The sequence below is a fragment of the Polypterus senegalus genome, unplaced genomic scaffold (genome assembly GCF_016835505.1).
Source record: "Polypterus senegalus isolate Bchr_013 unplaced genomic scaffold, ASM1683550v1 scaffold_1176, whole genome shotgun sequence".
Classification (NCBI taxonomy): Eukaryota; Metazoa; Chordata; class Cladistia; order Polypteriformes; family Polypteridae; genus Polypterus; species Polypterus senegalus.
In genome coordinates, this window is record NW_024381038.1 from 1 (window position 1) to 62,918 (window position 62,918).

Genomic DNA, 62,918 nt, shown 5'->3' on the forward strand with positions numbered 1-62,918 from the left:
AGCTCAAGCCTACCACCACCAGGTGGTGATCAGCTGGGACAGCTCCGCCTCTTCATAACTCCAGTTTTAAATCCTTACACTGGCTCCCGGTTAAGTTTAGGGCAGATTTCAAAATCCTTTTAACATATAAAGCATTAAATGGCCAAGGTCCGGCTTACTTGTCTGAACTTATCATGACTCTACAAACCTGAGCTTACATTAAGATCTCAAGATGCCGTATGCTTATGATTCCAAGGATTAATAAAATAACAGTAGGAGGTTGAGCTTTTAGTTACAGGGCCCTTAAACTGTGGAATGGTCTGCCTGCTACTATAAGAGATGTCCCTTCGGTCTCAGCTTTTAAATCCCGGCTGAAGACTCACTACTTCAATTTAGCATATCCTGACTAGAGCTGCTGATTAACTGTACAGACTGCATCTCTGTTATTAGTCATTAGCACTAAAACATACGTGAACATGATCAAGTATAATTTGTTACTAACCCTCACCTATTCTGTTTCTCTTCTCAGTGCTCAAATGTGGCACTTGGTGCCACGTCCACCCACAAGTTGTTTTGCCTGCCTAAGGTAAAGTCATCCCTGATGGAGGATTGCAGGAATCATGGGGTAGATGGGTCCTTTCATCAGATTGGCTGGCCCAGCACTGTTTCAGCTGTGGAATGGCTAAATGGGGGAGGCAGCTTGATGGCTGAGGTCTCCAGGACTCTAAACAAATCCAAGTCATATTATGTGATATAATCCACTGTTAAATTCTGCTCTATACTTGTAAAATTTTTATTTTTATACTGTATTGAGGATTTGTTCTGTTATGTGTATTGTATTGTATTGACCCCTTTTGTTTTTGACACCCACTGCACACAACCTACCTGGAAATGGGTCTCTTTTGAACTGCCTTTGCAAAGTTTCTTCCATTTTTCCCTATAAGGGTTTTTGGGAGTTTTCTTAGAGAGTCAAGGTTGTGACACTTGTGTGATTTTGGGCTATACAAAATAAATTGTATTGTATTGTATATAAGGGACCAGCAGACACTCCCTCGGGAGCCAGAGTTGGGAGGAGAGCTTGCTGAGAGGAGCAGAGGAGAAAAAAATAGAGAAGGAAGAGTATTGCAGTGTTCTGCATATTGGGATTGTGTTGTGCCTGTGGGAAACGAGGAAGGCATTTCCACGAGGTGAAGATAATAAAATCATTTTTGTTTTATCAGTGTGCCTCCCAAGGCTCTGTCTGTGTTAAATTAACTGGTATAGCGGCATCCTTTGTCACAATATGTATATTGACATTGCACATGCATCTGCATGGGATAAAACACCACCAGTTGAAAACTGAAGAACTGATACACTAAATTTCGAATATAATATTTTACTTTTACACCCAAAATGTAAATAGAAATGAAAACAAGTCTTCACCTAGAGACATAACAGCCTCAACTGTAATGAGAACACCTCCAGTAGCAGGAGAGACCTCATCAGGAGATGGATTTGCTACAAAATGCAAAATTTGACATCCTGAGTAAACAGCTCCTGCTGTCAGAAATGTAATACAACAGGGCCTCCATTAAAGACTAAGAAGAAATCCAAACAAAAAAAGAAATGAGTGAAAATTCAGCTCACCAAACACTCTACAGATCATATTTAATTCCTAGTCCTATCTATTTTAAAACCTTACATCACCTAATTGGATTTAGGCATTGCAGGTAAAATTCCTAGATTTCATAACAGTAAATGATATTGTTAATATGTAGCAATAATTCCAATAAAGGAAATGTCTCTAACTACATCATAAAACCCAATTTTTCTAATCTCTAAAATAATCTGAAACACCTTACAGAATAGAAACTGACAATTAGATACAGTCTTAAGATCGTAAGCATTTGTGAACCCTAGACAGAATGTGTTCTTCCTCAATACTGGCTAATATTGTATATTACAGTAATACCCGTGTTAGCAAATCCTCTGAGAATGAATGTTCTTTATAGTGAAGTTAATATATAATACACTATGGTGCATAAGCAAATTCAAATACCAGTCTGTTGGATTCTGTCACGTGCATAGAATAGTCTATCACTGATTTTGTCTGTGTGTAGAAGGCAAACTTATTATATGTGAGTGCTTAGCTATTCAACCTGCACTGTAGTTATATTAATCTATATATATAAAAGTCAATGTGTGTATGTATGTATGTTCCAGCATCACTTCAGAGCTGCTGGAGCGATGTTCATGAAAATTAGTACATGTTTTCATTGATCGACTAAAAATACTGCAGGGTGAATCAATCCTCAACCCACCCCCTTCTGAGTAGGGTGGTGGGTGATCTTGCGGTCTTGTATGCATGTTATCATCCAGTTGACACTTGGAACGACCACCAGAGGGCAAACTGGAGGTGACTGCCAGCATTCTTTATGTTTGAGCACCACTGCGCCCCTGTTGCTTTTCAAATTAAATAGAGTTGGCCAGTTCCAAGAGTCAACTGAATGATAACAAACATCTGGGCTGGTTCTAGACAGGCATATATGAGGGGCAGACAGAATGTGAAGGGGTCACATGGTGACGACGAGAGGGAAAGGGGTGGGGATGCTCTGGATAACTGTTTTTGTCATGTAATTGGATTGCACTTTGTCAGGCCTCTACCCTAAGACCTGTCCAACTTGGGTGTCCCACCAGAAGGCTAAGCTTCTGCTGGTGTAGCTCTTAGGATCACTGAGGCACGCAAACCCCCTGACCACAATAAAGTAGCAATCCCTCAGGAGGAAAACTGAAAAATAAAACAACAAAAAGTAAAATAAAATATTCCTCATCAAATTATAAATAACTAAAAACATGACATTTACCTTAATTTATGGCCTATATCAAATATATTCAACCCAACAAACACTTCTCACTATTAAGCAATACTAACAAAACTAAAAAGGTAGGCCAAGTTAAAAAAAAAAAAATCAATTCACCAAGTCTTGAAAAATAAAAAAATAAAATAAAGAATTAAATAAAATATCCATCCAGATCTTTACAACCAACAACATGAACATTATCTTAATTGGATGGCCTAATTCTCAAATAAATTTCCAAAATAAAGAATAAAATAAGACCTCTCAATATAGCCAATATTTACAAAACTAAAAAGGGTTGGCATAGTAATTAAAAAAAAAATAATTCACCATGTCTTTCCCTACAATTCTCAAACTAATTTGTAGAACACAACAGATTTAGAACAGAACATTTCAACTTTCTTCTTCTTTTTTTGTCTTGTTTTAAGCTTGTTTGCTTTGCAAGCAACTGAACTCTCTGTGTGTAACTGAACAGCTCCACTCTTCTTTCTCCTCAATCCACTCCACAAAAACAGTCTCCTGTTTCCCTTTGCAAAAAAATCTTACAAATTCATCCATATTCAAGTTATTTGTTATGGACTTCTCATGGGCCAAGATCACCAAATTCCTCTTTTTTTTATGTAACATTGTGCGACGATAGAGGGTTAGGACCCATGACAAAGTGGAGAAGGAACTCTCACACGATGCTGAAGACACACCAATTACCAGGGCTGCTACATACAATTTATGCAACTCAGGAAAGGCTTCCTTGTACTCCTGCAGGAATTTACACACAGTGGACAGTTCTGTTTCCTTTGAATATTTTTTGAGCAGCATCTGTTTTGCCACAAGAACTTCATTTTTCAGACTTACAACATCTGATACAGTGCCAGCCATCACAGCCAGAGGGTGCAACAGGGTGGGATCTAGAAATGCACTAGATTTGGGTGCAAGACTAGATATAGCTCTCATCAGGTCAATATTCTTGTGTGAAAATCTAGTTTCCATTTCTTATATGGCCCTGTCAAGGATTTTGAGCAGGGATCTTTTCAGAGACTGATGGGGGGAAATGGTAGGGTCACCAGAGTCTGTATGGCCCAAAGTTGAGAGCACAACACTTTGACCCAGGTGTTGCTCATTGTTCTCCTTCTCTTTGTTGGATGTGACTCATCCTCAGTAGGAGATGACACTCCCCAACAGTCATCCTCACGGATGTTTTTTAAGGAGTCCCGTGCTGCACTAACAACCTCAGAAGCACTGCACAGATCAACTGACTGAGACTGTAGAATAGCATTTGCTGGTTTCAAGACACCAAGCACTGGCACTAGGAACTTTCCAATCTCAAAGAAGTGATACCTCTTAATTTGGCATAGCAGGCCTCCTGCCTCGGTGCACAGGTCAAATGCAGCATCATCATCCTCTGTCATCTCAGATAGGATACTAAGGATTTGTTCTTGATTGTCCACAGTGCACGTTGTCACCTCATAGTGGCTTGTCCATCTGGTCTCAAGCAGCCTTTTTAGACAAGATGCATCATGTTTATTGAGCACATAGTGGTGGTGAAAAAAGTTGTAGAGTGAACTAGATAGGCTAAAAAATATTTTTGCACATGGCTCACTCTGCATGGCATGCAGAACTACTAAGTGCAGTTGGTGGTTGTAGCAGTGGATGTATGGGACATATCTGTCAAGCTTCTTTTGGAGCAGAGCTTGTACACCACCTCTAACCCCATCATAACAATGGTTAAGTATACTGTCAGCACTGTAGCCAGCAACAGAAAGGTGTAACAGGATCTCAGAGGTGATGTACTCTGCATCACGTTGTTGCAAGTCGAGCAACCCAATAAGATGCTCCTCTGGCATGGAATTTCTGACAAACCGTATTATCACAGACACATTTTCCACATTGCACCTATTCCTGGTCCCATCACTTTTGAGGCAAAACCCTGCAGAATCAGCACTGTCATATTTTTTCCTGACCTTTCCAAGCACCATGTCAGCCAGTGTTTGGATAATTTCATTTTGGATATCCTTACATGTGTATTTTGCATTTTATGGGACACCCTTACCAATGCTTGCTAGCTTCTCATCCTTCTCTAAGGTATATTCCATCAGTTTTAGAAAAATACCTGAAGCAATGTCATGATCATTACCCGCTGCATCATGTCTCAAGGTTTCTGCAGTCCCATGGAACCTCAACTCATTTACACAGAGAAACCTTATAGCACTACCAATACTTTTGACATAATAATGTTTTTTTTCAAGTTGTGTTTTACCAACCAGCATTGAATCTACAGTCCCCCCTGTGGCCTCTCTGCTTTTATGCTCAGTCCAGATGGTTGAAGCATGCACATGGTTGTGACTGGACACATGCCTCTGTAGCCCCTTGTCTCGATCAAGTGCTGCTTTCCAGTTGTTAAAACCAGTTAAGGTAAAAACTACATCCCTATCATTAACTCAGCTGCCATGTTCACAGGGGAAACAGAATCACGAGTCCCGCACAACAGAGTACTCCAGCCATGGTCGTGTGTGGTACCAGGCAGGATTGAACGATCTTAATGTTGTACCACCAAATACATCGTTGGGGTAACTACCAGTATTGGCTGGGATGGTGTATTACCATTTAACTCACTGGGTAGCTAGCGGGTTGCTTTGGGGCAGCAATTGTTGGCAGAGGTACAGGAGAAGCAATGCCTGTTGATGCCACAGGAGTAGACATGTAGTTGTTGTCTCTGATCATTGCTACTGCTATTGGTAACAGCCAGGAGCAGCCACACTTTTAAAAGCTTGGGAAAAGGATGCATCTTACAACATTAACTTTCCTTTGTGAACTGCTGGAAGCTGGGAGGAAAGTAATTAAGCTTACTAAAATCGCTGGATTTCATCAGTATATGAAACGAGAAAACTGTTGAGTGCAGAGTACTCTTTGTTCAGTATGTCATGAAACTATGGAGCAATATCAGATACTAAACTGATTCTAAACTGCGGTTATTGCATAAGAGCGTAGAAGAGGGAGAAAAAAATGAAATGTACCAATGGTCCTCTACCAGCAAGGGGGAAAAAAAATGAAAAACAGCATCCCCCAATGTAGTTTTGGTCTGTTTCCCCAAGCATAAAACCCCCTTGGGTTTTTTAAAATAAAGGGGAGAGTAGTCCACACCCAGAGTCAGCAGGCAGATCTTTTTTAAGCCGTCACAATTGATGTGGCGCTAACTGAAAATTTCCCCACAATGGTTGTGTCGGTCACATAATAAAAGGTGAACAAGGGGGTTGAGGGGGTCCGACGGACCCTGTGTAGTGCCTGTGTTAAAGGTAAAATGAGTTTATGGATGTTCAGTCATGTAGAGGTGTGTAGGTTTGGGAAATTGAAACTGTTCAGAGGGAGTCAAAAATTTAGCAGTTTGGGGTTACCTTTTGGGAACAGGTGAAATGCTGAGCGTAAAAAAAAATTTGGGCCCCCCGAGAAAGGTTTTTATCCAGATCGCGGATGGATGAGGTAAGAGATATAACCCCTTTCAAGGAGATAAAAAAACACAAAACAGGGGTACCTTTTTTAACAGGCAGATGACCTAGTAATTTGGTTCAGGGGATTTTCCATATTCAAGATCGAGGGGCCCCTTCAAATTTTAGAATTTGAAAAACTTAAAAAAAGGGAGGGAAAACCTATAAGTGGAATACCTGGCCCTTTTCATCTAAACCAAAGGGGGTAATTTTCCTAGCATTAAAAAGAAACTGTCATACCCTTTCGAACTCCATCTATAAAAAACCCCTTTTAAAAAGTAAGGGGACCTGTGATGTATGGTATGTGCCTTTCCTGAAGTTTTCAGAGTTTTCATTTCAGAAATGTGTTATACAAAGTATTTGTTCAGATTTCCCTTACAGCAATTTTTAAAAATGCCGGGGAAATACCTAGCAGTGGAAAGGCTGACTGAGCACTGATAAAAATTACTTTAAAAGCAAAAACTTTAAACTAACATTTTCCTAAATGATACCATGTGTTTAGTGGTACCATAAATATTTCAAGCAAATATTTTTGAGCAGTCCAATATATTGGCATAGCTGTTGTAGTGAAAAAGGTACTGAATTGAATCAATACAAACTATGTTTTTAAATGAAGCATCAAATTTTTTAAAATATTACCTGCTCCACAAGCCTGTCTAGGCCTCATTGCAGTCCATGAGAACTGGTTCACTTGATTTGGGAACTCCAGCTTCAAGAAGACAACGCCGGTTGCTTTTGGAATGCCAGCTAAAAAACATACATTGACATGAACATGTTGGCATCTTCACTTTCGGTTAATGTACCAGTTGTACAAAATCATTCTGAGGAACAATCTATTTTTCTTTATATTGCTGTAAGGAAACTTCTTTTTTTTTTGAGGTAATGAATTTCTAAACGGCAGAGGTTACACAGCCTCCACTAAGTAAAACCACTAACAAATTTAACACACCATTAATATCTACTGTATATAAAAGTATCTGGGCTATGGAGCCCATGACCAGAAATGGATTAAGCAGGTTTCACATTGTTATGCTAGGTTATAACTAGCAAGCCACCAAAACAGAGACAAATCAAGACCAAAGAGACATGATCCCATGTCAACATAATCTTGCCCATGAAGAGTACAAAGACAGTATTGGCAAAGAGACTGAAGTTCAATCAGCAGGAGGCATCTGAAAAATCTTGACTTGCTACCTCCTTTCATGCAAAATTATGTTTTGTTCTGTATTTAGCATGTGAGAACGTGCATGGCATAGCATAGCAACACTGACATCATTACTCTGCAATGCCTTGAGGATAATAATATACTCAAAACAATGGTGAAACAAAATGACAAAACAAAAAAGAATTCAGAATGTGCTCTACCTACACGCCTTCCTATTAAATTTCAAGACCTAATCTTCATTTCTGTTCAGTTCATGATCAAGGCCTTTTCCTTGCAAAAGACTCTATGTTTTAAACATCACCCTAGGCAGGGTTCAATCACGTCCTGAGAGCCACAGTGGCTGCAGGTTTTGCTCCAACCCAGTTGCTTAATAAAAGCACTTATTGCTAAAGTAACACTTCTGCTTCACTTTTAGTGATTTTGAGCTCTTATTGCTTAATTTTGTCTTAAACAGCTATTTTAATTGTTCCTTATTATCAACTAACATGCAAAATGACAAGAGAGAGCAGCATTTCTCCATTTAGCTTATTTACATTTACACCTGTGTGTATTTATCTGCACTATTGGGTTTAATTAAATACTTGGAAGAAAAATGAAGAGAAAAAGTGAAGGACTGAGAATTACTTGTCCATTTTAGCCTTCAAATCATTTGCATGATAGAAAGGGAAAGAAAATCTAGGATATGAGAATGACCTGACATAGCAGAGTTAATTTAATTTCATAGCTTGTTAGTGCTTTATTGGCAAGAATTGCTTCTAATTAAGCAACCAGGTCAGAACAAAAACCTGCAGCCACGTGGCTCTCCAGGACTGGGATTGAGGACCCCTGGTCTAGGGTCACTTGCCAACCCATGGTAAGGAGTGTAAAGGTTGCTCTTTTCTTTGGCTACACTGACACAAGCTTGAGCTTCCTTTACAGTCTCTAGAGTCATTGAACTATTGGGCTCTTTGTGGAAGACAAATGTCTCTCTATCTCCTTGTACTAATTCATGTCTGAGAAGTAAGCTTTACTGAAACCAAGTAACAGCATGCTTTGTTTTAGCAAACAGAAAATGTTGTGCAAAGGACTCAAGGTCTAAGCATTCCACACATGAGTCTGCCTTTATCACGTTGTCCCTTAGCTTACATCTGAAGCTATAACAAAAGGAGCCAAGAAATCAAGTTTTACAAGGGACGTTAAATGGGCTCAAGGTTTGTGTATAATAATAAATGTGTTGACTGTTACATTTTATAATGATATTAAATCAGCATTCTAGGGGTATAAAACTGACTCCACCCAACAGACGGGTTCAGAAGAGCCCTGACACTGTCATGTACATTTGATTGTCTGCTTTTCTGAAACTCTTCACTGTGACTTGAAAATAAAGCTGCTTTATAACCGCACTCTGCTGTCGGGTCTGAGTTTTCGTCCACACTCAAAAGCCTTAAAGAAGAAAGTCATCAGTGCAGATCCTCATCTGCATATTTTAAGGGGAAATATGGTCCGCTTTTAAAAGTACCAGCCTCACTGACATGCTCTGAAATGGTCACATGGTCCCTGTAATGGCAGACTAGGATCTCATGTGCATTGACTTATTATTCAGGTTGTCTTGTGCCACTTACCAGCCCTCAATGTTTACGCCACATCTTTGGTAATGGGTTAGTCACCCCTGGCATCTGTTGGGCTTCCAGCCTTCTATTGTGCACAGAAAACATTGCATTTTTCTTTTAAGGGTACCCCGTGCAATGGCACTGTTACAGAGCACCTAGAGCCATACCGAACAAACTAGGATGGGACAACAGACAAACAGACAATAATGACTATGCAAAAATGCAGAATTCTAGTTTATTCCAGACATACCATCAACTATTCACAATAATGCCTCATAAATATATACAGTTCAAATCAAGAACATTAACAAAACAAGAAAATACGTGCAGGTGCTGTATAAAAATTACAGTTACTCCAAAGCAAAAAGTGATGAGACAAAAATCCAACAAAAATAAACAAAAAAGAATTTCCTTCCTCCTTCTTCATTTTTAGACAGTTCAAAATGACAGAAAGAAAATTAATCAAAAACTGGAAAAAATTAAATAAATAATACACAAAGACAATAATGAAAACTGGGCACCCACAAACACATTACTTCCACCCAAAAATATATACAAATCAGAAGTAAGCTGTCCTACCATTATTTACAAGCTTAAACGCTCATCCCTCTGCTCCTATCTGCTCAGCACTAAAGAAGTTTTTGCAATGCCAAATAACAGTCAAAGATGACCCTGGCTGTCTGGACTTCAGTTTAATACTGCTAGCATGTTTACCTGTCCACTATTGTTTATGCCTTCCGATACCCACAATAATAAAATATCATCAAGTCTTGCACCCCACATCCCTCCTCTGATTAGATGCTGTGTCACTAATTTGTACCTTCCTTTTCCTCTCACGACATGTGTTACAACCATGTCACCCAAGCTGCTCCTTCACCTCTACAGGTAAGCTGCACCATAAATTTTCACTGACTTTCTTTCTCTTGCATTCTTTCTCTGCCAGTAGCATCTTACTTGCAGTGCTCTGCTCTTGCCTTCCTGCAGTGGCTTTGGGCATGCACTGCCAGCAGGGTGATTTCACTTGAAAGCATGCCTATGGATAAAATAGCAGTTTTGGACACAAGCCTTGGGTAGTGCCAGTTCAAACCAGGAGAGCCCAGAGAAGACTTCAGACTCGCTGGCCTTCTAGAAAGGGTCAACTCAGAAGGGTTCACCAATGGCCAGCAGGAATACCACACCACTGCATTCTCACCACTAGAGTTCTAAAACTGTGATGAAAGCTATAAACCACTGCAAGTGTATTAAAGTGTCTGCAGACTCGACTTACCCCACATCCTTTTTCTCTTGTGTTCCTTTTCTTGAATCTCGTGTATTTTGCCATTATTTATTCTACTTCTGTGAAACTCTGCTTTCTTGTAAATATAGGAGGGTGTTCTTCATTAAAATAAGCCTTGTCACCCTTAGACCTTTTACAACATCTATCCTATCTTGGGAGTCATATTTTCACTTTCTTCTAATATTTGAATTATACTGGAAAACCTTAAATTTAAACACATTGAAGATGTTATCTGATATCTGTCAACCATCACAAATAATTAAAGGTTCTTGCAAAATTTAAGTTGTAGAGTAAGTAAAGAGGTACTGTAGGGCTCAATTATTAACAATGAATTGTCATTTCCTTTTCAAGGGTGCCATGAGGCTAATGATGAACATAGAACCCTGTTTACCTGAAGTAATGTGGACTGATGTTACTTGCATAACTGAAAAACTCAAAAAAAAAGGATGGCTGTGTTATTCCCCAGTTTAACTGTTTGATAGTTTCTAGTTTTAATTTTACAGAGAGCATAACATGCTTCTGTTTCCACACATTGTGATATTCAAGACAAAGACGAATAAAAAACTAGAAATGTATAAACACAAAATCCTCAGTGAACAAAATCTGAGAGCATTTGTGCACGGACAATGTTATGATACACTGACAACAACTGATGGGTATAGTTGGGGTGGGATGTGTGAGTCACACCCAATTCCCACAGTCACCAGCTCCCTCAATCAGTAAGTTGAGGTTAAAAGTATAGCATTTACAAGCTTGTTACAGTATTCACAGCAATTTTTATGAATTATAAGAAAATAGTGTATTACACTTCAGATTCACCATGGATAATGGGAACCTTGGATAATCTGGGTTCTACTGTAATGCAATTTTGGGCCTGGTGTTCTGAGTATATAATCTTTGTTTAATATGTCAGCGTATCATCTGTGCAAATTAGACTGAAACTGAATGAAGTCTCATGGAACATCCATTTTCACCAATGAACACCTCAAGTGTTTGTAGTTAACTCAAAACTTTAAATGGTAACAACTGTCTCTTCTTCTGTCCATGAATTCACTCTTTAATAACAATAAAATGGGCTTACAACTAGACCTTTCTGTATTGCATAACAATAATTCATTTAATTGGATATACTTATTTTTTCTGTACATTATGCTTGCATTTTTGCTTGGGCCTGCTGCCGTAATTGTACCTTTTTCATCTACTGTACATAAGCATTGTTTTTCATCATCTTATACAATTAATTTCTATCTAAAGATATTCAATGCACTTTTTCACTATGAGAGGGCTTACAAATAAAGGAGTTATTAGAAGATATAAACAGTATATGTCTGTCTTGTAGGTCATAATTATCCATCCATCCATTTTCTAACCCGCTGAATTCAATACAGGGTCACGGGAGGTCATAATTACAATACATTAAAAATACATGAATTTCCTTGGGATTAATAAGATCTATCTATCTATCTACATTAAATGACAAATATTTTAAAGCAAACATTCCTTCAGACTTGTCTTTCAAATGATGATTTCAACATCAGGTTTTCTCTCAGTGCTTCATGGTTTGTCTCATGTTACTTTGAAATATGCAAGTGTAATGGCTGAATTCATGCTTTTAAGGAAAATGACATTTCTTTGTGTTGCTTAGTGTAATGTGCTATAAACCAGTGTTTTAAAGAAAAGGCAAAACATTTTCACTACATTCATAATGGCTAACATGGTACAACAACCTAGTATTACATTTCTGGGTAAATGACAATTAAGTAGAACGGAGAGTATTTTGGGATTAATAAAGTATGTCAAATCAAAATCAAATAAAAAAATCTTTTTCGGAATATATCCTTTGCTAACTACTTCTAGAAGTTTGATGTGTTTTTGCCTAAAATGGTATATATGATACGTATGAAAATTTTATACTTGAATTCTTTTTATCATCTCTCTTATTCCTTATTAAAAAGATGTGTGGTACTGGGAACTTCCAGAGAAACTTGTGTGGGCTCTTAATGTGACTATCCTTCCTGATTTACTGAAGTTAAGTTCTGAAATGCCATGTTGTATCTGTTATCAGTTGAGATGATTTTCAGTTTTTCAACATTACCACTGGACATACTTATCAAATTATCTAAACCATTCCCAATAATTTTAGTCGCATGTTTGGTAATTTGCTGGAGCTTTTAAAATTTTGGTTGGTCACAAAACCAGGCAATGAATTTGACAGTGACTTACAGACTGAAACACTGCTATAAAACAACAACATGAGGTTTTTGTCTCAGTTTTAAATAGTCTACGTTTATAAAGTATAAATTGTGTTTAGAGTTGTTTTTTGTATTTATATTCCAATTAAAATTATTATCTAAGGTACCGCTAAGTAATTATGTTCGCCACTATTTTTCCTCCTCCCATAGAACAATGATGGGTAAATATGCAGATTTCCGCCAGTCAAATATAATTGATTTGTTCTTTTTAACATTCAGAGTAAGTTTTTATTACACCAATTTACCAAACAGCCCACTTAATTTAAATAATGGCTTTCATCCTTCTCGGATATGCATCCTATTGGTATACTTGATGACAGAACAGTTGTCATTGTTGTGTCTCAGGTCACATGTGTACAAGTGTACAATCGCAAATTATGAAAGAGCTTCAACCGTACAGAAATGGTACAGAAAGACAATAAACTGAAGGATATATTCCCAGAATCACCCTCCTTGCATACAGACAACCACCAAACCTCAAACAACTGATTGTCCGAAACTCTATGTGTGGCTCAGCAGCAAGTGGCACATCTCCCTGCCTACAGAACAGGTGTGGCACCTGTGCACATATCTACATGACAGATAAGTGAGTTATACCATGCCAGCAGGAGCATAAAATAAAGGGTTCGTTTACATGCAAATCTGCTAATGTGGTCTACCTAATCATGTGCATAAAGGGGCCTCAACACTGGACTGTACTGCACGGGAAACTGATCAGACATCGCCAGCGAATGAACTCACACAGATTTCCATATCAATCAGAACAGTATTGGTCTTCCAGTGGCGGCACATTTTAAAAGTAATGGCCACAGCATAAAAGGATCTGAGGGTCACTGTGCTTATGGGTAATTTCAAGACCCAACAGGAGCAGAGAGAATGAGAATACAAACGTATGCTTAAATTCAACACTCTACAAAATGGTCTGAATAGAGACAAGAGTTTCATGACCAGATATGTGGACTATCAGACTGATTGACCAGTTGGCTACATCAGAGGCCAATCTTACAGACAATACACTTCAAAAACCTTACAGGACTTTCTAGTGATGGTTATCTTATCTCTACATTTTATTAGTTCATTGTTTCTTCTTTGAGGGTTAATTCATCTCAGGTGTATTCATTTTGCTAACATTTGAACAAAAAGGTTGTTAAGATGAAAGAAAGAAAAAAAAATCACTTTGCTGTCCCAATATAAGGGAGAGTATTTTTATGTTTCTTTGTTACACCTTGCCTGATGAAGGGGCCTTAGTTGCCCCAAAAGCTTGTATTTGTAATCTATCTAGCCAATAAAAGGTGTCATTTTACCCTACTTTCTCCTGTATCAATCTAAGGCTAACCTGCATCAACACTCTACTGCCAAGTGTACATAGTAATGGAGACAGAAGAGATCCTTGAGCAATCCCTATATTTGACAGAAAGACATTTGAAAAAGTGCCTTGTAATTTGATTGTCTGTAAATGATATAAAACAAAGTCCTAAATCCTGAAGAACACCATACACAGCTGTTAGTGGGTTAGAGGGATTGTGACCATTATAATGGAATTCTAGCAGCGCTTCTCAACGTTTTAAGTATTTGCAACCCGAGTTTTCATAACAGTTTTAATCGCAGCCCCTAACATTTTTTGAAATGTAGATGCATATTTTTTATACCTACTTAACTTTTATCGACATTTATCTAACTCTATATTTATTTTTCTAGTATCAGAATGTAGTTTAAGTTATTTGTTTTGGTTTCAACAGATATTTTTCATATTTTTGATTCTGTTTTCTTTTCACATCTTCACGCCCCCACCCCACCCCACCGGGGCCCGCCTACAGGTTGAGAACCACTGTTCTAAGGAGATGCTGCATTTTGATTGTAGGCAATATAAACAAATTCTGATAATGATGTAACATTATAACATTCTGAAATGTGAATATGTCTGAAGGTTGGAGGACAATACTTATTTGAGTGTTTTACATTATGTACTAATGGCGTAACAACTGTTATGACCATTTTTCCTCAGTAGTAGTAGTAGTCTCTTGCTACTCTCTTCATTGGTCTCCAGAGTTATATGGCCCAACATAATTATTCTTGTTGCATCCCAGGAAATTAACAGCCAATGAGTGAACATAATAATTGACAATGGGTTTCTAGCACTCAGTTCTTCTTGTGAAGCATCCGGGAGTTCCCAAGTGCAAATATAAAATATAAATAAACATGGACCCAGATTTATGTCTGATTTCAAATTCTATGACATAAGCATAATGCATAACATGTTTGGTGGACATCAGATAACATCTTCAATGTGTTTAAATTTCAGGTTTTACCAGTACAATTCATGAATTAGAAGGAAAGTAAAAATGTGATTTTCTTAAGACTGGACAGACATTTAATAAAAGGTATAAGGGTGACACAGCTTATTCTCAATTAAGACCCATTTCATATATTTTAAGAGAAAGCAGAATTACACAGAAAGTAGAAAAAAAAAGACAAAATACAAGAGATGCAAAGAAAACAACAAAAGGGGAAAGAAGATGGTCCCCTCGAAAGAAACATGTAATTTTTTCTCTGTGTAATAGAAGCCTGGAAGTCCAACAGATGCCAGGGATGACTAGCCCACTACCAAAGATGAGTGAGCAGTCATTGAAGGCTGGCAAGTGGCTACAAGACACCCTGACTAACAGGCAATGCATGGTGCCCAGCCTGAAATATGGGCATTATACTACTCTTTAAGAGTATGGGCAGAGATGACCGCTACTTAAATTATACAAAACTATATTTTCTAGTTTTGAACATGTTGAAAATAAATGTTTTCTAAATGTGCAGGATACTGAGAAATTTATTAATAATTTTTTTTAGTACAATTGACTATAACATTGTGTTAATTCACTTGCTCAAACCATTCTTTAAACAGCTTTCAGTTAATTCAAAATGCTGTTGCAAGAATCATCACAAGACACAAAGTATGAAACATAACTACAATCCTCAAGTCCTTACACTGTCCCTAGTTAAACTTAGTGCTGATTTCAATACCTCCATTTAAATACATAAAGTATTAAATGACCAATGCCCTGCTTATTTATCTGAACTTATCATTACTTACAAAGAGAGTGGGTATTAAGATCTCAAGATATCAGTCTACTAAAGATTCCAAGGATAATTAAATAAGAGTAGGAGGCCTGAACTTTTAGTTACAGGGCCAATCACTCGATGTGGAGAAACCTGCCTGCTTATTTAAAGGATGACCCTTTGCTTTCAGCTTTAAGACTCAGGCTGAAGACTCCGACTTTTAGTGTGGATACTCTGACTACAGCTACTCTTTGTTAGTCATTTAAATAATATATATATATATATATATATATATAATATATATATATATATATATATATATATATATAAAATAAGATTTTTTTGAAAACTATTTGCCCCTTCCTGATTTCTTATTCTTTGCATGTTTGTCACACAAAATGTTTCTGATCATCAAACACATTTAACCATTAGTCAAATATAAACAAGTAAACACAAAATGCAGTTTTTAAATGATGGTTTTATTATTTAGGGACAAAAGAAATCCAAACCATGGCCCTGTGTGAAAAAGTAATTGCCCCTTGTTAAAATAACCTAACTGTGGTGTATCACACCTGAGTTCAATTTCCTAAGCACCCCCAGGCCTGATTACTGCCACACCCGTTTCAATCAAGAAATCACTTAAATAGGAGCTGCCTGACACAGAGAAGTAGACCAAAAGCACCTCAAAAGCTAGACATCATGCCAAGATCCAAAGAAATTCAGAAACAAATGAGAACAGAAGTAATTGAGATCTATCAGTTTGGTAAAAGTTATAAAGCCATTTCTAAAGCTTTGGGACTCCAGCGAACCACAGTGAGAGCCATTATCCACAAATGGCAAAACATGGAACAGTGGTGAACCTTCCAGGAGTGGCGGTTGACCAAAATTACACCAAGAGCGCAGAGACGACTCATCTGAGAGGTCACAAAGACCCCAGGACAATGTCTAAAGAACTGCAGGCCTCACTTGCCTCCAATTAAGGCCAGTGTTCACGACTCCACCATAAGAAGAGACTGGGCAAAAACGGCCTGCATGGCAGATTTCCAAGATGCAAACCACTGTTAAGTAAAAGAACATTAGGGCTCGTCTCAATTTTGCTAAGAAACATCTCAATGATTGCCAAGACTTTTGGAAAATACCTTGTGGACTGATGAGACAAAAGTTGAACTTTTTGGAAGGCAAATGTCCCATTACATCTGGCGAAGGAACACAGCATTTCAGAAAAGAACATCATACCAACAGTAAAATATGGTGGTGGTGGTTTGATGGTCTGGGGTTGTTTGCTTCTTCAGGACCTGGAAGGCTTGCTGTGATAGATGGAACCATGAATTCTACTGTCTACCAAAAATCCTGAAGGAGAATGTCCGCCATCTGTTCGTCAACTCAAGCTGAAGCGATCTTGGGTGCTGCAACAGGACAATGATCCAAAACACACCAGCAAATCCACCTCTGAATGGTAAGAAAACAAAATGAAGATTTTTGGAGTGGTCTAGTCAAAGTCCTGACCTGAATCCAATTGAGATGCTATGGCATGACCTTAAAAGGCGGTTCATGCTTGAAACCCTCAAATAAAGCTGAATTACAATTCTGCAAAGATGAGTGGGCCAACATTCCTCCAGACCCTGAAAAAGACTCATTGCAAGTTATCGAAATGCTTGATTGCAGTTATTGCTGCTAAGGTGGCCCAACCAGTTATTAGGTTCAGGGGAATTACTTTTCACACAGGGCCATGTAGAATTGGATTTTTTCTCCTAAATAATAAAAATCACTTTAAAAACTGCATTTTGTGTTTACTTGTGTTATATTTGACTAATGGCTAAATGTGTTTGATGATCAGAAACAGTTTGTGTGACAAACATGCAAAAGAATAAGAAATCAGGAAGGGGGGAAATAGTTTTCACACCACTGTATATATAATATATATTGTCACACACGCTGAAGTTGGGGACCGTGGACGGACCTAATACGCTTGGGAAGACATTCACCGCAGGGAGCGGCGGGTACTAACCTTTCTCCTTTATTTCTTGCAGAAAAAGACCCCACGCTATAAGCCTCCTTCTTCCCAGCAGCACATTACTTCCGCCTTCCTCCGCCCATTGTTCCTGACGCCATCGATCCCATTTTCCCCACGGTTCCTTCCCAGCATTCCTCCACTTCGCACCTCCTCCATAAAATGTCCCAACGCATCTTTGGTGTCGGTATATGTGAAAGTTTTCTGTTTCAGGTATTTGACCTTTTGATTTATTTGGTGTGAGAATTTTACAGTATACCCCAAACCTTTATGTTGTGTCTTGATTCGTCTTTACAATATATATATACTAGAAGAATAGAAGTAGTGTGTTAAATAAGTTATGAAAAGAAAAGGAAAAATTGTAAAATAACGTAACATGATTGTTAATGTAATTGTTTTGTCATTGATATGAGGGTTGTTGTCATATCTATATACTGTATATATATCTATATATATATATCTATATCTATATGTATATATGTATATCTGTATATATATATATATATATATATATATATATATATATATATATATATATATATATATATCAAAATACCCACGCTTCGCAGCGGAGAAGTAGTGTGTTAGAGAAGTAATGAAAAAGACAAGGAAACATTTCGAAAATAACGTAACATTGTCAATGTAATTGTGTTGTCATTGTCATGAGTGTTGCTGGCATATATATATATATATTGTCAGGGATGCCAGGGTCAACGACCCGGTCGGGACGCCGTGAGGGACCGGATGTGGGTCTACGCCCACCCTGGATCACATGGGGGCCGCCTTCCTGGTTGCTTTGTGGGCCATGGGGTTGAGGGCAAGGAAGCCCCACCCTGTAGGGGCCTCGTGGTCACCGCCAGGAGGCTCCCAATGCCTTGGGACCTGTTACCCGGGAGAACAGCCGCACTTCCGCACACTGGGACGGGCCAATGAAGGAGGTCGGGAATCACCTGGAGCTCATCCGGAGAATACAAAAAGGACCGTCTCCCTTCATTCAGAGCTGGAGTCGGGTGGAAGAAGGACAAGGCAAGTAAGGAGTGTGGAGGCGGCCCAAAGAAAAGGCATTTGTGTGGCCAGGACTGTGTGTTGGGGTTCGTGATTGTCTCTGAGTGACACTCATAATTGTATATAGTGTATATAATAAATACGGTGGTGGTGAGTAACAACATGTCCTACTGTCTGTGTCCGGTTCTGCCCCAAAATATATATATATATATATCACACACACACACATATATATACATATATACTATACATATCTACATATATACTGTATATACACATATATATATATAAATCTACATATATATATATCTACATATATATATTGGGGGTGGGACTCGATTAAAAAAATATAATTAATTAGAGGCTGTGTAATAATTGATCTTGATTAATCGTATGTAATCACACATGAAATTTGCCCAAATTGCAATTTTTTTAAAATTTAAAAGGGTTTTAGTGGGCAACAGAATCAAATAGACATGGACATGAATATTGTAAACTCAAGCTCTTTTAATTTCTGAAAAAAATGCTTTTAAACTGCATTTCAATTCAAACAGAAACAAAAATATCATCCCTGGCTAAAATTGGGCAGACTTAAAATAAAGTGGTATTTTAATTACTTTAAGTACATTTTCAGAATGGTATTGTCTTTAAATAATAATAACCAAAATTTCAACATAAATTGCAGTTTTCTTCTTAAAAAATAAGTCAGAAAATAAAAGGTAATTTGAACAGCAATCTTTAAACTCTGAGTAACCTAGCCAAAATTATTTTGTACATTAGGCTAAAACAGTGTGATCATTGAACATTTTGCAATTAGATGTCATTAGAATTACTAACGGTCACGAAGTCCAATGATTCCCAGTAAGAGCCACAAAGTCCGCTTTCTGTAATGCATCTAATTTTGCTTGCTTTTCAGTGTCACAAAACCATGCTTTTATCAAGGCTTCTGTCAGGTAGTCTTTTGAAATGAAATTTTCCTCCGATCAGTCGTAGGAACGCGCTTTATTCCGACTTCTAACATTTTGTAGCTCTGATATGTGCATATATGTAATCGATGTACCAGGAAATCGCATTGACAAAAGTTCCCCTTTGCTTGGAAGTGAAAGTGTGATTAAATCGCTTATTTTTTAACGCTTATGGAGCATGCCATCAAGCTTCTCAGCTGTGCTTGGCTAAGAAAAGGAAACATTTTAAAATAACGAATATGATTCTGCGTTAACTGCATTTTTTTTCATAATGTCTCAAACCAAGAGGATGTGAGGGTAAATGAATGGGGAAGCGCCATACATACTCAGTGCATCCCTCTTGGGAATCGAACCTCGATGTCGGCGCAGAGAGCCTCTACAATTGCACACGCGGTGGCTTGTCTATTTGAGGTATGTAGATCGGTATATATATACATATATATATATACCCGGATCGCATGAGAAGTAGTGTGTTAAAGAAGTTATGAAAAAGAAAAGGGAACATTTTAAAAAATAACGTAACATGATTGTCAATATACAGTAATTGTTTTGTGAGTGTTATTGAGTGTTGCTGTCATCAAGGATTTGATTATCATTATTTCTTTCAATCAGGTTCGTATTTGTAGGATGTGTTGTGTTCAAGTTACATTCCGTGTTTGTCAATCGTTGTAAAGATAACAGGTTTCATTCATCGATTCGCTTTTACTGCATCAATAAACAGCTCGCCTTCTTCTTTATCTGAGACCTGACACACTGCATGCACGGGTTTTTTACACTGTCTTCCTTTAGCGGACATTGACTTTTTCCACCATGTGCTCTGTTTCCGAGTAGCTGCACTTATGAATATGCTTGTATGTATCAGACGCCTTCAAATTTTTTTCTGCCTTCTCAATTGTGTAATTGATTTTTGTTCAGCACTCTTTGGAACTGTTGCTTTTGTCTGTGCACTCGTCAGTTCACGGGAGCCACCGGTGTACATGCATGAAGTTTCCCAGTTGTCCTGGTGCCATGTCTGCTATGTCCACGGCTGTATTTAATGTTAGCTAAGACCCGCACTTAAAACCTTCTTCTCAGTTTCTCTGAGTTTGTGCCAAACACCACCCTGACCATCTCATTTTCGTCTGCATAAGCACAGTCCCCCACCGTGAATATTTAGCGGCAGTGTTTCATTGGATTGCGCTGACGGACGGCCTTATATGGGCAGGCACTAAATTACAAACGCCACTGGCAGCCTGTCTATGAACTTAATTTAAACTTTAGGTTTACACCATGCTTTGTTTCCGAAGTAGCAGCCACTCATGAATATGGTTGTATATATGTCATTCGCTCGCTTCCTATTGTTTCACTGCCTTCTCAATTATATAATGCATGTTTTCTTCAGCGCTTTTGGAGCTCTTCCTGGTTTCTACTGCATCATGATTACGTGGGGGGATGAGCTCAACTCTATTACAGTAAATGGAGAAAAATAGCTTCCAGTTACACCATTACGCTGAGAATTTCAATGAAACCTGCCCAACTTTGTAAGGAAGCTGTAAGGAATGAACCTGCCAAATTTCACCCTTTCTACCTACACGGGAAGTTGGAGAATTAGTGATGAGTCAGTGAGTGAGTGAGTCAGTCAGTCAGTGAGTGAGTGAGTGAGTGAGTCAGTGAGGGCTTTGCCTTTTATTTATATATATATATATATATATATGCAAGTATTATGAACTGTTATTGACTCTGTTCTATTTCTTTTCTATTTGCTGTGTCTGGCTTGTCCTGAACTTGGGAGTACATAATCATAAATATCCTAACAAACTGTAGCAGACACCCACAAGAGGAAGGAACTATCACCCTTTGCCTTGTGCAACACCGGGAAAACAAAAAAAAAATGTAAAAACAGATTTTTAATCAAAAAATGCTCTTAATCAAAGAAGATCTGAAGAGCATAATAGGCAAAGCTTGAAATAAGCAAAGGCAAACAAGTCCCATAAACCACAAATCCAGAAAGAATGGTCAAAAAAAGACCATGAAGGTCACAAAATCACAAAAATCACAAAAGCACAATTAATCAGAAAAACATACCAAAACCACCAATTGAATTCAAATGAACTGCAAAGGACTGTGCACTCTCTCAACCTTTACAGGTATAGGGATGAGGGCAGTCCCTTGACAGTGATGGACAGTGGCTCTGCCTCTTGGAGAACTGCCTACAAACAAAATGGAACATGGTAACATGGGCATGGATTCATTGAAATAAAATTGTACACAAGATAAAAAAAACACACATTAATGCAAACATTTAAAATAAAAGTAAGAATATTAAAACAAAAACAAATAAAACAGGAATTTGAAACCCAGCACCTTGTGGGACCCTGCTGAAACAACACTGGTGTGGCATTTGGTTTGCTTCTATTTCTAAACTGTTTTTGGGTTTATAGAAAGGCTTTGAGACCCTTGGAATCAATGGATGGAAAGAATTGTATCATCAGATCACACAGCCTAGCATAGACTCTACTATAGGATGCTGATGAAGAGTGGGATGCCAGTTGTCTGAGGTCTCCAGGACAACTGAATCTGACATTATTATCTGTTATTACTAACCGAACCATCCAGAGGCTGATTTTCCCAAGAATGAGTTTTATTTTCCTGTCTTCCATTGTCAACTGGTCATTTAGAAGATAATGTGAATTAGATATTGTTGGGATCCATTTCTGTTAACAGTTTGGAATGACTTTGTTTTGCTGTGTATTTAAAGTAACCTGTGTCTTTATGTAATTAATAATTTGTAAAAACTGTAAATGTATTTTACCTGTGAACTTGTCACAGCATTCTGAGCCTGTACTCAGTGAAGAATGCTATACAAAAATAAATTGAAGTCAATTCGATATTTTCTCATAGATCAATTTCTGCAGCCCTGGCTTCGCCTAGTATTTTAAGAAGCATGCTCTTGGCAGCCAAACACATTCCTTTTTTCCAGCAAAAAATAAAAAAGAAGAATCCTATCAATGTCAGATGATATTTTTGTGCTTTTGGTAAGATGGGGCTCTTTTATACCAACAGCTTTACACCACTTCTATAATGCCTCACTGTGAATGCAAATGCCAAAGCAGAAGTTTTATTTCTTTTTAATTTCCTTCCTTTTTAGTCTTTCTGGTGTGTGTTTAGACTATAGTGTTAAGTATGTCTGTCTATCTACTTTATTTGCATGTGACAAATAAATAATCTTGAATCTATCTATCTATCTATCTATCATCTATCTATCTATCTATCTATCTATCTATCTATCTATCTATCTATCTATCAGATTAATACTAAATATAATTTTAGTGCCTCCTGAAGTTGAGAGTCCAACAGTCAATGTTGATTTCCCTCACGTTCATATTGTATTTAGAATTTCTCTATAGAGTTCAAATGTAATGGCCTTTATTAGTACTGCCAACTTTTTTCACAGTTCGGAAACCTGGTTTATAATACCTTTTTAAAATATCCATTTTATTTATTTTTTACTTGTTTAGGTTTACTGGGAACAGAATATCACTTGATCTCCTATTGCACATCATCACTCATTTGTATCTACATTGAGTTTTGTTATTGATATTTTGTCAGCTTTCTGTAAGCACAGCTAACATTTCATGGTACATTCCCCAATAGTAAACCAGGTCCGTTTGTGGAGCTACTCCCTTGCTGCTGGACATAATTACAATAAAAACATTTAGCCATCAATTCATTGTTGTATTCACGTAATTGAGCTTAGGATCATTGGGGGTAAAGCCTATGTAGTTAACAACTCTGGATAGCAGTACCTGAACATTGCCAATGGGGTTACATTCTGGAAGGCTGACAGCTCCTGTATAGGCCTTTTGAATTTGTTAATACAGTAGGAGAGTCTAATGAGTGTGCTTACCATTTGCAGTGTTTTCCTCGCATTCCTCCTTGGAGTAGCCTGAATAGCCAATCAGTATCCTGTCAAATGTGAGGGACACACTGGTGCTACTATTACAGAAGTTTGCTTCAGGATGATGAAGAAGAAGAATTAAAAAAGCATGGGTTAGGGCTTAGTTTTAGATGTAAATAAAATATTCATATTGTTACATGATGTGAAATTAAGCAGAATGTTCATGTGTCACCTATCCTTAGTAAAACAGTAATTTGCCTTCAGTATTAAGCAATAAAATATTACTATATATTCAAACTATAACTTGGTGGCTGGGTTCTATCAATTTCAGAAAAAGAGCAGTGAAAAACTTGGAGTAGGGCAAAGTAGGCCTAGATGGGTATGTGGATGTAGTTGGACTAACTGGAAAGAGTTATGAATGTTCTATTTACATTTTGAATATACTGAAACAACCACATACTACCAATAACCAGGTTGTTATAATTATAATGTTGCTCTAGAGCAGGTTCCCAGCCTGCCAAGGGGTGCTAGATGGCATTTCAGGATGTTGCGACAAAGAGGAAGGCTGTGTCGTGATTCACCAAAGTTGAGTGAGGGGTGTTCTCTGGACATTGCAATGATATGTAAAGATGGGTGAGGTCTAAAATCAATTTCTGTGCAAGCCTTAATCTTGAAACATCACTGATTTTTGAGGTTTGATTGAAATTTTGCCAGGGGGCACAAGGGTGACTGATTTGGATGTAACACCGGCTGCTTACATGTAGCCCATCTCTCCCTGGGGTGATACTGACAGTAGCGCTGCAATTTTAACTGTGTGGTTCATCTGTTTTGAAATGCTGTGATGGTGTTATTGGGTGACAAAGCTCTTCCACTGTGCTTCATTGCTTAGTATCCCAGTTGGGAATCACTGTTCTAGGATATAAGAGGTACTGCAGGTGGGAGTGGATGTCATAGAGGTTTTTGTCGTACAAATATTCATTTTTCATGTATCCATCTCTTTCTGGACTTCATTGGACCTCTCCTTATGTGTCTTATCTATGCCAATTATAGAAATAATGACAGACCCCATTGAAAGCTTCTTTTTAGGGTGAACCAGCATCAGCGGCCCCCAACTCCCCCTAGTCTCAGCTGAAATACACTTTTTACATGGACTGAAATCAGGGCTTGGCTGGGGCTCATAAAAACAGTATAATATTACTTAAGAAGTGTCCAGTTTATGGTAAAATTGAAATATCATTCTATGAAATGAAGCTTATATGTTGTCACACAGAACTGTGGCAGGGTTCAAGTGAGCGTAGTCTGTTGCAAGCTGTATGGCTGCAGCTGTGTAAGAGAGATGTCACCCCTCACAGTCATCCTCAGACAAATGTTTATGTCCTTTGGTGTCCTTTTTTGGCAGTAGCCTCTATGTCCTGTGTTTAAATCACAATGGGAGGGGGTATACTTGCAGCAGTGCAGTGGTTAGCCTGTCAGACAATTTATTGTTAAATACAGGAGGCAGAAATCCCTTTAGGCACAAATTAATTAGAAATGTTGTTTTTTCATATTAGGAAGGAGTCTGAATGCTTTAGGAGTCCAAGAATGTTTTGGAAAATTTCAGAACGAGTTAAGATTGATTATTCTTTATACTTAAACTAGCTGTGCTTCCTGACTAAGATGGGTTGAAATGTAAATAATCAACATAGACTTCAACATTAACATTTGTAGTGCACTGTGTATAAATAGAAAAATCAATTTTGAAGAGCAGATAAGGCTTACCAATCTCACAAACCTCTCCTTTCCACTCATCTGTACAGAAACAAACTCCATTCTGACAAATTCCATTGTTAAGGCAGGGGCAGTGGGTAGGTGTTGGAATTGATGGAGCACTTGAAGGTGGTGGAATCACTGTCACAAAACAGAGATTATCAAAAACCATTATGTCTCTTTTCTCAAATGAATCAATATTTCAATAATATTGAATGAAATTAATTCTGAAATATCTCATTGTTTTTTCTAACCAGATGCAGAATATTATCATCTGTAAGTAACACAGTGTCTGTGATAATGTTAAAGAATCTCTTAACAATAACTACATTGTTCTCAGTTGGCTATTTTTTACATGAATATTGTCCCATGCATAAAGTTTGTAAGTTCCATGCTTTCCCTTTCTCTTCATTAACAGTTGGTCTGAGATTAGACCCTTCCTAAGAGACCTAACATTAAGCACTTGACTGTGATCGATGACCAGTCAGACAAGGTAGATTCTCAAACAGACTTAGATTTATAAAACTAGACTTATTTCTTCTGCCCAGTCTGGATGAGTTTAATAAATGATGAATCAGACACTGAATAGGTCCTCTATTTCCTCACATTTAATTCCTCTAATTTCAGGTGAGATCATTCTCTAGGACAAACTCAATTTATACTGTGAAAATATTTTTATTTAAATAACACCATTTTGTCCAAAAATCCCAATCACCAGCATACACAAATTAAGTTTGCCCATCACTTATATTTCATATCTATGAGAAAACCCATTAATCTCTCTAAATGCTCACTGTAGATTCCTCTGCATGCTTCTACTGTATATCTCCCTTTTGATCATTTGTCTTTAACATTCTCTGTCATTGATTTCTTCTACTAATATTCTTTTTCTCCCTAATATTAATTTAGTAGGGTTCACTGCTCTCTGTTTTATCCTTCTCCAGCATAGGAATCTTTCAGTCAAGTTCCATTGTTGCCAAACTTGCACTGGCTTCTTGTTTGAAACAACAACATGCATTTGTTTCACACATTTACATACAGAACATGTAGCTCAAAGTGCTTTACAATAAGTTAAAGCAAAAAATTACAATTAAAAATAAAAAGTAAAATATAAAGATCTACTAGATAATAAAACACTAAGGTCTCTGTATCCAGACCCTCTGAAAAATCTAATTGGACAGTTTGGCTTTGGTAACACGATGAAAGAGGAAATCGAGTGTGAGATGCACAAGGATTACAAAAGCATATAAGTCATGCTGAACGAGTCAGCTTACAAGATGGTAAGTATAAAACCAAACAGGAGGTGAGAAAGGTGCTTTGAAAACAATGACAGAGTATAAGAAACAGGCTTTACAGGAACATGCTCGAGAGAGGAGTGTCGATGAAAGGACTTTCACACATGCAACTACAAAGGAAGGGTGGTGAAGGTACATGCCATTTGGCAAGAGATAGCAAACATTTTTCCAATTATTACTGACAGGTATGTTGGCTAGTAATAAATTGATACAAACAATAAAAAAATATAAACTTATGCAATACAGATAAACAAAAACTAGAAATGGTTGAGCCTTTAAGCATGGATTTAGCTGCTCTTAAATAAACTAGGATTTTAAGCTTCTAATGGTTATGATGTTAAGCTCAATGCTATAGTCACATGGCCAAGAAGGACAAGAAAGTAAAAACCCCAGCCAGTGAGATGCTGCTGAAAACAAACCTGCAGGGGTTCCAAGGCCAAAAGACCACCCGCCCCCACTGGGCATTCTATCAAACATAAATGTGTTAAAGTAGTTCAATATTATTTTGATGCACCGTCCTAGAAGATTAGATGCAGTGGGTCTAATTGAAAGTTGGAGCTTCCACATTCCTTCTAACATCACAGGCAGCTATAGGATACTAACTGTTTTTTTTACTCTTTTAAAATGTGATAATCCTGAAGCTCTGTGCATTGAGGATTAAAGGCACAACCAGCTAATATTAAGAACTGGATCTCATTCATTAAACAGTCTTCATTTAAACAGCAGCTTTAGATAATGGAGCTATAAGAGAAAAAACATGACAACAATAATTTATTCAATGAAAACGAACAGATTTGTCAATTCTATGACCCTTGCCCTAATAGCTACCATTGCCCCATTTAGCAGAAACAACCTCAAGTAGCCTCCTATAACCATCTAGAAGCCTCTAGCATCGACAGAGAACAATTTTTTCTCAATACTCCATGCAGAATTCTTTTAGCTGTGAGATGTGTGAGGGGTGTCTTACATGTACAGCTCATATCAAATCCCCCCACAGCATCTCATTAGAACATTAGAACAGAACATTCTACACTAGAACAGGCCATTCAGCCCAACAAAGCTCACCAGCCCTATCCACTTAATTATTCTAAAAAAACATTCTTACTTCTTACTGTCTATCACGCTACTTGGTAGCTTATTCCAAGTGTCTATGGTTCTCTGTGTAAAGAAAAACTACTGTTTGTGTGAAATTTACCCTTAACAAGTTTCCAACTGTGTCCCCGTGTTCTTGATAAACTTATTTTAAAATACCAGTCTCGATCCACTGTACTTACTCCTTCATAATTTTAAACACTTCAATCATGTCACTTCTTAATATTCTTTTGCTCAATGGGAATGAGATCAAGCTTTGACTTGGCCATTCCAGAACCCTCCATTTCTTTTATTCAGCCATTCCTTGGTGGATTTACTGGCATGCTTGGGGTCATCGTGATGTTGTAATGTCCATTTTCAGTTGATGTTCAGTTTTTCACATTATCTTCATGTACCTTCCAATATATAATGAAGAATTCATAGTGGAATCTCTGATGGTGAGATGTCCAGGCCTCAATGCAGCAAAGCAGCCCCAAATGAAAACATTTCCACCACTATGCTTTTATGTATTAGGTTCTTCTGACCAAATGCTGTTTTTGATTTTTGCCAAACATGTCTTCTGGTACTGTGGCCATATAACTCTATTTTTGACTTATCTGTTCATAGAAAAAATGTCAAGATGTCCTGGGCTTTGCCTAGGTGCTCATGGACAAATTATAGTCTGTGCCTAATGTTCCTTCTGGAGAACAAATGTTTCCTCCTAGCATAAAATTGGTGCCACTTCTTTCTAATGGTAGACACCTGCACTTTGACTTCAACAGTGGCAGGAGCTACCTGTATGTCTCATGATAAAGTCCTGTATTTTTTTAGACTTCTTGCACTATTTTGCATTCTGTTCTTGGGCTAAAGTTGCTGGGGCAACCTGGCCTGGACCAGTTGCCAGTTATTTGAAATCTTCTCCACTTGTAGATGATCTCCCAGACAGTGGAGTGGTTGATTTCCAATTGTCTGGAGATCTTTTAAAATCCCTACCCAGTCTCATATCCGCCTTAGACAACTATTTCAATCTAGGCATGGTGATAACAAATACTGTACTCCAGCAACAAAGAACAAACCAAAATAAGTGTCTGGGCTTTAAATAAGAGAAGTTCAGGCAAGATGATCTCTAAAATTATCTCTAAAAGCATTTAAACGTGATCTGGTGTACCTGATTCTATCTTTAGATATTTTAGGTGGTGACAAATAGAGGGGTGTACTTATATTTTCCACATGTGTATAGTTATTTAAATTTAACAACGGACTACAGAATTGAAATGTATAGGTACTGTTTAAATGAAGATCAACTCTTAATATGTCCACATATGTAAAAAAAACACATTTTATGGGGTCAACCTACGCTTTCACATGACTGTTACTCTGGATCTGCTATGATTTGGGTTTCTATTAAATTATTTTTGGCTTTCCTTAGTACTTTAGTGGACTAGGTGTTTATCGGGTTGAAATAACTCCACCTACAACAGACGCTATGAGAAAACAATCAAAAAGGCAATGTATTCTCTCATACCGCAACAAAAATAGTCGTAAGAATCCATAATAAAATAATTATTGCTAACTCCCTTTCACTATCACAATGATGGTCATAAATGCAACAAGTATATTTTCTTAAATTAAACCTTTGGTGCTTCAAAGCGAATGTATTTGTTAAGTTGTAAGATTTTTTCTTTCATTTATAGTCCCTTGTATCATTTAACCCTATTGTAAGTTGCAAGAACATATAAGGTATCTTTAAAGTTTATAAAAAATGTAGACAGGTGTGTCACAGTCTTCTGAAGAAGCACAAGTAAATCGGCAAGGTTGGTGAGTAGAAACACAGCGACTGGCCATGGAAACTGAGTACTGCAGACAGGAGATACATCAAACTGACGGCCATTTACAATTAAAAGATGTCTACTACTTTTACCAGCTCTGCACTCACAGAAACCATTGGATCCCAAGTACACCCATCCACAGACTGAAAAAGACTTGGCAGAAGTAGTCTTCATGGAAGAATTTGTGCCAAAAAAAAATATTCTTATGAAATGGAAACCAAGCCAAGAGACTCTGCTGTGCACAAAAATGGGGTGCTGAACAAATGAAGCAAGTGCTCTGAACTGAGGAGTCCTAATTTGAAATTTTTGGCTCAGACAGGAGGTAGTTGGTCCACAGAAGGCCTGGAGAGTGTTACTTTAATGAGTTCCTGCAGTCAATAGTGAAGCATGATGGAAATTCCCTGCAGATTTCTGCCTGCGTGTCTGTAAATGGAGTTGGTGATCTTGTTAGAATGGATGGAATTCTCAATGCTGGGAAATGCAAGCAGATTCTTCTCCATAATGCAATATCAGAGACACACCTAATTGCTCCCCACTTTATTCAGCAGCAGGATCAATAATTCAAAACACATGGACAAAGTAATAAAGATCTATTTTCAACAAAAAGAAGAAAAAAAGGGTTATGGAAGAAATGGTCTGATCTCAACATGTTTGAGGCTGTCTGGGAATACCTGATGACCAAAAACAAGCGAGATGGCTAATGTCTGCAACTCTGTAGTTGAGTTCTCCAAAATGTTTTAAACAAACTAGCAAAGGATTTACTCATAAAACTGCAAAACTTACCTAAGAAAACTGATATAGTTGGAAGGGAAACTATAGATTTGATTTAGTTTTTTTTACTGTTTGCTACTGTTTATAATGCATTTTTTAAGATTTAGAAACTATAAATTTCATTGTTTTTAAAACGAATCTTTGCTTTAAATAATTTTACATGTAAGCAAGACCTTTGCACAGTACTATGTATGTATATAATTTCATAGAGTTATCCTTGTCACATATACAGAGTACAGTGAAATTCTTACTTGAATGTGCTGATTAACATATGTAAGAAAGACGGTATATAGCACCCGACCCAACACAGATTAGACACGGGAGGCACATGTAAAATTAAATAAATTTTTATTTTTCTTCAGCTGTGAGACACGTTTTCCCCGTGTCCCACTAGCCCAACACAGTCCCAAGCACACAATAAACACTTTCTTCTCCCCTTTTTCTCACTCCACCACTCCTCACCAAGCTTCGTCCTCCTTCCACCCAACTCTGGTCTCTGAGTGGTTGTCGCTGGCTCCCTTTATAGTTCACCCGGAAGTGCTCCAGGTGATTGATCCCTGATTTACGGCTGCACTTCCGGGTATGATGAATTAGCTCAGGAGTCCCAAATACAGCGCCCCCTGGCGGTACCTGCGGGACCCAACAAGGCTGCATCCAACTCCAATTCCCAGGATGCCCTGCGGGAAACCGAGACACTGTTCCACCCCAGGGAGGTGGCCAACTAGCATTCAGGGGGAGGTATTGCAACGTCCATGGCTGTTCCCCCTGAATATAGTGTGCAGGGGTGTCCCGGCTAGGTAAGGACGCCAAGCCCTGTCATACATACAACATGTCTACACCCTTTGGCACCACAATAAGTGAATAGAGCTACAGTACCTTACATCATAAATATATTGTAATGGATGGATTGGTGTCCCAACCAAGATAGATCCTTGCTTCCTTACCTGGCCTGAAGGCCAGTAATAATATATATATTTTTTATTTATTTGTCACATACATAGTTATACAGGACAACATGCAGTGAAATGCATCTTTTCACACACCCCATGGGGTGAGAGTGCAGGGTCAGCGATTGTACAGAGGCCCTGGAGCAATTGAAAGTTAAGGGCCTTGCTCAAGGTAGCATCTCTTTTGGCAATGATGGGGATTTGAACCGTCAACCTTTGGGAGCCCAGTGCAGATCCTTAGCCTCAGAGCCACCACTCCACCCAGTATAATAGATTGTCATGAAGGGAGCTGTGACATTCCTTGTACTTGTCAGGAGGCCATCCCAGGTGGAAGGCCAGAGAAAATGAGGGGTAGTGGAAGGCTGTTTGCCATGCTCTGGCTATTCCCCCATACAAAACTGCCAACCATCCAAACAGGAAGCCTTTCCATTCCAGTTATCCTGGCAAGTAAACATTTAAATATTACACATACCAAAGGTAGCTTTTATGAGAGAGTCCCATTAACCATTACCAGCTGGTACTGGAGATTCCTACATGGGTATGTAGCACTCAGGATAAGAAAAAAAAAACAAGTCTCTTCTCATCTCAATATGTGTGCAGTTGTGGATATTATCTTTCAATTAGACATCTGATATAAGTCTAGAATACCAAATATTCTATGAGCCATATACTTTCATGTGTCCTAAATGACTTTGCCAAAATGATTCTGAAAAGCATACTGTTATACCATTTTCTTACGTTGTGCATAAAGATATACGGCTCGGGCAAGGTTTTGAGAAAAACCACAAAAGTGCTATGTTAGCAGAGTGTGAGTTGATACATCAGTGCATCTCTACTATCCAGTGAAAAGTATGTAAAAAAATGGATGGATGAGTATCTTTTTAATTGCTTAGCATGTTTTTAGTAATTAATTATAATAACTGAAAACATGCCATGCCTGAAAAACATCAATTTGCCAGACATATATTGCAAAATCTCTTGTATGAAATGTGTGTTATTGTATTAGTGAGAGTATGTGTATGTATGTGTGTGTGAATGGTTACTGAAATTAACTGTTGTCTCATTCAGGGCTGGATCCTGGCTTACACTCTGAATCCTCTGAAGAAAAAATTGAAAAGACAAAAACAAAGAGGAGTCAGAAAAATCAGAAGTTTTGCTATAAGGAACCTACCCAATTTGCCAGACAACCCCCCCGCCCCTCACCACAACCACCACCCATTTTTGTTCCAGAAGAAATACTGATCAGTCTTGAAAACTCGGATAGCATCTCAACTATATATAAGAACATCTAAAAGTCCTTTTCTTTCAAAGATCCTAGAGTATGGTAGGTTAAGGATCTTTCAATAAATATCTCAGAAAAGGAGTGGAAGGCAGCCAGGCATAGAACACACTTTAGCTCTATATGCACAAAGCATTTGATAAATCAACTTAAAATCTCTCATAAATCATAATAATCTATTTTTAAAATTGTCCAAAATGTATCCAGGACAAGATACACCCTGTGAACATTGCAATCAAGCTCCAGCCTCACTAGGCCGCATGTTATCATTGTACATCAAATTAATATCATTTGGAATGCCTCTCAGACATCCTTGGTGTCACAATCCCTCCTAACCCATTAACAACTGTGTCTGGTGTACTTCCAGATGGCCTTAGAGTGGGGGACAAATTGATTGTAATTGGTTATCTTGCTTAACTGCAAGAAACACAATTCACGTTTTACTGTATATATGTCAGTGGGGAACTGTTATTCTATACTACAGTAATCCCTCGCTATATCGCGCTTCGATTTTCGCGGCTTCACTCTATCGCGGATTTTAAATGTAAGCACATCTAAATATATATCATGGATTTTTCGCTGGTTCGCCGCTTTCTACGGACAATGGGTCTTTTAATTTAGGTTACATGCTTCCTCAGTTTGATTGCCCAGTTGATTTCATACAAGGGACGCTATTGGCGGATGGCTTAGAAGCTACCCAATCAGAGCATGTATTACATATTAACTAAAACTCCTCAATGCTATAAGCGTGGCTTATTTTGTTTGTTTCTCTCTGTCTCTCTCACTCTCTCTGCCTGACGGAGGGGGTGTGAGCAGAGGGGGCTGTTTACACAGTGGCTATTTGCCTAGAAGATAGGACGCTCCTCTACAAAATGGCGCTTTATCGCGGTGCTTCTGTATACTTAAAAGCACGTATTGATTTTTGATTGTTTGCTTTTCTTAGCGCTCTCTCTGACATTATCTGCTCTTCACGGTGCTCCTTTGAAGATAAGATATGTTTGCATTCTTTTAATTGTGAGAAAGAACTGCCATCTCTGTCTTGTAATGAAGCACAGTTTAAACGTTTGACTAAAGGGTGTTATTTCATGTCTAGAGGGCTCTAATAATGTTAACAGCGTGGGAGAGTTATAAGGGCTTAAAATATATAAAAATAACCATACAAACATATGGTTTCTACTTCATGATTTTCACCTATCGGGGGTCTGGAGCAACCCCAGCGATCGAGGAGGATTACTGTATTTAGAAGGTCGTAAACAGGTTTTCTATGCTCTAACTGCGAAAATATTCGATTTATAAATAAAGAATCCTACTTCGCGGAAATTCATTTATCGCGGCAGAGTCTGGAACAGATTAACCGCGATAAACGAGGGTTGACTGTATTTGAAATAGGAAAAAATCAAATTCTCAGCTTGATGATCTTTTCAAAACCTCATCAAAATATGGTAAGATTTAATTAATACAAGTTTAGAATAGGCATTTATATTGGGGGATTTATCTTCTTTGTTTTTACTGTTTTCTTCTTCTAACAATTTTGCCCATGCTGTTGGCTCTCTTCTTTCTCTCTGGTGGGGGTTGAATTCTGCTTTGTTCTTCCTTTTTTAGCATTCTAATTTTTTTTTTTTCATTTTTGTTTTTCCTAATTTTATGAAGTAGCTTGTTGTACAAGTTCGACTTGATTGTATGCAATGTTATTTTCTTCAAATAAAATAAAAAAAAATAACTAACTGAAAGGTAAGGGTTCATATAAAGGAACACCAGAAGTTGTGACAGGGTAGAGATTCAACACTGATATTGTATGATTACTCAAATAGTTTACTGAAACTGTTATCTTCAATAGTGAGCTAAATTAGCAAGAAGGTCCTCCCAGGTTAATGTCCTTTTTTAAATTATTTTCATTATATTTACACCCATTTTAAATGTTATTTCTGAAACTTCCACAATCTATTTCATAGCAATTGAGTCTTGATTATTTTTCTGGCTGGTGCAAATCTGTACCATCATAAATGGCAGCATTGTGGGTCACACATTTCTATTTGAGCAGCATTTGAGGTTCATCAAAACAAGCAAAATATCAGACTACCTTTACAATATACAGATATTAAAATATCTACTAACATTCTCTTTATTAATATAAAATTTTTATTTTTGGAGTCAGTATTTTTTTTTTAATTTTCTGAAATCTAGCCTCTAGTGAAGAAGTCAAATTTAAAATAAGTGATCCCGAAGAGTAATAATCTAATTTAAAAGCTGTTATTAATCCTTCCATTTTCAAGATCATGTTCCCGAATCATGGTCCTCAAGAGCCAGTTAGGAGAGATGGGGCATGGCCCTGGACAGGACACTACTTCATTGCAAGGTATGGGTTTATGCATAGTGGACCACTTCAGAGATGCTCACTGGGAATGTAGGGAGAAATCAGAGTACCAGCAGACAAACCCACACAGACACAGAGAAAAATGCAAATGCCACCCAGGTAGACTCAGTATGGGACTTTATATTTTGAAAGCAGGGAAATTAATCTTTGTACAAGTTAGGCATATGGCCAAAATCTCTTGCTTTTTCGAGCTGCTCTTACTTCATTAATTTTAGCAAATAAACCAATTTCTGCTTTAGTAAAGTATAGATTCACATTGTATTGTTCTCTTTATTTGCATATTGCATTGTTTTATTAATGTCAGGGGTTTTTTATGTTCCTCATACTTCTTGTTCTAGTTTTGTAGACTACATTTTTGTTGTGGTTACCACTCTGCCAATTATATCATTATCTTGTTTGCATTGTAATGTACCAGCAATTGTAAAAACTATTCAAAGGATTTACTGGGTATAGAAAGAAGATATTGATTTTAGTGACAGAGAAAGGGTAATCCATGAACTCTTCACCTTATGGCAGGTCATCCATAAAACTGAGTGATCATGGAGGAAGATGACTAGTGAGAGAGTCCATCAAGAGACCTAGGAAGCATTGAAAGATTTGGAGATTGGAGAGACAGTGCATACAACGACTGCCCCAGGTACTTCACCACTCACAGCTTTATAGGAGAGTGGCAAAGAGAAAGTCACAGTAAAAACAAACTCACATGACATGTTGACACATGAGAAATTCTGAAGATAGCTGGAAGAAGGTTCTATAATTACTCTGCACATTATGAAAAGAGCACCATTCCCACCATGAAGCATGGTGGTGGTCCTATGGTCTGATGAGGCCATTAAACCAAATTGCCATGTTTAGCATAAGTCAAACATTGAAATTTTTCAAAAGAACAGCACTGTAAAGCATGGTGGTGATGAGTACATTAGAGGGTCAGCTCAAGTTGGATAGTTGGGAGACAAAGTCAGACAGCTAAGACTGCGTTGGTTTGGAAATGTGCAGTGGAGAGATGCTGAGTATATTGGGAGGAAGATGTTAATGCTAGAGCTGCCAGGCAAAAGGAAAAGAGGAAGGCCAAAGAGAAGGTTTATGGACGTGATGAGAGGACATGCAGGTGATGGGTGTAACAGAACAAGATGCAGAGGACAGAAGGATATGGAACAAGATGATCCGCTGTGGCAACACCTAACCGAAAGAAGAAGTTCCTCATTCCACAACCACCTGCTTCCAATGATTAGTCCCTCCCACTCCATACCTTCTGCATCAGCTCATGTTACTTCATTTAGTATGGCCAGTGATGAATCCATCTCTGATCATTAGTATGGGTTGTCCATACCTGGGGCCTCATGCATAACGGCGTGTGTAGAATTCATACTATAATATTGTGTAAGCACAAAAGCGAAATGTGCTTACGCACAAAAATCCAGATGCATGAATTTGTGCGAACGCCAACTTCCAAGTTCTTCCGCTATATAAATCCCGGTCAGCGTGAACATTAACGCATGTGCACGCGCCTGCTGTCCTGCCCCGTCTCCAAATCAATATAAATAGCCCTTAAGCTCAGTGTTCTATGAAAAAGCAATGGCAAAAGCATGGGGAAATAGAAGAATTTCAGCGAATACCAAGTGGAGGCAAGGAAAAAGTACTATTTTTTGGTTTAAACAGTGGTATAAACAACAAAAGGAAGTTGATCAAGTGACATAGAGTGTCTGAGAAACTCGAAAGCTCAAGTTCACAAAGTTGCACATTGCCCGAAATAAAAAAGGAGTTGTCAGATATCAAAGTCGCCATGAAAAGGCGAATCGTAGCCCACTGTCTGAGTGTCATATGAAAGCTTATTAGGGTACAGAGAAACAAAAATAGGCACACAGTGGGGAAAAAAGCACAAAATGTCAACTTTACTCCCAAAATTTCTACTTTAATCACATAGTTTATTTTGTCATTAACGTAGAACATCATAAACTTCATCTTAATTTAATTTACTAGTTTCTCAAATCACATCGTAAGTAAAGTAGCACGTTAAATGCTTTGTTTTGTATTTGCTTTTCTATGTGCTCTATGTGTGTAAATCACTATGTGCTTCTTAAACCGGCTTTCTCTTCCTCCAACAGGACACAGAATCCATTACATTTGTGATATTACAGCTCTCTGAATAATTAAAACACTGAGATGTATACTTGATATCATTTTCATGATGATAGGAGTTAAAGCATGTTATTAAACATGGGAACACGGTGGCACAGTGATTGTTCATGCCTCACGCAAGTTGCTTGCTTTGCTGGGCTCGACCATCGATGAAATAAATTATTGCAGCAGTACTGTCTCTTTCAGACATACTAACCTCTAATTCTTGTCCTTCCTTTTGTTTCTCCAAATACCCAATCGCCACACAATCATCTCTGTAATAGACATTAAGCCATCTGTAAGCTTAGAACGCTGATTCTTCAAAACTTTTAAGGAACATTGAAATATCTTCGTAGTATATGTTTAATTATTCTATCCATCTATCCTTCCAGTGCCATGCCAGCCCCAGCAAGAATACAGTGCGAGGCAGGAATAATCCGTGAATGGGGTGCCAGCTCCTTGCTAGCACTAAGACACCGTGTCCTCACATGTTTATTTATTAACAATACAGATTATTTAAATGAAGTTAAAATTTTATCTGTATAATATAACCAACATATTTTGCTTCATTTCATCTTAAAAATGATATCGTCATCATATTTAAATACGCGCTTTATAAAGTGGCTCAGGTTGTGCAATATTATACCTGTATCGCAAGTTTACAGTGAGGTGATTGTACTTATAAGTACAAACAGTTCTACAAGGAGCACTTGATGGACTGATTGAATGTGTAGTTCTGGGGATGAAACTGTTTCTGAGCCACAAGGAAGGCTCTGAAGCATTTGCCATATGAGTGCAGTTCAATAGACAGCATGGCTGAGGCAGCGTGTGTTGAAGCTCTATACCGATAATTCTCTTTCCAGTCAGCTGCTGTACAGCTGAGATTACCATTTAGATACAGTGATATAAATACTCTAAGTGGTGCAATGAGAGTAATATGGAAAAAGATGATCCGATGTGGCAACCCCTAATGGGAGCAGCTGAAAGAAGAAGAAAGTGCACTGAGAGTAACAACGCTAAAGCAGCTATTGTATTTAGAATAGTTTGACCATTCTGTGGACCATTAAATTGTTACAGGTTAATTACAATCAGATGCATTAAACTAATAAACAATATGGGTAAATTTCAGTGTATTTATAAAGCCGCGTCAGGGATGTGGATCTAAACAAGAAAGATAAACCACACTGGGACAGTAGCACTGCTTTGACGCTGGGTGCCGCCAGTCTGAAAAACTAAGCACAGAACCTGTGTACAACAGGGTATGAGAAACTGTGGAATTGTGAGTGGCTTTACAGCAAGTTTAGGTTTTATACATTGCAATCTGAACATGGAAACATTTGTGCGTATGCACCGTTTATACATGAGTCCCCTGATGACCAAGTGAGGGAACAACTAAGGAGGCTATATACAGGAAAAGCAGTGGAACCATATAGAGTCATTTCATAAATTCTTAAGGCCTGTGCTAACTTTCTCAATAATAATAATAATAATACATTTTATTTATTTAGAACCTTTCTGCTATCCTGTGTTACTTGTTCAGTCTGTCACTAAGGCCTCAGGTGGCTGGTGTTGTGGAAAACACCCTGTATTGTTTCAGTTCCAAAGAAGGCAGGCACCTCTTCACCTAATGACAACATCCCAGTGGCAAAAATATTTCACATTATGAAGCGGCTGGTCCTGGACTATATGAGTCCTCTTGTAAAAGCCTTGCCTTAAATACTACAAGGATATAACTGAGAGCCAAGACGTGTTAAAAAAGGAGTTCTGACCACTAAAACCAAGACAAAGGCATTTTACTTCAGAATTTCTAAATGACTGTAACACAAGCACTAACAATAAGTTTTTAAAATTATACCACTGTCATAATATAAACAATTTGTTTTCATCATAAAATATCTACACTGAATATATTAAAATACATGAAAACACAAAGGCATGAGACATTTTGTATATGTCAGTAGAGCTTGCACCTTTCCCTCACCTTGATATCTATTTGAATTAATTAACACCCTTTAAAATCATCTGCTGACCCAAAACCTGATAAATTAAAGTCATATTTTACCTGGTGGGTGTTTGCCCAGCATCACCCAAATGAAAGCAGCCCAAAGACCTGCTAGTATAAGTCCAAAAAAGATCACATAGGACACCTTACTGAAGGAGCATTCTGAAGACATGTTGACCAGAATTTTCACTTTTAGAAATGCTGATATCCCTTCCACCAAGTTATATATTAACTGCAACATAGTGTATCATTAATGGGAAGCTGATAGCTAAGCAATAATGAAAATTGCTATATTGAAGAGTAATGATGTGTTTGATTTACTATAATATTGTATATGTTAGTGTAAAATCGGGCTGAAATGTGTAATCACTATAGTAATATAACAAATCATAAATGTCATAAATGTGACATGCAGATTGAACTAGTGTAATTAAAGAGGACATCTCAAATTCAATAATATTGGATGACTGAATAAAAGGAAGTTGAACTAGGGAATCCACCACTTCTGTTTTTTATCTGAAATATGCAGAGGTTAACCCTACATATGTTGCTGAGATGTATCATACCCATTTATTAACTACAACACAGAAATCTAACACTCGCTTAATCTGAATAAGGGATAGGATTTTTAAAAATAAACTAGCTTATATATTTAAAATGTTCTAATTTGAATCAGGGTGGTCAATGTTGCATCTCACAGGTCCAGAGACATTGGTTTAAGTGGTGTGGACTAAGCCCTGGGCACAGACAGGTAGACATGTTATTAATCACCACCACATGTTTATTTACAACTATTTACAATTAATAAAGTGCCACACAACCCCCAAGACTCCCTAAAGTCCAGGCCTCACACTTCCTCTTTGCTTCTTCAGGCTGCCTCCACTCCTCTCCTCCAAGACTCCAAGACCTTGTCTCCTTCTCTCGGACCTTCAAAACTGAAGTAGATGTTATTTAGGTGAATAGGGTTCACACACTTTGTTGGGATGTGCTGGTGAAGATGGCTCCCACAGATGACCCAGAGTGTTACGTATTCTGCTTTGAGTGTACGGCAACATTGATGTGCTAGGACAGGGGAGCCTGGCCATCTATTGTGGCCCCATTTTTAATGGGGAGGCACTACAGTTTATGCAAAACCTCCCTTCCAAAGGCTCATGATTATGACTTCCTGAAGCAACAGATCCTCCTCTGCATGGCTGTGAGCCCGGTGGCCAAGGGGCACCAGTTTTGTCTGTAGCATATTGATCTTGACAGCTCTATACAAGAACAGATCCAGGGCTTAGTGGACCTGATTCAAAGCTGGATCCCTGAGACACTATTGAGCACATTGTGGAGAAACTCACTATTAATGCAGTCCGCTAAGGAAGACGAGAGCCTTTGTGATGAACTGTTATGGAATGATGTCCACTCGCTGCTAGACGTGACTAGCAGACTGGATGGCGCACCAGCATAGACTTCCAGGGTCACGGTGCCACAGGAGAAAGATGCCTTTGTGGTAACATCATAGTGTGGACTGAACACAGCTGAATGGAGCCACCTCTGTGCAGTCCGCAGTGGCTTGCTCTGGCAGACCCCTTATGAGACCATAGACAAAGTGAACATTCGCTGCATCCATGAGGACATTAAAACATACAAGACTATATTACATCCTCTGAAATTTAAGGGGAAGAACTTTATGGTCTGGGCTGCAATATCAGCCACCTCACCCTGGCCGATTCCTAATAGGAAAAAGGAATGCCCTTTTCCCACGGGTTTTGGCCACCTGCAGAACGCCTCCCCCCATAGTGAATAAAGAGGGGCTCGGTGCAAATAATGTCAGTCATGGGGCCAGGTTTGAAATTGAACTGGAGTTGTCCAGCGAGGTAGGGGATGAATTCTCAAGTGAGGATCCGGGACTGCTTGCAGACTTGGCCATGTTGTCATTCGTACCAGCAACCTCTACAGACTGGACACCCAATATGGACCCAGACAAAATAGCAGTGGGAGGTGAGAGCAATGCTGCATCGGACACAGGGGAAGCAGTGGCTGCCATCCTGGCAGTGTTTGCTAGTCTGCAACAAACCGATAGCAACTTGGATTTTTCATTCAGACAAGCCCACAGATGACTCCTACTATCGGTGGAGAGAGGACCCGAACTTTAAAAACCACATTTTTAAACTAATGATGGTTTTCTGTATCGATGATTTCTGATTGCATGGGTGATGGGCATGTCGAGCAGTTGGAGGTGCCAAGTGGGCATAGGGAGAAGGTTTTAAAAACTGCTCACAGTCAAGTTTTGGGGGGGTCACCCTGGCACGGAAAAGACAACGAAATATATTTCAAAATGCTTTCATTGGGTGAATATGGGCCAGGATGTGGAGCAGTTCTGTAAGGCCTGTCCCAACTGTCAAATAGTTTCTCCTCACAGACCAGCCAGGTCACCCCTTGCCTATTTTAGATGTCCCCTTTGAGAAGGTGTGATTAGATATCGTTGACCTACTTCCCAGGAGTAAAAGTGTCTTTCAGTATATGCTCATGTTAGTCGATTACACCACAAGATACCCAGAAGTAGCTGTGCTGCGGCGGGCGGATGCCTGGACTGTTGAAAAAGCTCTCTCAGAAATGTTCCCATATTGGTATTCCTCGTGAAATTTTGACTGATGATGACGCCCTTTATTTCTTGCATCATGAGGCAACTATGTGAAAATTTTGCAATTACAGTTACACTCCACCGTTTATCATCCACAGACGAATGGCCTGACTGAATGATTTAATAAAACCCTAAAACAGATGATTCAGCAGGTGGCCCATGACGACCTGACCTCCTGGGATACAGTAATGCCTTTCCTCTGTCCGAGAGGTTCCACAGGCATCGACCAGGTTGAGGCCTTCAACTATTATTTGGCTGCTGACTTGCGAGACGCCCCTTGGGGGGAGATTTGTTGACCGAGTCGTTTCATTGCAAGAACAGATTTCCAGACTGTCCTCTATTGCAGTGGAGCATCAGCAGCACAAGCACGAGGCACAAAAACATAATTATGACAAGATGAGTAACCTTCATGAATTTAAAAAGGGGGATCGGGTTCTGGTGTTCATTCCATTGGATCCACATACATTTCATAGAACAGCACATATCCCCCTTGAATTATAAAGTTAGAATTCGGGCGGTGGATGCCCATCCAGGTTTTGCATATTAACCTGCTGAAGAAGTGGTATGAACTACAGTATGTGAGGTCATGGTCATGTCCGCAATGGTCACTCTGATGGAAGTTGCAATAGGCGTGGATTAATTTGACACTCAGAAAGCGGAATTGCTATCGGTGATTGAGAGGAACTCTGACATCTTTCGGCCACGCATAGCCGGACAACAATTGCAGAACACAAGATCATAACTCAACACGGTGTTACTTTGCAGGTGCCCCTGTATCGCCTGCGAGAGGCAACGAGGAAGGTGATACACGAAGAAGTACTGCAGATACTCCACTTAGGCATGATTTGTCTGCTATATTGGGCAGAGCAATTGTACTCGTCTCAAAGCCACGGTTCCATTCTGTATTGATTTTAGCCATTTGAATAAGATTTCCAAGTTTGATGCATACCCAATGCCATGTGTGGATTAGTTGTTGAAAAAGATTGGACAGGCCTCATGTATTTCCACCCTGGACCTCATGTACGGTTATTGGCAGGTGCCCTTGAAGGAGTCCAATTGTAAGAAGACTACATTTGCCGCTCCAGACAGGCTGTTTGAATTACAGTGCTTCCTTTTGGTCTCCATGGTGCACTGTTGACCTTTCAGCAGATGATGGACCAGATCCTGCATCCCCATTCTGCATACAGCTGGTGCCTATCTTGACGATATTGTCATTTTCAGTAACGACTGGGAATCCCATTGTTGTATCAGAAGTAACAGTTCAGACACCGTGTAATGTTTAACTATCTTTTCTTTATTTCACCTTCACACCCACCAACCAATACTTCCATTTTCTCTCCTCCAACCCCCCACATTCGCTTCTCCACAGACATCACACTGCCCCTCTCCTTTTGTAAAAAATGAAAGCCTACTTGGTTACATAGTCCTTAAGTCAGGAGGGAGGTCTTCTGCGCCTGAATGAAGGTGACCCTTCATTGGAAACCTGTGGGGGTGATTGAGGAACAGCCAGTCCATTTCCAGCAGCTGTTTGGGGCTTCCATGGCATCAGACTATGCATCTTTGGGCCATGATGAAGCTGACTTGGTGATGTCTTTTTTCAGGCTATTAGCGTGACGCCTAGAGCCATCTTGCAGAAGAAAAGTAGCTGGTCCAAGCTGCCGAGCAATTTGCAATAGATCTGACCAACGGGGTCTCATCTTGTTCATACGGCGAGGAAGCCACACACACCCAGTCTTATTCCTTTAATAATGGCAGTTTTGGTTTCCTGGCCTGACTGAAATGCTGCTGCATACGCTGCTTTTGAGAGGTAACATGGGCTTGTGTCTGTGAGAGTGTTGGTACAGTTAACGATTTACCCAAAGAAAGACGGTCCAAAGGAAGAGTCAGCTCTCTACCTAACATTAAGGAAGCAGGTGATACCCCTGTTGTTGTATGTTTCGTTGCTGCTCGAAAATGTAACAGGGTCTGGATGAGAGCTGCCTTTGTATCTTGCAGTTGAGGCGATCAACCCCGCCATTCAATTCCAGGTGATACACAGCAGTTCTGATGTGCTTAATGGCCTTATCTTCCAAATAATTATGAAATTCACCAGAAGTGAACTGGGGCCCATTATCAGTAGTGATCATGTCTAGCAAGCCCCACCGAGCAAAGAGGTAATCAAGGCTCCTAATAATGGATTGGGTAGTCACAGTTCCAAGAGGCAGGGCTTCTGGCCATTTGGAATGGAGATCATACATCATCAAGAGATAGCGAGCATGGTGTGGAGCACCAAGCAATTCACCACAGATGTTGACTTGGATGTGCTTCCAAGGAGCAAGTGGCAATTGTACAGGAGTAAGAGGAGCTGGTGGGCTTAGTGGGGATTTGCCACTGAGGAGACAGGCAGTGCAGTCCTTTGCCAGTATCTCAACATCACGGTCTATATTAGGCCACCACACTATATCCCTACAATGCTGTATCAGCAACAATCCCAAATGGCCCTCATGTGCCATTCGCAGAACTTGTGCCCGTAGCACTGCTGGTATGAGAGTCACGATGGCCTCGGGCAATACAGACATCTTCACAACAGAATAAATCATCCTTAACCCTATAGTATGGAATCAGTTCCTGTTCTATTATGGTGGTCCATCCATCCCAAATAAAACAGCGAAGTTTGGAAAAAATAGGGTCATCCCTAGATGCTTGGCATAGCTGGTCCAAAGAGATAACAGAAGAGAGAGCATGCAACATAAACACCAGATCTGGCACCAGGTCACAAATCTGCTGTACTCAGGATATAAATATACAAATATACTGCTCGGGATAAGAGGTCTGCTACTGCATTGTGCCTACCCGGTGTGAATTCAAGCTTAAAATTGTACTGGTGCAAACAGTCTGCCCAACGTAGCAACCTGAGGGGCTTATGACCAGATCCATTTGTGTGCAACAGTGTTGTAAAGGCCTGGTGGTCAGAATGAGAGTAAAAGACCTGCCATACAAGTAGAGGTGTCAGCGTTCACAAGCCCATATACAGGCCAAAGCTTCTCTTTCTCTAACAGAATACTTTTGTTCAGCGGGAGACAGTGCCCCTGAAGCATAAGTGACAGGCCTTTCTACGCCATTGTGTACTTGGGAAAGGACTGCTCCCAAAGCTGCAACAGAAGCATCACATGTCACAGTAGTGGGAGCTGTAAGACAAAAGTGAGCTAAAGTAGGAGAACTGGTGAGCTGCTGTTTAAGGGTCTCCATTGCCTTCTGACAGTCTGCTGTCCAATGCCAGGGAACATCCTTCTTAAGGAGATGACATAGAGGTGCTGTTGTTGAGGCAAACTGTGGGAGGAAACGAAGATAATATGTAGCCATTCCCAAAAAGGATGGCAGTTGTGAGGATGTTTGAGGTTCCGGAAGAGAGTGGATGGCATCCACATGCGACATTATAGGCGTGATTCCTTGCCCTGAGAGCCTGTACCCACAAATTCACTTTCCGAGTTTAAGAGTGACATGGTAACGTGATAGTTGGTGGAGCACCTGAGAAAGGTGTTCATCATGTTGGCCCAGGGTGGTACCATTGTCGTGGCTTAAAAATTCATCATCAGAAGGCTTTTTACCTAAAAATAAAGGCTATTAGGACTCGAGATAGACAGACAGAGTTTTAAGGCTTTATTGCAATAAATCAACCACACGGACTCAACCCAATTCAGCCGAATGAGATTGAGCCCTGATCATTACAACAATTGAAGTTTTTATAACAATTTCTTATCATTTTGGCTTATTCAATTAGCTCATTCCCTACCTGGTTTACTGTCCATTATTCCTCTTGGTTTCTGTTTGGCTTATTTTGATTGGTCTAAGACTGGGTGGATGGTTTCCTCCCAGTAACTCCTCTGACTACCCTCTACTTCTGTCCGGCTGGACCTTGAGTTTCCATGGGAACCCTTATTATCTCCTTACTTTTCCTATTACTGGCCCCCTTATGGAACTTGTAATCTTTCTATGCTGTTCCATTTTCTCTAACTGGCCAAGGCTTCAATTCCATATATGGGTTTCCCCTCTCAAGCCTTCCAAACTTTTTACAATAGTGACCTGAAGCTTTTAAGCTTTAATTAAAAAGAAGTATAGTATGTGCTTTCATTTGATCATTGCTTGGCATGCTTGATTTGTCTTAATTTCTACACTAAAGTTAATTGCTAATATATTCTTATAATATTTTTGCTAATGCCTGCATTTACTAAGATTTTCTCTTCATGCATTAGGTCAGCGTGACCCTGCTTATAGTGAAAGCTTTTCTACTGATTCATCAATCCAGCTGCTTTTAGAGGCCTCTTCTCTATGTTATCTCTTCCTAGCCTTGAATCACAGGTGTTCTCAAACTCTTATCCTGTCCAAAACTGGTCTCGGTGTATCAACTAGCTGTTCTTTTCTTTACTTTGGAAATTTTAATGTAAGGCTATAAAATAATGCAATATAACTGATTTTTAGTTAAATATTTGCTAGACCTATCGTATTTGCTTCAATATTCTAATTTATGCTTAATCTAATGTTTTAGAAGCTTTTAATTACTTTTTATGGCTCTATATGCTAATTTGCTATTTTCTTATGCTAATCAAAAATTTTCCTTCTACACCATGCACTACGATGTCGTCCAAATAAATGGCTACACCTGGAATTCCTGCAAGCATGAGAGACATGACCTTCTGAAAACAGCTAAGTGCTGAGCTGAGGCCAAATGGCATCCTCTTATAACGGAAGACACCGAGGTGTGTCACAAAAGCTGTTAGATCTCTGCTTATAGGATCAAGGGGAACCTGCAGATAGCCATGATTTAGGTCCAGTTTACTGAACACTGTAGACCCATGAAAATGTGTGGTCAGCTCCTCAGCAGCTGGCAAAGGGTATTTATCGGGAATAATTGCTTTATTTACAGAATGCAGATCAATGCAAATCATAAACCTCCTGATTTTTTTCTTCGCCACAACTAAATTTGAAATCCATGGGAAAGCATCTACTGGTTCAATGATGTCCTCTTCCAGGAGGTGGTGGAGCTCTGTCGAAACTTTGTCTCTTAATGATAATGGCACTCTGCACAGCGGTTGGATAACTGGATAAATTGTTTTATCCACTGTGAGTCGATGGATGAACCCAGTAATGCAGCCCAACCCAGTAAATAACATTGGGAAGTCCTGTTGCCATTGTGGCCATCCAGTGCTGCCACAGCGGCTGCAAAAGACTCGTCAGTCGGTTGCAAGGTAGAAAAAATGCGCTGTCCTTCCGCTCCCAAACAGTGTAATAGGAGCGCCCTTTTCCTTGCTGTCTGAACGTTATCCAACCCGGCTGCCAACAGGTACGTCTCGAACGATCGATACCAGCGTCTCCAGGGAACTAGCGGTTCACCAGGTACTGGCAAGAAAGAAGCTGGAGGAGGTAAACCAAACTCTGCCATCCTTGTCGCCAAAATGTTGTATCAGAAGTAACAGTTCAGACACGTGTAATGTTTAACTATCTTTTCTTTATTTCACCTTCACACCCACCAACCAATACTTCGTTTTCTCTCCTCCAACCCCCACATCCGCTTCTCCACAGACATCACACCCATCTCATCTGCCTTCGGGCAGTGCTTGATACTATGTGGCTAGTGGGATTGACGGCTAACCCTAAGTACAAGTTGGGTGTGTCAGAAACCCATTATCTGGAATATTCCATGGAGAAGGGTTCACTCAAGCCACAAATGGACAATGTGGGGGAGGTGCTTACGTATCCCCATCCTGAAACATAGAAGTAGGTTTGTGTCTTCCTCGCGCTTGCAGGATACTATAGGCAGATCATTCCCAATTTTGTGCATAGGGCTGCTGCTCCTCACTGACTTGACAAAGGGCGGAAAGAATCATAGTGTTGTCTGGACCTACGCCTGTGACACAGCCTTCTCAGACTTAAAAGCCGCTTTATCCTCATTCCTGGTTCTGCACAATCTGGACTTTTTGAAGGAATTTATTCTGCAAATGGATACAAGCTCCTTGGTTTATGAGCGGTGCTCTCACAACATTTTGTGGGGGAAGAACACCCCATCACGTTTCTCAGCAGGAAACTGCTGCTAGGGTGTGTAATTATTTGACTATTGAAAAAGAATGTTTAGCGATTAATTGGGTGGTGGAGACCCTCTGTTACTACCTCTGGGGATTGCGGTTTACCTTGGTTACTGACCACACCCTACTTTAGTGGCTGTACAAACAGACAGATATGAACGCCCAGCTCACTCAGAGGTCTATCAGTTTGCAGTCTTTTGCTTTTGATGTTAGCCACCATCCCGGAGCTGGACACACTAATGCTGACGTTCTCTCCCACCTAGCCAAGCTCGGCTTGGAGGGTTGCTTTGCCCACATCGGTGTGGGCATTTAATCTGACCCACATTTAATTGGACTGAAGTTTAGTGAGTTCAGTACAGAAGTTTTAACATAGGCAGAGTGGGCTGTCATTTCTGCCTCACAGTGCCAGGATCTCTTTAAAGTCTGCATATACAGTATTTACAGATTGACTGGTATCAGGGTCGTAAATTTACCCACTCAGAAACATTTCACTCCATTCTTTTATTACAAAATCATCAGTAAGAGCGACTTAGACATGCACTAAAAAAAAAGAAAAAGCAAGAAATTTGTCCTTACCTTGAGAAAATAGGACCATGAATCTGTGATAAAATCATTATTTTGGCTGCTGGATTATGTGAATTTCCCCTTGGGATTAATAAAGTATCTATCTATCTATCTATCTTATTTGTTGTTTCCTTCATTTATCACAAGGATGCCTTTCTAAAGCTGAAGACACATTTTTTTAAAATTGAAACCCTTGATACTAGATCTATTAGTTACGTTTTTTCAGGCTTTTCTATCATGTGTGGACACTGGATCCATACAGCCTCATTGTTAACAGCAAGAACAGGCAAAGTATGTTTAAAATTTTATGAAAAATATATTATATATTAATATATAAAATGATTAATATGACAAGGCTTCAACTTGGCAAATACTCAACTTATCCTTTAATCTTTGATTATCCTTGAAGATCCATCCATCCATTATCCAACCTGCTATATCCTAACTAGAGTGTCACAGGGGTCTGCTGGAGCCAATCCCAGCCAACACAGGGTGCAAGGCAGGAAACAAACCCTGGGCAGGGCACCAGCCCACTGCAGCATCCTTGAAGATGAGTGGTGGAAATTCAGTTTTGGTACTAAAACTCTGGTATTTTATGCTTGCCAGAAATCTTGCTTTAGTTTTTAGAATTTTTTACTTTAACTCTCTAACACATTTTTGTCTTATCTGACACTACCTCCAAATGTGAGCTGGATTGATTTTCAACAGTAGTAAACCATAATTCATTACTTTGTGTTGAATATTAATCTTGTGCTGGATGTACATCTACATGTTCTATTTACTGTGCAAGAAAAGAGCCTGTAAATGAAAAATATTTCTCAGGCAAAAAAAAGGAAGAGTGCCTTTGATACTGTGGAAAAATATGGGGTATGGGGAAAACATGAAACTTTAGCTCAGAATGAATCCATTGTTTGGAATTAAGTTATAGTTCAAGGGCTGTGAAGTGGCAAATTGCAGGCCTCTTGTCTTGTATATTAAGTAGAAAGGAAACAGTTCAGTGTGGTGCCGTTAAAGAAGTGGAAGCCTGGTCATATAATAGTGTGTCCATTCATACAGACACATACAAATGAGAACATGCAAGCTCCACATATACAGTGAAACACAGATCTGTGAGGAGAAGACATAATTATAACTGTCAGACAAAGTGGGCATTATTCTATTTTGTTAGGCACACAATGCTTTCTCTTGTAAAAGACCCAATTGCCTACCAACTGCAGTCCTACCATTTACACTTCAGAAGGACATTATATAAATGAACCATTGTGAAGCTTGTGGTCAGACTCTGATAACCAGAGGTGTTAATCAAAGATGACCTGGCATCTGCAGAACACACACAGGTTCATTTAAGCTTGTGGCCACAAGCTGTCTTAAATCTAACAGTGATGGATGTGCTTATGAGGCTTAACCTTCTCTTAAAAACTAAGTGTATGTACTGTATCTTTTCACTTTCTTGGAAGACAGAGAGCTCACCCATTTTCTGTACGGACTTAAAACACTCTCTTTGGTTCCAAAACTTACTCTCATTAGAACTCTTAAAAGTCTAACATTTTAGAATCCTTCTCAGTACAATGATGGAGCATCACTAGCTTTTAGATCAACTCTCCCAATTTCGAGCTCTGTTCCAGTGACTGAACCCATGTGGGAGAAACAAAAGAGGGTAAAATGTTGGCACCTGAATGTTTGTACCCAAAGGGGTCATGATGTCTTCTACATTCTGTTAAGCCTTTAGGTTTCAGTAAAGATGGACTACATCAGAATTTATTTGGATTGTAGATGTAGTAGGAGTAGACACTGTGTCTAATTAAGGGGATTTGGTTCAGATGAAAATTTTTGTCCCAAAATAAAAACCTATAAATAGCACAGATACGTGACAGTCTGTATAAGACAAAATATAAACACATAAAGGTACCAATATGCACTCTAATGAAAAAACAAAAGAAATGAATGCCGAAGAGCTTGTAGAAAAAAAAAGAATAGAAAATTTGGTAACTTCAATTCCAGCCAAATTTCGGTATCTTTTGTTAGTTAAATTATGTTTCTTTTTGTAAAGCTGTTTTAATGTTTAGATTTATTAAATTGTATTTGTTGCTTAGTTCTTTTTGTCATCTTATATTAAGTGACTATAATATAATGCAATTCTCAGTGTTTTAGAAGAACACAAATGCAAAGACCAAAACCACAAATGTTTATCTTTTGTAGGGCAAATTTTGAACAGATGAAACAGAGTACAAAAGGGATAGACTGGGATAAGCTTTTAAGTGTAGAGATAGCCGAGAAGCAGTGGAACAGGTTTAAAAATGCTATACATATAATGCAGGACAGGTACATCCAAAAAATTGGAATTAGTAGGAATTTAAACAAAAAAAATCTGCAGTGGGTTGTAGAGAGTTGAAAAAGAAGCTTTGTAAGGCACATGAGACTAATTACTCCAGTAAGAATCGTAGGGTGCATAAGAACATAAGGACAACCATTAAGAAGGTTGTTAGAAAAGCTAAAATGAAGTTTGAAAGAATATAGCAGATAAGATTAAAGATGGCCCAAAGAGATTCTTTCAGTATTTTAACAGTAAAAGAACAGTCAAGGAGGAGGTGAAATGTATCAAGAATAGTAAAGCGGAATTAAAAATACAAATGGTGGAATGTCAAATGCTCTAAACTTGCAATTTTCTGAGGTCTTCACAAGTGAGGAAGTAGAAAACCTCCCAGTGGTCAAAGGGATTACTAAGGATGTCCTGAGTGATTTACAAATTGTTGAGGGACAAGTACAGTTTAGATTAAATAAACTGAAATCACCAGGACCAAATCACATTCAATCTTTGAGTGCTTAACTCTTTGAGGGCTGAATATTTTTTTCCAAAAAACAATGGTTTCACTCAGAAAGAAACATAAAATGTCTGTTGCTGCATGCTCTGGCTGTCAGTTTGACAAGAATGTGCGGCTTGCTTGCTCCCAGGCTGTCTTTGCTTGGCTGGGACAGCAGCAGTGGTCACGGTCGCAGTGCATTACAATCTGGTTTCTAACTCATTGTTAAGTGGCAGTCCTCCGTTGCGGACATTGTCAGTACCACGACTAGCTGGGGACCGATCAGCTGAAGCTGGAACCTCACATTCATTTTCGATCAATTGTATCAAAAAATGAGTCAGACAAGTCATAGTCCAGTTCAGAGATAACAGGCAAAATGTCATCCACAGAGTATTTTACTTTACGCATTCGCTTTGATCCCTCGCCAAATGTCAGTGCCATTTTTGCCATAGTGTGCGCCTTGCTACTCAGGAGAGGGCAGGGATTCCTGGTCAAACCAATGAATCTAGCTTTCCTTCTAGCAATGAGAGTCCAACTAAAACATAATTGGTTTTGTCACAGTTTACAGTTGATTACCATCGTCAACAAAGTCGACATCAGCCCTAAAAGAGTTAAGGAAGTAGTTAGTACTTATATAAGCCATTGACACACATTTTTAGGAAGTCACTGCACACTGAGGAAATTTCAAAGGACAGGAAAACAGCAAATATGACCCTGTTATATAAAAAGTTGACAGGGCAGATCTAAACAACTATAGGCCATACTATCCTTTCCTATCCTATACGTTTAACATGCATCACATATAAATTAATGGAAGGAATTATTAAAGGTAAGATTGAGCAACACATAGCAAGAACTGCGATTTTATTGAACAGTCAGCATAGAGGGCTAGATCCCCCAGTAAATGATCAAAAATCAAAAGTAATAATATAAATTGTAGACATGGCCATAGTCTTTATATAATTAGTAATTCATAATATTTGCCATTGCATTTACCTGTGAACTTGTTACATCACTATGAGTCTGTACTCAGTGAAGAACCCAATATAGCAACAAACTGAATTTAATTGAACATGCGGTTCTTTTCTAGTAGCAGACCATGATCTTCGAATTGGAAGTTCTAATTCATATCCCAACTGCATCATACTCAGTTTGAAAGTGTTCCAGTGCAGCCCAGATACTGCACAACATATATTTTTCAGAGGCATCAATTAACATACTGGTTATGATCAAAACAAAGACATGCAACAGATGGGATGCACAGGGTGGATCTTGTTTGGAAGTCGCTAAAATCACTAATATTCCTCCCCTGGCTTGAGAAATACGGACCCAGATCTCCCATTAAAAATGAAATGGCATGTAGAAATATAATCCCTTACAATTAAGGATGTTTTAGTACATAAACTGCCACAAATAACTAAAGAAAGAGGCTATAGTTACAAAACAATTATTCAAATTTCATTTCAGTTCGATTTCTTAATATGCAGAATGAAGAGGAAATCATGTGTTCCCACATCCCAATCACACTAACACATGATCTAAACGAATTATGGTACTTTTAACTGTTAAATTTTAAAATATACTAATGCATGTGTTTGTTTCAAAATTTTCCCTGTGGTGAGTGACGCTCACTAAATTTGTTATTTTTGGGCCTGCACACCCTTAACTCAAACCAGACACCTACACACTACCCGTTGCTTCACTTGTAGCGGTGTCTGTACAGCTAACCACCCCTTTGTGTCTCTAACAAGGACTCACTAGCTTTGGCTAGTGAAGATCAGATAGATGTGTGTCCTCGAGATAATGGAGTCTACTGCACTTTAACACTCACTGCCACTTAACAACAAGTTATTCCTTCTTGTGCTGATTAAACCCTAAGTGGCACACTAGCTGCCCTGCACTACTTCATTACTTCAGTCACTCAAGATATGCAGGCAAATTAAAAGCAAAGCAGTATTTATTACCAAAGTGAATAATATATGCAAACAAAAATGAATAGCAAATGCTGGATATGTCTGGTAACTCAAAGGTTACCAGAATCCTGGCAGTGACAGAAGGAATGCTACTTTGTTGGGCCCTTGAGCAAGGCCCTTAACTTACAATTGCTCCAGAGGTGCTGCAAATAGCAGACCCTGTGCTCTGACCTCAAAACTCTCTGGAGAGTAAGTTGAAGTATGCAAAAATGACAAATTCTAACGCAAGAAGTTGTATATGGCAAATAAAGGATTAAAAATCACCAAAGCACTAATAAAAATGCACCCGCATTTTAAAGTCAAATATTTTTTTTACACTAGTTAAATAGTAAATTATACTTTCAGTAAAAATATGGACGTTGATAAGTAATGTCCATAATATATGCATCTGTTCTAGGGGAAGAATGAATCTTCAGGCATCTTATCTTGAATCAAAAGTGAAGCTTGTACTTGGAAGGTATGACCAATACCCAGCTGGATAAGCATGCTGTTCTTTAGCTTCAGGTGATCCTTGCTTTAAGCAGTGTTCCCCATGTGGGGTCCTGGCCCCTGTGATTTTACCCATAGACAACTGGCTGGTCCTTTTGATGAAGGATGGCCTGAACTAGAGGACTTTATTATGAAAATATGTTCAAAACAAATAATCTTGTTTAAGGTGCATATCTGTACTGTAGCCATTTCCCAAGTGATGTACGCATCCCACCTTAACATTGGGACAAAAATGTATTTTTAGTCAAATCCCAACCTAGGATCATAAATTAAATTAACAATTTAATTAATTTAACAGCTTTCTTTTCCCTTGGGGGTTAATAAAGTATCTATCTATCTATCTATCTATCCATCAATGCAGAGACCCATGGCCATTGATCCACACAAGAAATATCTATGAGTAGCAGATCAAATTTTTAGATAAAAGTCGACATTTCACCGAAGCTTAACTGTGTATAGAACACTCTACTGTAGATGAGAACTGGCCAATCAGCCCAACAAAGCTCGCTAGTCCTATCCACTCAATTCTTCTAAAAAAAAAAAAAAAATTAAGTCTAGTTTTGAAAGTCCCTAAAGTCCTACTGTCTACCACGCTACTTGGTAGCTTATTCCAAGTTTATATGGTTCTCTGTGTAAAGAAAAATTTCCTAATGTTTGTGTGAAATTTACCCTTAACAAGTTTCCAGCTGTGTCCCCATATTCTTGATGAACTCAAACCACTGTACTAACTCCCTTCATTATTTTAACTCTTTGAGGGCTGAATATTTTTTCAACAGTTTCTGAAAAGCAATGGTTTCACACAGAGATCAAGATAAACGTCTGTTGCTGCATGGGAGCCAGTGTGACAAGAATGTGCGGCAGGCTTGCTGCCAAGCTGTCTTCACGTGGTTGAGGCAACGGCAGCAGTGATCATGGTAGCAGTGCATTGCAATGTAGTTTCTACCTTTTATCATTGCTAAGTGGCTCTCCTCCCTGGTGAACATTGCCGTAGGTGTATCAGCTGCATGAACCCATTCAGCACCATGATTAGCTGGGGACCAGTTAACTGAAGCTGGAACCTCGCATTCGTTTTTGATCACTTGTATCAAAATCAGAGTCCATCAAATCATAGTCCAGTTCAGAGGCAAATAATAGGCAAAACGTTGTCCACGCAGTAGTTTGCTTTATGCAATCACTTTGATCTCTTGCCAGCTGTCAGTGCCATTTTTGCTGTCTTTTGTGCCTTGCAACTCACACGAGCGCAAGAAATCTTGGTCAAACCAATGAAGCTAACTTTTCTTCAAGTAACGAGAGTCCAACTAAAACATAACAGTTGGTTTTTTCAGTGTTCAGTTGATTACCATCATCAACTCCTCTTTTTCACATAAGTCGACATCAGCCCCGAAAGAGTTAAACACTTCAGTCATTTACTATCTTACATTTTCTATTGCTTAAACTGAAAAGACTCAGCTCTTTTAATCTTTCGTCATAATTAATCCTCTGTAGTCCTGGAATGAGCCTAGTCACTCTTCTCTGGACCATTTATATTGCTGCTATGTCCATTTTGTAGTCTGGAGACCAAAACTGCACACAGTACTCCAGATGAGGCCACACCAGTGCATTATAAAACTTGAGCATACCCTCCTTGGACTTGTGCTCTGTACATTGTGCTATATAACTTAATATTCTGTTTGCCTTCTTAATGGCTTCTGAACACTGTCTTGAAGTTGATAGCTTAGAGTCCACTATGACTCCTAAATCCTTCTCATTAGATGTACTCTCGATTTTCAGACCTCTTATTGTGTATTCAAACCTACCATTTTTACTTCCTAGATGTAATACCATACATTTAATGACATTAACTTTCATCTGCCACAAATCTGACTAAGCCTGTATGCTGTCTAAGTCTTTCTGTAATGATTTAACAGATTCCAGATCACCTGCACACTTAACCAGCTTGTTATGTATATTCTTATCAAAATCATTTATGTATATTAAAAATAACAGCAGCCCTAGCACTAACCCCTGTGGAACACCAGTCTTAACATCAACTAATTCTGATAAGTTTCCTCACACCATAACCCCCTGTTTCCTATGTCTGAGCCAATTCTGCACCCATCTAAAAACATACAATACAATACAATACAGTTTATTTTTGTATAGCCCAAAATCACACAGGAAGTGCCGCAATGGGCTTTAACAGGCCCTGCCTTTTGACAGCCCCCCAGCCTTGACTCTCTGAGAAGACAAGGAAAAACTCCCAATAAAAACCTTGTAGGGAAAAATGGAAGAAACCTCGGGAAAGGCAGTTCAAAGAGACCCCTTTCCAGGTAGGTTGGGCGTGCAAGTAGGTGTCAAAAGTAGGGGGTCAATACAATACAATATACACAACAGAACAATTCCTTAAGACAGCATAATAAAAATTTTAGAATTACGGTTTAACAGTAGATGATATGACATAATTAGGTTTCGATATTTTTAGAGTCCTGGAGACCTCATCCATCTAGCTGCATCTCCATTTGGCCATGCCACGGCTGAAACATTGCTCCGATGAAAGGACCTCTCTTTCCCATGATTCCTGTGATCCTCCATCAGGGATGACTTTACCATAGGCAGGCAAACAACTTGGCAGGTGGGCCGTGGCACCAATGGCCACATTTGGGTACCGAGAAAAGAAACAGAATAGGTGAGGGTTAGTATTCAAATATAATTATCATGTTACTTATGTTATAGTGCTAATGACTAACAACAGAGATGCAGTATGTACAGTTAATCAGCAGCTCTAGTCAGGATATGCTAAACTGAAGTAGTGAGTCTTCAGCCGGGATTTAAAGGCTGAGACCGAGGGGCATCTCTTATGGAAGCAGGAAGACCATTCCACAGTTTAGGGGCCCTGTAACTAAAAGCTCGACCTCCCACTGTTATTTTATTAATCCTTGGAATCCTAAGCAGACCGGCATCTTGAGATCTTAATGTGCTCAGGTTTGTAAGTCATGATAAGTTCAGACAAGTAAGCGGACCTTGGCCATTTAATGCTTTATATGTTAAAAGGAGGATTTTGAAATCTGCCCTAAATTTAACTGGGAGCCAGTGTAAAGATTTAAGAACTGGGGTTATGTGTTCATATTTTCTTGTTCTTGTAATAATTCTTGCAGCGCATTTTGGATTAACTGGAGGCTGTATAGAGAACAGTTTGAACAGCCAGTGAACACCGCATTGCAGTAGTCAATCCTACTAGAGATAAATGCATGAATTAATTTCTCACAATCCTGTTTATTTAGAAAGCGCCTTAATTTCCTAATATTTTTAAGATGGAAAAACATGTTTTGGACGACTTTGTAATATGCTTTAAATGACATGCTAGAGTCAAAGATAACTCCTAGATTGCGGGCTGATTCAGTAAAATTAATTGGGATTCCAACTGAGTTAAATGACGACAAAATATTGCTGTGATCAGCGTCATTCCCTCCAACAATTAACATCTCTGTTTTATCTGTATTTAAAGACAAGTAGTTCTCATTCATCCATTCCTTTAATTCACTAACACAACTAATTAAAGACAACATCGGAGAAACTTCATTTGATTTAAATGAAAGGTATAACTGGGTGTCATCTGCATACAGTGAAAATTAACATTATGTTTCCTAATGAGAGATCCCAGTGGAAGCATGTAAAGTGAAAACAGTAAAGGTCCCAGTACTGAGCCCTGCGGACACCATATTGAACTTCTGTGTATAATGATGGAGTACTGTCAGCACATTTCTGTACATACTGGAATCGATTTGATAAATAAGAACTGAACCAAGCGAGCACGGGCCTGTAAGCCCAACATCGTTTTCTAGCCTGTGCAGTAAAATAGAATGGTCAATGGTGTCAAATGCTGCACTTAAGTCCAACAACATAATTACAGTGGAATTTCCTTCATCAGAGGATATCAGAATGTCATTTACAACCCGTGTTAGTGCCGTTTCTGTACTATGACCAGTGCGAAAGCCAGACTGGAATTTCTCAAATAAATTGTAATGCTAAGGTGTGACTGAAGCTGACTGGCGACTACTTTCTCTAGTATTTTAGAGAGAAATGGTAAATTTGAAATAGGCCTATAGTTATTTAGTATGTGTGGGTCTAGGTCTGACTTTTTAAGTAAAGGTTTAATGACTGACACTTTTAGTGCATCAGGTACTGTGCCATGCAATAATGAACTATTGATAATGTTTAGAATAGGTGCTACAAGAACATCCATTGCACTTTTTACTAGTTTTTTTGCCACTGGATCTAAGGAACAAGTGAGCTTCATTTTAGAAATTAAAGTTAGGACTTCCTGCTTAGTTACAGGATTAAAATTACTAAAGTGCTGAATGCAATGTGAGCAGGGTCTGCTAAGCTAGTATTTGGTTTGTACTGTGATGCTGAGATCTGGGATCTTATATTTTTAATTTTCTCATTGAAGAAGTTCATAAAGTCTGTACTGCTAATATCTGTTGGTATTTTGCACTGTTGATCTGAATTCCCATTTGTTAATTTAGCCACTGCTCTAAAAAGTACCCTAGGATTTTTATTATTGCTATCTATTAATGTAGAATAGTATTCTGAGCGAGCTTTAAAGAGGGCTTTTTATATTTATTAACACTCTCTGTCCATGCAATTTGAAAGACATGTAGCTTTGTTGTTCTCCATCTGCGCTCCAGTTTTCGACACTCTAATTTAAGAGCTCGAGTGTTTTCATTAAACCAGGGAGAGTTTCTATGTGCTTTGATCACTTTTGTTTTAGGGAGCCACTGTGTCCAGAGCATCTCTCAAGGTCACATTATAATGTGATGTTGATGTTAACTGATCTAAATGGTTTTCCACAATTACACTCGACTTACTCAAGGTATCTATAAATTTTGAAGCAGAATTACAATCTAGATGTCGCACTGTCTTTGTTTTAATCTGCGAGTCGCTGGCATGGGCAGAACTAAATCAAACGTAATTAAGAAGTGATCGGAAATAACTACATTTAATGGAGTAATATTTAAATTTTGAATTTCAACTTTGTAAGTTATAATTAAATCTAATGTATGGTTATGATTATGAGTTGGACCTTTGACAATCTGACAAAATCCTACTGAATTTAACAAATAAGTAAAACATTTGCTAAAAGTGTCAGTTTCCACATCAATGTGTACATTAAAATCCCCATCAGAACTACGTGATCATAATTTATAGCCAAATCAGACAGAAGGTTGCTAAATTCAGTCATGAACAATGAATATGGCCCTGGTGGTCTGTAGACTAGCACTATAATTGTGTTGGAATCTGTTTTAATATTTAAAATGAATGCCTCAAAGGATGTAAAGTTGCCTAAATTTTTAGGAGTGATTTGCATTTTGTTACAATGAATTATTCCAAGGCCTCCTCCTCGACCAGAATCTCTAGACTTATGAAGGAACAGTATCCATCTGGTGACGCCTCAGCTAGGGAACAGTGTCACATTTACTAAGCCAGGTTTCAGTAAGAAGACACAGATCAGATTTTGTACTTAATATTATATCATTTACCAAAACAGCTTTAGTGCCAAGAGAGCGAATGTTCAATAAACAGCATTTAAAACTGCATGGTTCTTTCTGAACTGCTGATATATTTTTGTTTTAATTTGAATTAAATTTCTATTACAGATGCCCCTGGTGGAGTGTCTGGTTTTATCCCTTGGTCTAATTATACACCTTATTTTTGGTTATCAATTAATTTATGGTTTGTTCAAGACTAAATTTACTGGATGCCCCACAACAGGGATTATGGGTAACAGCTTCAGGAAAATAACAGGTGGGATAAAGAACAGCCTGTGATTTAAGATCACATGACTGCGGCCTGGATGGTGCTCTAATCAGTCAACCAGGCAGTTTTGCTGCCATATTTTGGGATAATACATAAGATCCCTCCAGTTAGGATGAAGACCATCTCTTCTGAAAAATCCAGGCCTTTCCCAAAAATCATCCCAATTGTTCACAAATGCTATGCTTTTATTTGCACACCAGGTTTCTAGCCAGCAGTGAAAGGAATGCAATCTGCTATAAATCACATCCCTCTATATAATCTTGGTAAGGGACCAGATACAATTAAATTCCGACATTTTGTTTTAGCTTTGGTGCATAGAGATGAAGTTCGCTTTAATACCTCAGATTGCTGTAAATAAATATCATTAGTGCCGACATGCAGCAATAAGGTAGATACTTCATCGTCGGCAACACGGTCCAATCGGCCTTTATGCCAGAAATCTTGGCCCCTGCAAGGCACTTAACATTAACTGCTGGTTTAACATAGTTTGGAATTCTAACATTCCGCACTATGGAATCGCCAATTATGAGCACTTTATTATTCTCAGTTTCCACAGGCGCGCTGCGAGAGCTGAGAACCTGTTCTGGGTCCGAATTGGTGACCTGGGTGCTGGGGGACTAAATTTTGGATTCTTAGACCCCCGTCTTACTGTTACCCACTCGCCCTGTGGCTGAATTGGTGCTGCTGATTTCGGCCTCGCACTGACTACAGTGGGACCTGGAGAGACTGAAGCCGAATCAGATGTAGCCGAATTGTCTAAACAAACCGAGTCGATCCAATTTTCGGTTTGCCTAATCGCTATCAGATTCCTAACGCGGTCCTCCAATTCGCGTATTTTCCCGACCAACTCTAAATTAACTAAACATTTTTGGCAGGTGAAGCTATCTGCACTGTCGGCCGGAAAACCTGAGCTGTACATACTGCAGGACACACAACATATAAACGTGCCCTCGATGGGCAGAGAGCAGATAGAACTTACATTAAATGTTGAAGTCATCTTTGCCGTTTTTATAGGTGCTTCTGCGCTTTCCGTGTTGAGCTGAATCACCGTCGCTTTTAAGTTTCCACCACCCGCTAAGCGATCGACTTTAATTTCTCACTGCCGGTTATTTCTACTGGTCAGCTGCCGGCTTTATCTCAGGTGAACTTGCTCGTGTGCTTTCAAAGGGCTACGTGCCTGTGGGAGACGCCGCCGCTCCGCTCTCTGCTTCCGCTCGCTGATCCGCTCTCTGCTTCCGCTCGCTCAACATCACCCTGAACTCCCACTTCTTTTAGTTTGATGCCAAACCCCTCATGTGGCACATTGTCAAATGCTTTCTAAATCACCAGATAATAATACCATAAGCTCCACTTTCATCATACCCTTTTGTTGCTTCCTCATAGAATTCCAGCATGTTAGTAAAACATGACCTCCTTCTTCTGAACCCATAGCGACTGTTCAGAAAAACTCCTGTACTTGCCATGCACTGCTCAATTTTATTTTTAATAATTCCTTCCATTAATTTTCCAGTGATGCATGTTACGCTTACTGGCCAGTAGTTGCTTGGATCACCCTTTTTATATAATGGATAATATTTGCCATTTTCTAGTCCTTCAGTAGCTCTCCAGTATATATATGTATATGTACTTGCTAGCTTCCTTAAGAACTCAAGGATAAATATTATCTGGTCCTGGTGATTTGTTAATTCAAGCCTTTTTAATCTGAGCAGTACTTCCTCTACAATTTGTAAATCACTCAGAATCTCCTAAGTAGTCCCATTTACCTCTGGGAGGTCATGCACCTGCTCACTTGTGAAGACCTCAGAAAAATGCTTAGAGCATCCACTATTTCACTGTCTGTATTTTTAAATTCCCCATTAATATTCTTTATGCATTTCACCTTCTCTTTGACTGTTCATTTACTAATAAAATACTGAAAGAATCTCTTGGGGTTTTCTTTTGCCTTATCTACTATATTCTAAAATGGTTTTATTTCAGGTGACTACCTGTTGAAGCTCATCGAGAGAATGGCAAGAGTGTGCAAAGCAGTAATCAGAGCAAAGGGTGGCTATTTTGAAGAAACTAGAATATAAAACATGTTTTCAGTTATTTCACCTTTTTTTGTTAAGTACTTAACTCCACATGTGTTCATTCATAGTTTTCAGTGAGAATCTACCAATGTAAATGGTCATGAAAATAAAGAAAACACATTGAATGAGGAGGTGTGTCCAAACTTTTGGCCTGTACTGTATATATATATATATATACACACACTTGCAGCTGGAGATCCACAAAGGAAGAAAATGAATCACATATCATAAAGTAGTTTTTATTCCTGAGCTTTCAACCCCTACCAAGAATCAAAGGCAATATATAGTAATAACTGATGATGGTGGGTATGTGGGGTGGGGTGGGGTGGCTAGGTCTGTGTGGTCAGGGGGGTTATTGGGTGTAAAGTCTTGTTTATTATGAATAAGTCCTTCTTAAGTTTGTATATGCTGGATTTATGTCCAAGTGTCTGTTGATGGCGTTCTCATTTGATAACCAGGATTTAGCCAGCTCACTGGCACTTTTATTATTGGCTTTAAATTTTACTTGTACATTGTCACAATTAAATGTATGTCCTGTTGATTTACTGTGTGTATAGGTCATTGATAATCAATGTTTTTCCTTCAACAGTCATGCTAATGTCAGAATTTCTGTGTTTTTTGTCACCTATATTTTGTGCACATATTAAAACTATTTTATGGAAAATGCAAGCATATGAGTAAATAATTGTCAGCGGTTACAATTTAAATGTATATTTGCAGTACAGTATATACTGTATCCTGAAATGCCAAATTAGAAATGAGAAGGTGATGAAAAGTTATTTTTTGCTTAATATACTTTAAGCAAACTGATCGCAAAATTTCCTAATCAGTTTGATTTTGTTGGTACCCTAGAGTGGCACATATCTTGGAAAAAGTCCTATCAGGTTTATTTGGATTTTAAAAAAATTTAATAATAATAATAATAATATCTTACATTTATATAGCATTTTTCTGGCTACTCACAGCGATTTTCATAGACATACTTAAAAAAAGACAGTGTAAGCGCTTGATTTTTTTTTTTTTAATTAATGGATGAGTAAGGACATATTAGACAAAAAAATGATATAGAAGACTTCCTTCAATCTCTTTAAATAAACTGCGGACAGTTTTGTAATTCCAGTATTAATTTACAAGCAGAAGACAAGGGGCACACATTTCTACAGCATAGATCAAGCTGTGGAAATAAGTGTCTCCTCTGCTAGAAGGGATTAAGAGACACACTCGATATGAAAGTGCTATAAAAGACTGTCTGATAGGCTTATTAAAGAAACGGTGCACAATTGTAACTGCCTGGTGTTCATTTGGTAATGGACCACTACAGATGTGGAATGCCACAGGCTGCTAAAAGTTTTTTAAATACATTTGATGAGTTTTAATCTCCCATGAAAAACGGTGCAGAGAACTCCTATGTGTTTGATAATTGCACCTGCTGTGAAAATGAGATTACTCTCCAATGTACAGAGGAGAAACGGTGGGTGTGATAGGAAATTTATTTATTTATTTATATAGAACTATATTTCATTCCAATAGTTTTAATGACTCACATTGCGGAGGTGAAACAACAAAACCTTTCCCGTGGATTTTTCCCCGTTTTTTATTCCCAGGAAAGGCCACCTGTGTAAA

The 62,918-nt window shown here is 38.7% G+C and overlaps 1 protein-coding gene across 1 annotated transcript; it reads right to left on the reverse strand.

Annotated features, from left to right (window-relative positions):
* Positions 1 to 6,934: 6,934 nt before the first annotated feature.
* On the reverse strand, positions 6,935 to 39,101 carry LOC120520473 (adhesion G-protein coupled receptor G7-like; the record flags this gene model as incomplete). Its single annotated transcript, XM_039742811.1, has 4 exons — positions 38,979 to 39,101; positions 25,245 to 25,373; positions 23,496 to 23,600; positions 6,935 to 7,042 (listed from the first exon to the last, which is right to left on the reverse strand). Coding segments are annotated over exons 1-4 (454 nt in total), but the record flags the coding sequence as incomplete, so codon positions are not given.
* Between the last annotated feature and the right edge of the window lie 23,817 nt (positions 39,102 to 62,918).